Source organism: Panthera onca, chromosome F2 (genome assembly GCF_046562875.1).
Source record: "Panthera onca isolate mPanOnc1 chromosome F2, mPanOnc1 haplotype 2, whole genome shotgun sequence".
Taxonomy (NCBI): Eukaryota; Metazoa; Chordata; class Mammalia; order Carnivora; family Felidae; genus Panthera; species Panthera onca.
The window spans coordinates 42,407,464-42,479,552 of record NC_138356.1 but is presented as its reverse complement, the minus strand read 5'-3'; positions in this window follow the sequence as shown (position 1 = coordinate 42,479,552).

Sequence of the window (72,089 nt, the reverse complement as noted above, 5' to 3'; positions counted from 1 at the left end):
GGTCAAAAGGGGCATCCTCCAGCTGGAAGTGGGAGGTCTGCTGGAGAAGGCTAGTTTGTCTACCTGTCACTTTAAAATATGTTCCTTCCCTCTCAGTGTAGGAACCTCTTGCAAAATAGAGAATTTATGAAAATGGGAGAGGAGAACAACCAGCCTTCTTGCTAAGTACTTTGACTTCTCAGCTTTAAAAAAACTCCATGGATTTTGTAATACAATGTCATTTTTTTATGCCTCTGGGGGAAGAAGTATCAACATTCTTGACATTCTTTGTCAAATATTGTTAAATGTGTTAAATACGGTTTTTTAGAGCAGAGGCTTTTAATCTCTCAGATTAATTTCTGTATCCCAGAAACTAACACAATGTCTGGCACATTTTATGGATGGATAGCTGGAAAATTGAAGGGGAGGAAGGAAAGATGGATACAAAGATACTCTTAAGAAACTAGGACCAAATATGCATTGAAAAGAGGAAAAGAAAATATCCACTGTGCCACCAATTACTCCACCTTATGAGGAGGCATTAGGTCTACCATATCATTCATGAAACAATGTTGGATTATCAGGAAATGCACTGGCTTTAACAATTTCACAGACCTAGTTTCAAGTATTGGTTCTACCACTTGCTGGCAATGTGACTTTGAATGAACAGTTTTATCCTTCTGAATCTCAAGTTTCTTACCTATAAAATTGTGATTATGATAATAATAACCTTATAATATTGTCATGAAAATTAAACCAGATGGTACAAATAGAGTACCTGGCATGTAAGGAATTTTTGAAAAAACATTAATTATCTTTCAGTCAGATCCAGTAGTATGCTAGAGCCGTGTTGTACCTGTTCGTGTGCTCTCTTTATATTATCAAGTTGGCAGCTTCAAATTAGCCATAGTGAAAGCATTTACACCATAAAAATTGACAAAGATAATGATCAAGATTTTTTTTCTAGAAATCTAGTTGTTAAACATTTGCCAGCATAATACTAACTTATATTCTAAATTAAAGTGTGGATGGTAGAAAGAATTCCAATTTGAGGGTCAGGAGATCTAAGTGTTATTCCAAGTTTTACAAAGTGCTATTTGTATGGTCTTGAATAATTATACTTCACATTCTGGTCCTAAAGTTTCTTCACCTATAAAACGAGAGGGTTGAAATAGATCAGCTTTCTATTTTTGGTAACGGTGAGTTACTATTTGGATATCACACACCAAAATGAAAAATGCTGGACACAACATATAAAAATATAGAAACACCAATAACCTAACAAGAAAATCAGGAATCAAGATAAAGCTGAAAGAAAACAAAAAACCAGTGCAGTAAGCAGTAAAGAAGTTGCTTTTGCCTTAAAGAGAATATTCCAACTCCAAAAATTTCTAGTTTTAGTTTGCTGGCCTCAATAGGAGATAGAAGTTTAAATTTAATGTGAGACGTTTGGTAGAAGAATCTCTCCACAGTAAACTAGAACTTTAAAATAAGCCTACTCTCTCATGTTCTTGCAATCCACTTTCCATGGTTCAGGAAATCTGAAGTCTTGAACTTGGATGAAGTAGGCCTGGGACTTTAGTTCATTCATGTGCCTGAGAGAAGCAAGTAAAATCCTCTAAGAAAGAAAGTGCTTTTGTCCTAGCCTCCAGTTACTCCTACAAATATAATTTTCAGGGAGAATAAAAGAAGGCACCAGAAATTCTGGTAGAAATAATAAGCAGTAGAAATAACAACAGAAAGCAGATCCACAAAAATTCCAAATACTAGAATTATTTATCAGGTGCAAACTATAAAACAACCATATTCAAAAAGTTTGAAAATACATACAAATAATAAGGAAACTACAAAAAGTAGCATAGCAGATTTGTTTTTAAGGAAAAAAAAAACAACTTAATATAACCTCTGGAAAGAAAAAATAGAATAACCAAAATTAAAAAAAAAGATCTTAATTCAAAAATTCTGAGGGCCAAATCTAGCCTGAATTCATATAGGGGATTCTGAAGGCTTGGCCTATGGCACTGAAATAAAATCCTTAACCAATAAAATAAGAAGATTTCACATAAAATTCAAATTTTGAGCTTCTCATAAAACGAGGTCGGCAACACGGAGCCAATTCACACAAGACAACAATCACTAGGATGGAGCTCACACTCTAGTTTGCCACTTTCCCCACCACCTTCTGCCTCCCCATCACTGAGGCTGGGCAACCTGTCATTTATCAGAAGTTGGTAAACTCTTTCAATAAATGGTCACACAATAAACATTTTAGGCATTGTGAGCCATATGGTCTCTGTCACAAGTGCACAACTTTACCATCATAGCATGAAAGCAGTCATCAATGATACATAAACACATATTGTCGTATTCTAAAACAAACAAACAACAACAACAACAAAAAAAAAAACACCAGATATACAAAAACAGGGAGCAGGCTGAATTTGGCCACTGGACTATGGTGTACTGACCTCTGCCATATATCTTTTCACTTGCACTACTGTTTTTCTCAGAGAAATATCTCTCCCTACTCATGACACTGTCAACAGAAGAGAAAAGATATATATCCTGAGAGGACCATGTGTTTCAAGAAAAATAGGTAAGATCATGAAATTGGCCTTCTCTGTTCATTTGTATTACCTCTCTGGCCTATGCAAGCCTCTGTATTTGGTTCACCAAGCCTACAGGATCTCTACAATTCCTTTCAACGATATAAATTTATGGTCCGATGATGCTTATCAATGTGGCCAGAAGTCAGAACTCCTGGGCACTGTGTCCTCCTCATTTTTCTCATCAACTACCAAGCCCTCCCTAAAGTCATATGTTTTCAGGTTATAACAGATAACAAGACACAGCACTTGGGAAAGGTGCAAAACAGTACTTTTTTATGGGAAGAAGTGATTAATGAGGGTAAAAATGCTCATTTCTCCTACTTTTGTTTCCTCTACTATGATCTAATTTTATAAGGGTTTTTTTCTTACCAAGTTCAAAATAGAAGGAAAGATAAAGATGAACCCTACTCAAGTTTTTGGAATGTCTGGTAATGTTAAAAAGTATTACTACTTGAAGATAAAAATAGATTAACTCCATAGTTTAAAGCCAACTTCTAATCTGAAATTTCATCAAAGGCAGGATTTTGATTCAGTTCAAGTTGTTTTAATGGCTTTGCCCTTTTCCTTGACTCAAATTGTAGTGAAACATTTTTTGTCTTTTTACCAAAACCACAGTTTCAATAGAAATGAATACAGAGAAGAAGTAAACTAGATTCTCTCTATGACTATTTCTGAGCTCATTCTAAAAGAAAATTCCATGTATACAATTCCTTTATAGGTAAGGACATCCTGTTTCCTTCAGGAGCCTCTTGGATAAGATGCAATAAAAATTACGTAATCCCAGATCTTCTCTAGAATAAACTGTATTATAATATTAACATATTTCATCAGTTCCAAGATGTATATGTTTTCACATTTTAATGTCTCCATAATTGAGGTGACTCACAATTACCGCTATGTAACCAACAGTTGTGATGTAGTTGTCATTGTATGCACGTGAACAACCTTAACTGTCAATGCTGGTGGAATGACTGAACAATGGCAACGCCTCAACAGTTTCACTAACAAACTGTTTAGAATAAGCTGAAGAAGACTATGAGCACTAGCTGTTGTCTGACCACTTTTTCTTGACACTTTAACTTTACAGTCAGATCAAGAAAGTTCCCGCGTCAAAATTTGCAAAGTAAGCATCAATGGCTGGAAGAATGTCCTAGAGCCTATTATTTTAATAAATACTGCACCATTAATGCTTTCAATGGTACAGAGGATGATATTTCATGGGGAAAAAAATCCATAGTCCCCCATGACTGTGAATTAAAAACTGACTCAGGACCAAATTTCCAGTGACAGCAGAGTTAACAGGTTGGCAAACACTCTCTCCAAAAAGTTAACACTGGACAAATCATCAAAAATAGGTATTTAAGGGCTCTAGAAATTGACCAAAATAAACAATATATTGAGATGCATTAATTCATGATAAGCTACTATAAGTTTGAATAAGAACACTGGCTAACTCTCAACAATAGCCAAATTATGGAAAGAACCTAAATGTCCATCAACTGACGAATGGATAAAGAAATTGTGGTTTATACACACAATGGAATACTACGTGGCAATGAGAAAGAATGAAATATGGCCTTTTGTAGCAACATGGATGGAACTGGAGAGTGTTATGCTAAGTGAAATAAGTCATACAGAGAAAGAGAGATACCATATGTTTTCACTCTTATGTGGATCCTGAGAAAGTTAACAGAAGACCATGGGGGAGGGGAAGGGAAGGAAAAAAGAGAGAGGGAGGGAGCCAAATCATAAGAGACTCTTAAAAACTGAGAATAAACTGAAGGTCGATGGGGGGTGGGAGGGAGGGGAAAATGGGTGATGGGCATTGAGGAGGGCACCTTTTGGGATGAGCACTGGGTGTTTTATGGAAACCAATTTGACAATAAATTTCATATTAAAAAAATAAACAAATAAACTTAAAAAATAAAAAATAAATAAATAATAAAAATATTTAAAAAAAGAACACTGGCTGTCTATAGATTTCATGTTCTCTTTTTAGGGCAATGAAACTAATCTGTATGATACTACAATGATGGATACATGTCATTATACATTTGTCAAAACCTATAGGAATATACAACACCAAAAGTGAACCCTAATATGAACCATAAACTTTGTGTAAAAATGATGTATCAACATAAAATCCATCAGCTGTAACAAACGTACTATTGTAATGTGGGATGTAGATAGTATGGGAGTTTGTTTATGGGTAAGAACAGGGGATGTATGGGAACTCTGTATTTTCTGCTCAATTTTCTGTGAACCTGAACATGCCCTAAAAAAAAGGTTTATTAATTTTAAAAAGCCATATTATGAAAATACAAAGAAGTTTTACAACTTGATAAGAAAACAAACAACACAATTAAAAATGGACAAAATATTTGGATAGTTCACCAAAGCATATATGTATGTAGCTATTAAGTGTGCAAAATGTTTAATATCATTAGTCATTGGGGAAACACAGATTAAAATCACCATGACATACTACTATATAACCACTAGAATGGCTATAATAAAAAAGAATTAAAAAAGGGGTTGGTGAAGATGTGGAGAAACTGAAACCCTCATACACCGGTGATGTAAAATGGTACACACAGCCATACTGACAATTTTGGCAATTTCTAAAAATTAAATATAGAATTCCCATATGCCAAATAATTCCATAAAAGCATGTGTTCGCCAAAATCTTGTCTTTTGAATGTTCATTGCAGCATTATTCCTAATAGACACAAACTGAAAACAATTCAAATATTTGTAAACAAAATCTGACATATGGAATACCATTCAGCCAATAAAAAGGAACAAAGCACTGATACGTGCCACATTATAAATTTCAAAAACATTGTGTTAAGTGAAACAAGTCAGTCACAGCAAAATTACATGTTTTATGATTCTATTCGGGTTGCCTCAGGCTGGGGTTGGTAGCACAGACTGAATACAAACAGGCATGAGGAACTATATGGGTGATAAAAATGTTCTAAAACTGGATTGTGGTAATGGTTGCACAAGTCTGTATCTTTTCTAAAAATCTTTGAACTTTACACGTATACAGAGTGAATTTTATGGTATGTAAGTGATATCTCAACAAAGTTATGTATGCACAGGAAGGGAAAGACTAATGAGGTAATGTAATTTACTCCAAATCACAGAGCTAGTTTCGTAAGAATTAGAACCAGAAATAAGAACCCTCAGCCAATGAACTTTTCACTATGAAGGTTCTAGGGTACCACATAAACCAACTGAAAAAAAAATCAAATTTAAATCATTTTTGGAAAAAAAAAAGTGAAGTAGAAATTGGTAATAAGTGAAATATGAATAAACAGATATGTTTTAGACATTCAGCATCAATAAATTCTACTAACTTATACTCAAATACAAATTTTATTATAGGTTCTTTCTGTCTCTAAATATTTACTCTCTTTTTCAGTGTTGTTCTTTCTGTGTGCGTATGTGGAGATATCCAATTTCCCAACTCACACTGGAAGCTTTCTATCACTGTAGACCATGGTTTCTCTATGTGGGGTGCCTTCCTCAGTTTGCTGCCATGCACAGAGTACAGCTTCCGTAAGCACCTGCGTCCTTCACAGCTTTCTAGGAGGTCAGTTCCACTATGTGCTCCATTCAGCTGGTAACTCTTTGAAATGTACTAGAATTCCTAATAGGTTAGTCAATTTAACCAAAAGCATCACCTTCACTCTCTTCACTCTTCCTGACTCCAGGAAGATCTCAAGATTTGTCATTTATATATATATATATATAATATTTATATTATATATACATTTATATATACATATATATGTATATATATACATTTATATATGTATATATATATATACACATTTTTATATATATATATATATATATATATATATATATATATCCCACAATATATATAAATTATATAATGTGGGATACAAAAATGTATCCATATGTATTCCATACATATATATATATACATGTGTGTATGTGTGTATATATATATACATCCCACAATATATATAAATTATATAATGTGGGATACAAAAATGTAAACCTGTCTTTTTTACTTTAAGCTGTGGTATACAGCTTGGACATACCAGATGAGAATGAAATTTTTCTTAAATACCAAGACTACGCTCTTTTCTGACTGCATTCAAGAAAAATATGGAGCCCTCTAGTGGTAGAATTACCATACTCACTATTAAGTTCCCAAACACAAACTTTATTTAGTAATCTAATGGCAAAAACTTATATTTCACCTCCGGAAGCTTGGCAATTCTTAATCTTCAAAGGGGCCTTTTATTAAAATGAGTTCAGGTTTTTACCTAATATAACTCTTTGTGCTGTGTGTGTTTTCCTGGCAAAGGGTTTAGAGAAAACCAATATTTAAATCCATGGAATAGCACCTCCCAAGTTATGTCAAAGTAAACTCAGAAGTTAGAAATGAGCTCCAGAATCATTCTGATGATTAGAAGGTCACTCTGTTAGTCCCTAACCCCCTTAAATATAAAATAGCTTCAAATACCAAAACCTTTTGCAACTAATGTGATTTATTTGGAAATTTTATTGCTTCCTATACCCAACATTTAAATCTCTTCACTGGTAGATGCAACTGTTCTTTTATATTACATCATGTAACATGTAGCTTATAAGATGCAATAGGTTTCTTGAGATAAATAATGTTATCATTTGTTTGAAGAAAGAAAGAAGAGGAGGGAAGGGTTTTATCGTAAGGAATTGGCTCATGTGATTACAGATGAAGACAAGTCCCAAGATCTGTAGGGTGGACCAGCAAGCTGCAGATAGAAGAAAGCCCTGGTTCATTTCCAATCTGAGTCTGAAGGCCTAAGAACTAGGAGAATGGATGGTGTAGTTCCCATCTGAAGGCTGACAGGTTTGAGACGTTTCAGTTCAAATTTGAAGTCAGGGGGAGAAAGCCCAGCTCAAAAGCCATCAGGCAGGAAGAATTGTCTCTTATAAAACCAAACAAACAAACAAACAAACAAACAAACAAACAAAAACAGCTGTTTTTTATTCTCTTCAGAGCTCAACTAATTGCATAAGGCCCACCTTCATAGGGAGAGCAATCTGCTCTATTCAGCCAATCAATTTGAATGTTAATCTCATCAGAAAACACCCTCACAGAAACCTCAGAGTAAGGTTTGACCAAATATCTGGGTACGCAGGGGTTCAAACCAGTTGACACATAAAACAAACCATCCCAGAGCCAGAAGAAGAAAAAGAGACATTATCTCATATGAGGGGAAAAAAATTACAGTAGGCTTATCAGAATCCATGCAAGCACAAGACAACAAATATCTCAAAAAAGCTAAAGAAACTGTCAACTCACAATTCTATGTGCATCAAAAAATATCCCTCAAAAATGAAGGTGCTGGTACACGAATCCATACATGGCATGAAATTTCATGGAATTACACACACGTACACACAGAGACAATAATGGTAGTTTTTTTATAAGATGCCTTCTAATTCCTAGGAGTTGACTTACATCTTTTGTACCACAAATACAATTAGCTTTGGTAGTTGATGGGAAATAGGAAAAAACACCCTTTGGCTCTCACATTCTTCTCTCTCACTAGAAAAACAAGAAAACACAGATGACAGGAACACAATCATTAGCAGTGAAGGTCCAACTGCCTAGTAGAAACAAGAAGAAAAAGGTAACAATTGCCTACGTGGACCCTGAAAGTTTTTGTTTTATTTTTTAATCATATAGAGCTCAGTTTGAAATATGTTGACTCATCTAGTACCACTTAAGGGGTATCAATTCCTGACAGAGCAGATTTACTTCAAAGGCTTTGCTCAGAAACTGTATTTGGTGGGGTGAAAGGTCAGAAGTAGGTTAGATGTGTGCTTTTTATATAACTCACCACATAAGCAAACTTTATTTAGCCATTACTTGGGTTATTTCCTTAGAGCTTACACTGGATAGCTCTTAGACTTATGTTTTATTTTCAAAAAATCAAATGTCTCCTCTCCTCTTCAGATTCAGTCACACACTTTTAAAGAAAGCCATACCTCAAGACCTCACAAAGAGGTATCTATTACCAGGAGCTCTAAGCAAATGTTCTTTTAATTAGCTACATTTATCTTTAATCCCTGTTTTGACAGAAACTCTAACATAAACATACATTACCAATACATAAAACCCAGCTCAAAGTATGGTTAATTTTTATATTTGACAGAGCCAGTTGGAAAAAATAACTTTGACCTTTCTCCGTCTTTGTGTGATGTCACTACGACCTAGTCTCAGGACCTAAAACAGAAACAGTGGCATCTGCAGCTAAAGTACAATAATGATTCTTAAACTGCTCCTTAAAAGTGGCAATAAAAAACCCTAATAAGACCTCTGGGCCTTATGTCGAAGCAGCTGCAAAATCAAGTTAAATAATTTCTGCAAGGACTACAGTAATTATAAAACTGATTAAAGTTTACCTACACTTCATTCCTAGAGGGTTTTCACCAAGGACTTAGAAACCAGATGGTTCAAGACTATGCATGATGGATATATTCCATGAAGCATGTCCGTTGTCATAGAAACAACAGAAATAACATTATCTTTTCTGTCTATTCCTTCACAAAACCATGCATTTAAGAGTTGCCGCCAATTCAAGCAAAATGCAAATGAATCTTAGGTATCAGGTCAAAAACCAGTGCCTCTACCCACTCTGTTGAATTCACTAAAGCCCAACTGCTGAATTCACTAAAATGCCTTCAGTGACTCAGTTCACTTTCTATAGGATGTTTAAATAGAGCCTTCATAATTTTTGAAATTTTAATGCTCCAGAGAGAATCAGAAAGACTGAAGATCCTGAGAAAGTGAAGCTGGGGCTCAGAGACTACCCCTCTTCTGGAAGAGAGAATGGTCAAGGAGAGAACAATCCTGCCCTGTTGCTCCTAGGGCAAAAGCCAATCCTGCTTCTCCCAAAAGCCATACTCCAGCCATACTCCAAACTTATCCCAACTCTCCTGCCAAGGGAGGGTTTTGCCAAACCCATTCTCTCCTCTTCACTGTCTTCAACCTCAATCATAATGACAATAACAACAACCGAACATTTCTTGAGCCTAACATGTATCATGCCATTTCATCCTCACCATTATGCTATATCATTATTATCCCTATTTTACAGAAGGGTGGCTTAGAGCAGAGCTTCTCAAACTATCATGTACGTATGAATTATCCAGAGATCTTTTCAAAATACAGTGACCTGGGGCAAGAACCAAGGGTCTGCATTTCTAACAAATTCCAGATGATGAACATGGATGCTGGCCCATAGACCACATTTTGAGTGGCAGGGATTTTGATGGTTAAAAAACATGCCCCAAACACCCAGCTATTAGGAAACAGAGCCAGGGATTCCAGCCCATAATTTTCTGACTAGAATTCCAGCTCTTAATCACTATACTCTCCTGTCTCCTAATTCCTTTAGACACTGCAGCAGCCACTCCTTAAAAGTAAACAACAGCAACAACAACAAAAACACAACTTCTTAACATCCTAACAACTACTAAACCCCTTCTTTCCCTTCAGCGAAGTTTTTTCAAACCAAGAATGTATACCTGCTTCTGGTGTTTCCATATTGTCCATTTCATTACCACTCTGAACTCTCACTTCCAAACCTATGATTTCTCTAAATATACTGTCTTTTTCCATCACTGACTGCTCTGTGAAAACAGACCTGATCTTATTTGTGTCCAAATTTCATACATGCCTTTTTCGCAGTATAATGTGTATTGAGATACTAGTTGGATTCTTACACATGTAAATGTAAAATAGGTAAGAAACTGGAGACAAGCTCTATGTAAGTATGGAAATGAACCAAAGAGTAATTTGAGAAATAGAAGATAAGAATCAAGAGAAAAGTTAGCCCAAAGAGGACTTTTGACAGTAAAGGAATCTGGATAGACCTGAAGACTTCAGGCGATGGGGCAGGACTCTTCCAATATCCCAAAGGTAGAGGTGGAACATCCTAGGTTTGAACTGGGATCCAAGAAGAGAAACTTAGACTTATCTTGAAAAGTGTGGGTTAGTAAATGAACTTTTCAGAGAATTAGACCAAGAAAATCCACCATGAATGCAACTTTCCTCTCCAGCTAGACTAAGCAGCCCTCTGTGACTCCACTAGGTACCTGGGACTTGCTCCTCTGTATTTGGAGTTTATACCTTGAAAATTTTCAAGCAGTGATAAAATATTTCTGGCCAAGCCAGACATATAGACTATGTAAGGATTTTCCCATTAGTGTCAATTTTAAGGAGTTTTGAAAACATCTCCTAAACTAATCCATGCCCCTCTAGATGTCTGTCCTATATGCTCCTCTACTCTAAAAATTACCTACAATGGAGCAAAGCTTTGGAGTCAGGCAAATGAAGTCAAATTCCAGTTCTACAATTCACAAACTACTTAATCTTGGGCAGGATACTTAACTCTGTTGGCCTCAATTTCACCAGCTGTCAAATGGCAGTAGTATCTTACACTTCAGGGCTGCTGTTGAAAATTAAATGGGCTAATATATGTTAAAAAAAAAAAAAAAGGCCTAGCACACCTTGAACCTATGGTTTAAGCTCAGACTGTGTTAGTTTCTTTTAAGTCCCTCTTTGATGCACCTGTGTCCCTTTTCCTTTGCTTCTGTAACATTAAAACCTATTTTGTCACACCACTTATCATTCCTATTCAGTCTCTTTTCCTGGTAGTTTTTCCTTTTCACTTAAAAGTTCTGGGCCTCATTTTATTATCTATAGGTAGAGTAGGTTGGATAAAATCATCTAAAAATTCTAATTCTTATACTAACATTCCCATGCAACTGCTTTCTTCTCTTCTTCCTCACCTAGTACACATACTCTTTTTTAAATTAACTTATTTAAATTCAAGTTAGTTAACATGCAGTGTAGTACTGGTTTCAGGAATAGAACACAGTGATTCCTCACTTACATATAACACCCAGCGCTCATCCCAACAAGTACCCTCCTTAATGCCCATCACCCATTCCCCCCCCAGCAAATCTCAGTTTGTTCTCTGTATTTAAGAGTCTCTTATGGTTTGCCTTCTTCTCTGGTTTTATTTTCCTTCCCTTCCTGTATGTTCATCTGTTTTGTTTTTTAAATTCCACATATGAGTGAAATCATAGGATACTTGTCTTTGTCTGACTGACTTATTTCACTTAGCATAATACACTCTAGTTCTACCCACACTATTGCAAATGGCAAGATTTCATTCTTTTTCATCGCTGAGTAATATTCCATTGTACATGTATGTGTGTACACACACACACACACACACACACACACACACACACACACAGTCTTCTTTATCCATTCACCAGTTGATAGAAATTTTGGCTCTTTCCATACTTTAGATATTGTTGATAGTGCTACTATAAACATTGGGGTGCATGTGTCCCTTTGGATAAACATTTTTATATCCTTTGGATAAACAGCTAGTAGTACAATTGCTGGGTCATAGGATAGTTCTATTTTTAACTTTTTGAGGAACCTCTATACTGTTTTCTAGAGGAAACTCTATACTGTGCAGTAACTGGCTGCACCAATTTGCATTCCCACCAACAGTGCAAAACTGTTCCCCTTTCTCCACATCCTGGTGGTACCCAAAGCTACACCTATAAACCCAATGCTTTAACTTATTCTAGCCCCAATTTCAAGTTTCTTAAAGTAAATCTAAAATAAACTGAAATAACTCCTTTTCCAAAGTCTCCATTTCAGCACCATCATGTTTTGAGTAGCCCCTAGTCTTCACTCCTTGCAGCTGTCTTGGCTCTATTTTCAATTTGTCCCCTATCACCATCAGTTGCCAAGCCTTACAAATCCCTCCTTCAGAGACTCCCTCATACCTGACCTTTCTTCTCCATGTCCACTCTCACCATCGGGACCCAGACCCTCATTGTCTTAGGAGTATTTCCATAGCTACTGCTCTTGCCTCCCTGACTCCACTCCTTCCCCACAAAGAGAACAGCACAGCCAAGCTGTTCTACATCTCTCCTCATGTTTACTTCCTCATTTCCTTCCTTATTCTCTATTGATGCTCTATATCTTCAAGCTTCCATGGTTTCTACCGGCATTTTTTTTCACATAAGAAGATTAAAACAATAGTAGTTTTCTGTAGCCATCAGACCTGTTGGTTATTAGTCTAGTGTAGCTACCAAAAGCAGCCATAAAGAGGCTCTCTGTTTTTGAGAGAATACTATGTGCTATGTGCTTTATCATCATTTCTTTTTTAAAAAAATTATTTGAGAGAGAGAGAGACAGAGAGAGAGAGAGAATGAGTGCACACACAACACACACGCAGGGGAGGAGAAGAGAGAGGAAAGGGAGAGAGAGAATCCCAAGCAGGCTCCAAGCTCAGCATAGAACCCGATGCAGGGCTCAATCCCATGAATCATGAGACCAAGACCTGAGCCAAGATCAAGAGTCAGATGCTTAACTGACTGAGGCACCCAGGTGCCCCTATCATCATTATCTAATCCAGCCTTGATAATGTTCTGGAAATATTCCAAGAAAAAAATAGAAAATAGAGGTTCTGCTATTCAATACATTTGGGAAACGCTATATAATACTCCTGTAGGTGGTAGCTTTTGTCTTTTGGTAAGTGAGGTAAGCTACCAGTGTCACAACACATTTCTTATGTTCCTAGGCATCTTGGTGACAGTAGAGGCCACTTTCCACTAGTGAAACTGAAAACTCCTCACACCTTTTCCCAGCTTTCCCATTTGGGGCTTTCACACACAGCCTGGACTGTGCCAATCGATTTAAGGATTTTGTTTTAGTTTTTCATTGCTTCTATAATAAAGTACCATAAACTTAGTGTCTTCAATAATTCAAATTCATTTTCTTACCATTCTGGAGATCAGAAGTTAAAAATGGGTTTCATTGGGCTAAAATCAAAGTGCTAGCAGTACTGGTTCCTTCTGGAGTTTCTGAGGGTAGAATCTGTTTCCTTGCTCCTGGAGGCTGCCTACAATACATGGCTTTGTTATCACTTCACACTCTTGCTTCTATCATCACATCTATTATTACTGACTGATTCTGGCACCCCCATTTTATAAGGACCTTGGGGATTACACTGGCCCCACCCAGAAGATCCAGGATAATTTCTCCATCTCCATATCTTTAACTTAACTATATCTGCAAAATCTCTTTTACTAAGATATTCATTCACAGGTTCCAGAGGTTCAGATATGGACATCTTTGGGGGTCATTATTCAGGCTACCACAGACTCTCAGATTTTGAATTGGAAGCTAACAAGACAAAGAACCAGGGTTATAGAGGATCCATGCCAGGAGTAAGAGGTAATCCCAGATGTGTCACCATCAAATGCCCAAGGGTGGCAACAGCACCCAGTGTTAGCACTCATAGCAGAGCCAGTGGGGCAGATGCACACAGGACTCAGTGACAAGGGGAATGTAGGCTCCCCAGACTGGCTTAGTCTATGAAGATTGCCGCGGTGTCCTCAGCCTTCTTTGTCTCTTCCCTTTCTCCATACCTGGCTCTATAATTTTCCTGTTATTTCTATGAGCCACCCAATATCCTTCTAATGCATTCCTTTCTTACTTACATCAACCAGAATGAGTTTCTGTTCCTTGCAACTAAGAACCACTATTTAATGTTCTCTTCCTGCATACTCAAAAGGCAAATTTAGCTGAACAAAGTATTTTGGAGGTATCACACTAAATATACTTAACTGTGTTTTTTCAAGTACTTTCTAATTTTATTTGACCACAATTTTTTTTTTGCATTATACTCTTCCTAAATAGTGTTCTATAGAATAGCACTGAAAAAACATTACCACTAATTTTACAGATGAGGAAATAAAGACTCAGAGGGTTTAAGGAAGTTACTCAAGATCACACAGCTAATATATGCCAGATCCAGGGTTTAAAACCTTATCTATTTAACTCAGAAGCCACTCCATCTTATGTCCCCCCATTAAAATTCCTATATCATAATTAAAATTATAAACAAAATATTTCTAAATATTTGGAATGTCATGATTTTTAGGTGTTCGTTACAATTATTTAATCTTTTCATGTACTTACAAGTCACAGGCTTTCCCACTATAATAGCAGTACCAAAGAGAATAATAGAGGGAAGACCTTTCTGGGGTGATTATCACATACTTTATATAAAGAAAGACAAACGTACAGGGGTGATATTTTAATATTAAACAACATGGGAGTGGTTCTATTCCCCATAACCTTCTCCCATTCAAGCAGCAGTGAGGTCTTTCAATATGCACTTCTGTTAGGGAAGGCACTATAGGAAGAGAATTAAACATTACACTCTTAGCTTTCTAGTTCTGAAATCTGAACTCTGAACATTTTTGTAAACTCAGAGCAGAAAAAACAGTCTTTAAAAGCCATGACTTTCAGTTTCAAGAGTCAGGCAATTGAAAGAGAAAAAAAAAATTTTTTTTTTTTGAATTCAAGAGAGTACTTCAGGGCCAAACCCTGGAGAACCCAAAACATATAACTTATGCCATAAAGTGGGAATGAATGCAGAGTGCTGTAATGCCATCCACCCACCCTAAAGGAGAAGAGAGTTCCATCCCCTTGTGAAAGAGAGGAATGAGACTGGCAGCACTAGCACCCAGAACTGGATCCCAGAAGTAGTGTAACAGAAACTTCAGAGAAGTCTGAGGGGTCCCTGAGCAGAATAGACCACTCCCTGGCTGTTTCCAGAGCATAAGCTAAAAGACTGCAAGCCCCATAGGGAGCCTCTGCCTTGCACATGGTCCCTAAGCAGCAAAGAAGCAATGATGAGATTTCTAGGAAAACAGACCTCCAAAGAAGGCTCAAAGAATCCTGAACATTCCAAAGTGCTATGGGGAAAACCTCTAACCCCGCCTTCTAACCTCCCCACCCAACCTCAGCATACAAAGTAGCTAGCTGGAGGGGCTGATAGACCAGAACTAAATCACAAGAGACCTCGTGGTTGTTATGAGGACAGCACAGAGTTGAGAGGCGCCAACACCTGGGAGCCATGGAGGAGCTACTGACAAAAGCAGTGACTGATACAGACTTATAGCAACGCCCAGGCCTGATGAAATGATTACATCTGGGACAGGCCAAAAAAGACAGGAAGTGATTGGGGACACATGCCAACCTCCCCCCACCACCTCCTATGCATACCATATGTGACATGTGCCCCTCCTCCAACCCAAGAGGAAGAGAAAAATCCAGAGAGAGGGGAGAATCCTGATTGGCTAATTAATTACCACCCACCCCAATAAGGGATTAAGTATAAAACTAGGAAGTTTAGTGAATGAGCTGGAACTGTTAAGTTTTCTAAACGTAAAATTTTTAAATCTAGAATGAGTTTAGGTATAGATAAATAAGTTCATTATCTTTTTTTGGCATAGTCTGTGACTGTATAAAATTCATACTCAGTTCACAAGTCTTAAGGAGATGCAGACTTCCTGTTGGTATATGACTTGTCAGGGTATTCTTTTTTATTATTCAAATTATTCTGATATGCCCCATTTATAATGTTATGAGTCATAAACTTGAAAGAAGGTTTATTTCCCTGGTGGCGGGAGGAACTGTTGAGCAGGTGGGCGTCAGCTTTGACAGTGGCCAGGAAGCATGAGAAGGTCTCCGTGCTGACCACTTTGCTTGTGCAGGCAGGAGCAGTGAGCTGACAGGCAGCTTATGGGCCACCTGAAACAGCTTTGTGAGCCGCTGGCGGCTCATGAGGGAACAGGTGGGGGACCGCTGGTGTAGGGGAGGAAGCAATAAAAACACAGGAGTGTAGAAGAGAGCTGGAAATGCAAAAAGACGAAATAAGCTATAGTTTCACTGAAAAATAAAAAATGTAAGCACCAAGAAATACATTCTGTGAATTCACAGGGGACCCTTCAAAGATAGGAAAGCAAAAAGAACCCAATTTTAAAAATAAAATAAAATAGGAAAAGGAAAAGGAAATTAACTGAGAAAATGGTGGAATGGGGCTTTCAGCAAATATAACAAATAAATATAATAAATAAATATTTATTTATTCTAAATAAATATCCCTATTTAATAGGGATAAAAAGGAAAGACATAAAACATAAAATGTTTATTAGGAAGATAAACCAAAAGTTTTTTGCAAGAGGGACTGTCTCATGTTAAAAAATTTCCCCAAGAGAACACAATCATTAGTGTAGCAGAAAGGGGCTAAGAGATGATTATCACAAGTCAGATATGCTAAGTTGTCCATTAAAATTGCTTTACTATTTAGAAGAAAAATTCAAATAACTAACTAAAATATAAATACCCTATGGACCCAAATGATGTGAATTTGGCTTAAATAAAATAGTACCTTTTTATACATTAAAACTCATTAACCATTGTATTAGTCTATTATTCTCCCCATTATAGAGACATGAGACAGACAATAAATACCCTGTTCAAGGCCTGAGTAGAGCAGTAATAGACAAGACATTTATTCCTCAGTTACTCATTTTAAAAAAGGAATCGTATATAAATTGTATATGACTACAAAGCGTGTGGTACTGACACTGTGAATGGTACACACAGTCACAAAATAGAGTCCAGAAACAGACCCATCCATATATTGACTCTTGGTCTGACAGGTGCCACTACAGATCAGGGGAAAGGACAGACTTTTCAAGATGATGCTGGAACAAGTGACATCAAAATTATTTTTAAAAATTAAATTGGGGGTGCCTGGGTGGCTCGGTTGGTTGAGCATCCTACTCTTGATTTCAGCTCAGGTAATAATCCCATGGTTGTAGAATCAAGCCTCGAGTCAGGCTCTACACTCAGCATGGACCTTGCTTAAGATTTTCTCTCTCTCTCTCTGCCTCTGCCCCTCTCCCCTGCTCATGCTCTCTCTAAAATAAATTAATTAATAATAAAGTAGATGATTACTTTACATCATATGCAAAAGTCAAAATACAGCTCCAAATTGGTAAACATTTGAAGTAAAATAAAAAAATATATATATAAAGCTTTTAGAAAATAATAGAAAGTCATCATGACCATGGAATAAATGGCAGAGACAGTACTTTGGACTCACCAAACCCAGTACCCTTTTCATCATGTGTACTCTAAGAGCACGTTTCCTAGCCTCACTTGTATTTCCTAGGAACCACATAACCAGCATCTGGCCACTGGAATGTATGCAGAAGTGACTAATACACAGCACCTTCAGGCCTGACTCCTATAAAACTTCCCAAGTGATCCTCCTCCTCCCACATCATGTCTCTCTTCCTTCACCTTCTGGCCAAAAGTAAATGTAGAGGATATAGTGGAAGGTTCCGAGGTCCTATGAAGTAATGAGGCTTTGGGTTGGAAGGAGACTGGGTCTTTGAATGACTGCAGGGCACAGAGCCCTCTTTCCCCCTTAACACAGTATAAAGATACCATAGAAATCAGTAATAAAAAATAGGTAACCTAAACGAATAATGGGAACACAGTTAAATAAAAGAAGACACCCAAATGGTAAATAATCAGATCTTAAAAAACATGAAACCTCTTTAGTAACCAGGGATATACAAATTGAAAGTATGTTTCACACTCACCAGATACACAAAAATGTAAATATCTAGTAATATCAAATACTGGCAAAAATGCAGAGCAATGGTAACTCTTACATACTTCTGGTAGAAGTATACAGTGGTATAACTATTTTGTAAAACAGTTGGCCATTATCTACTAAAAATGAAGATGTTGGGGCGCCTGGGTGGCTCAGTCGGTTGAGCGTCCGACTTTGGCTCAGGTCACGATCTCGCAGTCTGTGAGTTCGAGGCCCGCATCAGGCTCTGTGCTGACCGCTCCGAGCCTGGAGCCTGCTTTGGATTCTGTGTCTCCTTCTCTCTCTGTCCCTTCCCCGCTCATGCTCTGTCTCTCTCTGTGTGTCAAAAATGAATAAACATTAAAAAAAATTTAAAAATGTAGATGTGAATACCTAATAATCCAACAAAATTAAGTACATCCAAGAGGAATTGATGTACATGTACAAGGATATATGCCCCCAAATGTGCATCTGGAAGCAACCCAAATTTTATTCCATTAATAGTACAATGGATAAATAATATTTGTAAATGATTTACAACTACACTCAAAAAAAAAAAACCTGGTAAGTCTCACAAACACAATATTAAATGAAAGAAGGAAGCCACAAAAATATACGTAGTATTGTTCTGTGTAAGTAAATTTCAAAGATAAACAAAACTAAATTATATTGTTTAAGTATACATAAAGATAATAAAGGAATGAAGGAAATCATTTTTAAAAAGTAGGATACAGGATACTGTTTACTTCAAGAAGTGGGTGGTGGTTACACAGATTTTTTTCTATAATGGGTCGTTAAGCTATATCTGTACATTTCATGTGCTTTTCAGTATATACATCATATTTGTAATAGAAGTGTGAGAAAAAGAAAAAACAGTAGAGTTAAATGATAATTTATCTAGCAATCAACCTAAAATTATGAAAACACTAGGGAAGTGAAAGAGTAGAAATCACCACCACTAATAATCACCACCATTATTAAAAATGAAAATATTACAATGTCTTAAATATCATACAGTAGCAGAGAAATGATTTTTAAAAATCAACAATAAGTTAACAGCTAACTTTTGGGTTTGGTCATAAAAGACAATAATTTCTCTTTGGTCCAATTTCGAAATTCCAGCTCTTACAAATATCTGTTAGAAGCAAAATACATACCAGATAAATCAAGTCAAAGATCAAACAACTGCTGTGGGAAGGAGATATTTAAGCTGAGACCTGAAAATTAACCAGAAATTAGCCTGGTCAAGAGAGTTCCAGGCTCAGGGAACAGCAAATGGGAGGGCCCAAAGGCACTAAAGAACTGGAAGGAGGCCTGCTTGGCAGAAATGGAACAGCAGCGTTCCTGACAGAAGGCTGACTGAAAAACAAAGGTGGGAAAAAAGACATTCCAGAAACTTGGATTTTGCTAAAATGTTACTGGGTGAATCTACCTAATTCTATCAAATCTGATAACTACCTCCCCTCATGCCTTCCCCCCAACCCCCTATACACACAGAGCTTTGAGATGAACAGGAGATTTGCATTTATGGGGGAGGGGTGGGAAGTACAGGGTAATTCCATAGAGTTTTCCTCCCTGATTTCTGGGTTTCTATAAACCTCAGAAGTAGTAAACTTATGTAGTAAACTATTTCAGTAGGACTGAAAATAAGGAAGCCATTGGAACTAGCCACAAAAAATAGGTCCTTTCCCTTGACTCTGAGTTTGACACTGAATTAGTGGGGCATGTGTGTTCCCAGAGATACAAATCCCAGGACTACTGAGAGGGTAAGTGGGCTCTCTCAAAACCTGACTGTTCCCTTTCCCATTGCAATGTCTGTAGACTTTCAAATAAACTGTTTAGGATTCAAGGCAATGCTTTTCCAAATGGGAGCAGACAGGTTTTCACGGTGTAATCTACTTACCCTCTTTTATTGAAAGAAAATGCCTGATTCTTTATACTTACCTGAGTTAATGAATTTTATTCTTCTTGACAAGAATATAGTAGCTTTGAAGTAAATAAGCACACTGAGCTTTAAAAATCTCACTGTTTCCCTGCTTCATTTTCATGTATAATACATATGTTATTTCAGATAGACATTTAAAAGGACAGATATGTACCTGGCACTTTAAAATAAATTATACATTGTCTGGTGCCAGAGCACACAGATGGTCCATTTACCATTTCAGGGGATCTGCCACTGTTTTTGAAGCAGTAAAAGTTTCTTTTTCTCACTTTTTTTTTAACTTCCTATTCTCTTTCATGATATTCACTAATACTACGAAGTTCTCCAGACATTCGGGAACCCATTATAAAGTGGAGAAGATTTCTGTTCTCTATGGAATGTGGATCTAACATTTGCTTTTAAACCAAACAGGTGTGCTGAAAAAAGAGGCATAGGGATTTACACTTCTACAGTAACATGGCCTTTGGTTCAAAGTCAGGCACACCAATGTCAAATCACTTGCAGTAGTCACTTGCACATATGAGGAACTCAAGACCTGTTGGTTAGTTGATTGATTAGTTGGTTAATGTAACAAGTTCAACTTGCTTCCTTTGTTTGGGCTCCAAGAGTTCTATAAAAATTATGAAGGGATAAAGAATACCAGAGATTCTTAGATAGTATGGGACACAATGAAAATCAAAACTAGGATTTTTCTCACTGATCCTCTGCTATAATCCTCCAATCACCATTCTTACTGAAACCAGAAACAAAGAGAGGACAGAGAAAAGATGGAGGAATGGATGGTCATTTGCTTGACTTGGTTGGTTAATCTTGTCAAGGTAGACTGAACTGTACTGATGCTAATGGAAGCCCTTTTAAGTATTAGGTATCCACTTAATATAATTCTCTCATCCTGGTTCATTATATAATCAGGTTCCACACTGGATCGCAATTTAATAATTCTCTAAGACGTATCATATAACCTTTGCCAACAATAGAGATAATTAATCACTAAATGTTATTCAGTATTTATACAAAGGCTTTAATCCACATGTCTTCCTCTTGTTTCTCTGTTTATATTGTCCCTTTACTAACATTTTGCTTTACTTTGGTACATCAATTTGTGAATACAAATATGGTTCTTGACTTACCATGTGAATTATAATTTTTTTACTTTCCAATGGCATGAAAGCAACACACGTCCAGTAGAAACCGTACTTCCAACTTTGAATTTTGACCTTTTCCCAGGCTAACAATATGCATTATGAATCTCTCTCAGGATGCTGGGCAGTGGCAATGAGCCACAGCTCCCAGTTAGCCCATGATCATGAGGGTAAATAATCAATACACTTACAACAATTCTGTACCCATACAGCCATTCTGTTTTTCACTTTCATTGTAGTATTCAAAAACTTACATGAGCTATTCAATACTTTATTATAAAACAGGCTTTGCATTAGATGATTTTGCCCAACCGTAGGCTAATGTGTTTTGAGAACATTTAAGGTAGGCTGGCCTAAGCTATGATGTTCAGAAGGTTAGGTGTATTAAATGCATTTCCAACTCATGATATTTTCAACTTATGGTGAGTTTATTGTACATTGAGGAAGATCTGTATATTTTTTGTACAGAAACATGTTTCATGAATTTTCCAAGAATCATAGAGGAGGCAATCCAACAACAACAGAAATCCATGATAAAAGTCAAGCAAAAGAGCATATTGTAACAAATTTCTAATAGCCCTGTAGCGAAAAACTATTTTTTATATTCAAAAAATTCTACTCTGTAGCAATTCAGCATTCAAAGGACAAAATGGATGGAAACTCCAAGATTTCAAAAGCATGTTCTTTAATTATCTGTAGGAGCATCTCACCTTCTCTTCCTTTGGTCCATTAAAAAACAACTGCATTTGCTTCACTATAGTTCTTGCAAGCTTTTAGTACCCATCTCCAAACTGGAAACTCTTACGCTAATGTTCTCCCTTCCCCTGTTTCTCTTTCATTTTGAATTTCTCTACTTGCACTGCTTAATCCTACCTCCATGAGCTTACAACTCAAACACTTTTGCACTTTCCCTGGGTCAGGCTCAGACCTACCTCCCAATGTTACCTATGCTTTCTTACCAGATCAGTCTGGATATTGTTCTATTTTTTCATCATATGTTTTTTTTCATTTGGAAAGGTTCTTATCACGGAACCCGGTACAATTCTATCCAGAGGAACAGGAAGGAAGCAGGCACTTCCAGTGATAAAATTAATTAAACCACTCCAGATGAAACATTTTTCAGAGTCCTCTCCTCTCCTCCAACCACATCTACCCCCAATAATAACTACTTGGTCATAATATCTTAGCGTAATAAGAGACACATTCATAATTACATGAAAGTCAAACTTTTCCCTTAAGTTCCTTGACCTTGACATGAAGAAAATGTTATAATTAAATTTCAGATCATGTTCTTTCAGGCAAAGGTTTCTCTTATCCAAATACACCTTTGAAGCTGGTAGAAAGAACTTGCTGATAAATGTTTCAACACTACACGTTATTAAAACAAGTTATTTCTGTTGTTTACTGTATGGTTAGACCATGATGAAAAGCAGATCTTGACCAGTGCATTTTTGTACAAATTCCTTACCTTTCTGTTTACAAAAGAAAGTGAAGACCTTTCAGGGCTATTTGTCACTGTGCCCTAGTAGCCAACAATACACACTGCCAACTGCTGAAGGTTTCACTTCCTAATTAACTTTCCTAGAAGTTTAAGAAGTGTCTGAAAACATGAAGCCTTCCCATTTAACCTTCCCTCATCCCACTTGGCTCAGTCCCGGTCAGATGATGAGTGTGTTGAACAATGAAGTCCTCAAGTGGGGTTGGAACTATCCTGTACACACAGAGAGTAATATGAGAAGGCTTTCTGCAGGACAAATTAGTTATCTACTTCATTTAGAACCTCTTTAAAGGATTACAACATTAAGGCAGTCCTGCCCCAAACCCATGCACAAATGTTGAAGTTATTCACAAACATACTTATTTCCTTCATTCCCAAGGTGAGATTCATTTTCACTTAATCACTAACAATATTTCCCAGCCCTTGGCTGAGGGATTCCAGATCACACATGCACACAATATCTCAACGTATTAGTAACAGTGAACTTTAAATAGATTCATTATTATTAGAAGAGGTAGAATTTTCTTTTAAATCCTTGTTTGATTTAGGTGTTTGTAACAAAATCCACCCCAGTTAAGAATTAAATAACTACTCAAGTATCCTACAATTATTATGCTACTGTCCATTTTAATTGAAGGAAATCCTCTTGGCAAAATTTTTGGATATGTTTTTAAAAAACGCAATACTGTGGTCATTTCACATACTTTCTCACAGATGCAGAGATTCTTCTGTCCATTTTACAGGAAAAGGAAATAAGGAATAGGAAAATTAAATTGCCAGCCTCAAGTTGCATAATCTGTCAACCATGAAACCAAGAGTACTCCTGACTCACAATGAGGCACATGTGTTTTAAAGGAAATCTCTTATCCCAACTACTTTGTGTACTCTACCCATTTTAGAGAAAATACCTAACCCTGAGGATAGTTTCTCAGGCAGCAAGTATTCATTCATTTCAGAATATTCTGAAATCTCTGAAATACTTTTACAGTAACTAGGAATAGTGAGAAAAGAGTGAATGCATGACTCCAACTGTCTTTCTGCTAAGACCCCTTAATTACACAAGTCTCACTTTTGCAGAAAAACATAAGTTCAGTCATGTGGAGTTCTACCTTTTTTCTAAACCATATTCAGGAAACACTATTGAGCAGACATCTCTGGATACATTTCCAATTCTATGATGTCCCCAACTCAATTGGGCTGCCTACATCATCAGTTAGTGCATTATCAACTGCTTTCCACTACCAAAAGTCACTTTGCATAAAAGATTAAAAATTTTTTTAAAGATAAAAAATTCAATTAGCCCCACCAGTTCTTGCCGATAGCCTCTAATACCTACCAAAGAAATGTCAAGTGGCTGATGACACTGAATTTGGTAGAAGAAGGCAGCTGGAAGACTGAAGACAATGCAATATAGATTCCAGTAGGAGTTCTTGTCACTGGATCTTGGCATCACTTGATTACAGGGAAAAGCCCAGCTGAAATCCAGCAGGATTTGACTGGGACTCAAGTTTAGGGAAACAATGCCAATCTTGGTGAGGCTTCTGGAGACCAGTGGCTAGATTTGCACACAGAGCCTTTTCTGGGATGGGTCTTCTTTGGCAGTTACTTATCCATTGCCTTGGAAATTAAGGGCAAAAGTAAAGTTGGTTTGCTCACAAAACCCAGGGAGACAATTCAAATGTTGAAGTCAAATGTACATTGTCCTCTTCTTTAAAAGATATTTAGAAAGGCTGGTCGGGTCTGAGTGCTGCCTGGTTGCTGTTCAAAACATAGCAACCATTTGTGTAGTAGAGGAGGCAATGACACTAATAACTCATAATCCTCATAGAGGCAATCTGGTTGCTTGCCAGGTCAGCTTAAATTGACTGTGACCAGGAAAAAAAAAAAAGGACTTTCAAGGACTTTCAAGAACAAATCAGCCTTGCTGTAAGTGAGAATCTGAACATTTACCTAAACATTCTCATGCAGAAGAGTGGCACTGCTTTACTTGAAGTCTTACCAAGTTAAATGTATTAAAAACATCAAATCCCACCTGAGCCACATTTCCTTCTACTCTATACACATTGCCAAGATGTAAAGAGATAATGATGTGTAAAATTGTTGTGCAGATCCTTTTAGCTAACAAAAAAAGCAAAGACAAAGGAAGATGAAAGAATTTATAATCATGTGGCTAATTATATAATGGCCAAAATAAAGTTTACTTTCCAATGTCAAATCTATCTTCCCAGAAGCAAGTGCAGCTTGGACTGTGAGCTTCACATGTGAATGTTAATTTTGGCAGACTTTAAACAGGTGAGGGAGTTAAGAGGGAGTGAAATTCACCTATCTAAAGCTTGAGTGCAGCAGAGGAAGGGAGGTAACAAAAAGGAGATACCTCTTTTCGATCATAGGAGATGTAATGGAACTTGGTATAACAGACACCAACGACAGACTGAGGTTGACAAATGGGAGCAGTTAGTTGCCAGGGAATCAGTGAGGTGAGGCATGGTGGGCCAACTACTGGGCACACAATGGACATGAACACGAGGAGACTGAGAACATTTAGAAGAAGGCAGGAATGCCAAGTGCAAAGATAAGATGGAATTTGAAGTCCATGGGGTGATCTCATATAGAACATGGAAGAAATCAGTCACCAAATAATTTTACCTGAATGATTTAGTCCTGTGTTCAATGAGCTTCTGTGAACCCAATTCAGGATCCACAGATATTGCCATAGGGAACAAACTACTACTAACTGACAATCAGTTTACCTACTTAGAAACAATGCTGTCAGTTACCAAGTGGCAGACAGAAAGAGGTAAATCAAAATAGTGGTTTCTGAGGTTAAGCAAAAAATTTCATGTGCTAGTACCCACTGTGAAAGTTCATAACATCTTTTTCCAGAACAACACAGAAATATATTAGCTCACATAAATTAACGTCAGCATCTCCACTTCTTTGGGAATAAGCAGTTACATAAAAATAATAATAGAGTAGGAGAAAGGCAAGAGTGTGACAAGATGTACTTTTAGAAGTTTTCAAGGTATGAATACTGCTCTTCGCATTTACAAATTCTTTTTATAAAAAGAACTCCATGTGATAAAATGTCAGTGGTGATTCTGAGATGTTGAAGATAAACGGCAGTAGTTTCTATGCAAATGAACAATAGAGAGCACAATATAGTGTTGATGGAGAGAAAAATGAGGGGAGAATAAAAAGTAGGCAGAATATAATAATGGCATCTAAGGTCAAAAAAAGGAAGAGAAAATGTAAACATATTATTAGTCACTGGTACTTCAGATATTCTGCTAAAAGTCACTGTGTAACCATTTTATTTGGAAAAAACAGCAAACTATAATATCCCTCAAGTGAGTAAAGCTTACGCACTTTAGTACCCCCCCCCCCCTTTAACAATAATCACACTCTATCATATTTGTGTGCTTAATGCCCTTGTTCAATTCTAGGTGTTGAGAACTCTGAGGCCAGGATCCTTATAGGTTTTGTTCGTCACTGTATTTCTGGACTCTGGAACTTTGCCTGACATTGTAAATGCTAAATAAGTATTTCTGGGAAGGAGGGGGAAGAACAAAGGGAGGGAAGGAGGGGAGACAGTAGGGAATGAAGGAATAACATGTAATTTTAAGCATAATCAAGGTACTTAATATCTATATAGTATAATTTGATAGAGTTATTTTTAAATAATTTTAGAGAGCTTCAACAATTGATGTTGCCAGGGTAATGGTCATGTAACAGGAACATGGCTTAGGTAGTAGAATGTAAAATGCATTTCAAACTTGTGAAAAATAAGAATTTATGCAGGATATCAACTTACCATAGACAAGATTTGAATTCTGAGTACTAGAAATAAATGAATTATCTGAAATGATAGGAGATTAAATAAAGATAAATACAGATTATTTTGGTATTCACCCACATGTAGTACCTTCTTACACTTCTGGAGAATTTTTGTAAAAAAGTAAATTAAAAATAAAGTCTTTCTAGAACAGTGTTGTATTAGTGTAAAATCATTTGATTCAAGAGTCTGGAGGGTTTAGTCCTCATAATCCCATAAATCATAATCTGGGTTGCAATTTCTTTACCTGAGAAATGAAAGCAGTGAATCAGATTATTTTTGAAGCCATTTTAAGTTATAAATGTCTTTGTTTTTAGAACTAAGTTTTATATTTTAGTGACAGTGCCAGTAAAACAGCAATGGATGAACAGTATGTCCTCTTAATCCACAAAGACTTTTATAGTACTAATTCTCTGTGGCTAAGGGAAATTGTAAAGTTCAGGATTTTAAATGTAACAAAATCATTAGACAAAGGTTTTAGCAATTCTTTTAGCTCTTGGTTTCTTATAAATGATACCACTTTGGGGTTTTTTTTATCCATATGATTTAAGCAATTGCATTTGTCTGCTTGAAAAAACTACCCAACTGAACTATAAATGTTAGGGTTGAACAAATGAATTATGTGTCTTATGTGTGGCCTTAGAAACCAAAAACTCTCAGGCAAGATGGCCCCATGGATGCAGGTGATCCTGCATGATTACCACAGTACTGATACCTGGCAATGTGCTAACACAGAGTCACACATAACCTTATTTGACTCTCACCACAATCCCTTCAAGTAGAAATTATTACTCTCATTTTAAAGATAAGAAATTTGAGATTTAGAGAGCTTAAGTAACTTAACCATGGTTATACAGCCACCAAATGATAGAACTTGGCTTAGAATAAGGTCTAAACCTGTGCCCTTAACCAGTACTGTGTGCTGTCTCCATGCTCTCTCACATGGTCCAGCTTAATGAAGAGTAAAGAAAAAAGCCAAAGTAATGGCATTCAAGTTGTTCATAAAGTCTGTTATAGATTTGAATGTTTGTGTCCCTCCAAAATTCATATGTTGAAACTTAATACCCAATGTGATGGTATTAAGAGGTGGGCCTTTGGGAGGTCATGAAGATGAAGCCTTCATGAATTAGATTAGGACCCTTATAAAAGCAACACCAGAAAGCTCCCTTGCCCCATCCCTCAAGTGAGGACACAGCAAGGAAGTGGCCACCTATGAATCAAAAAGTTGTCCCTCACCAGATACCAACTCTGCCAACACCTTGACCTTGGACTTCCAGCCTCCAGAACTGAGAGAAATAAATGTTTGCTGCTTAAGTCACCCAGTCTATGGTATTTGTTACAGCAGCCTGAATGGAGTAAAACAAGATACCTGAACCACTACTGATAGGCATTACTGACATTAGCACTAAATAATATGTATCTATGAAGGGTAGACATAAAGATCCACAAGGCCACCCCAGTCAATTGTCCTTTCAGCTGGAGGTCCATAATCACTTTCTGAATATTACCAAGTTCCCCCATCATGGGAAATAGGGCTCTATTAAATGTTCTGTTCCGGAAGTGGTACATAAGACTTCTGTTCACAACTTACTGGTCAGAATTGTTCACATGATGCCCTAACCACAGAAAGCCAAGAAGTCAATCCTATCATGGAATAAGGAAAACCAGAAATATATGGGGAATCACACTATGACTACCACAGTAACTATAGCACCAAGTCATGTGAGTGGTAATCTAAGTGTGTAAAAAGTGCTCTGGGAGCATAAAGTAGGGCACTGGAGGAGCAGAGAAGGTTCCATAAAAAAAGATGACACTTAGGAGAGCCCTTAAAATTCTGGAAAGATTCACTTTGTGAAGAAAAAATGGGACAAGGATATTCCAGGAAGGAGAAGAGAACTACAAAATAGACTCCTAGTGTGAAGGAACCCTATATGTTCAGGAAAATAAGGAAGCAGCTGGTGAAGTTTCAGCAGAAATGTCTACATTTTGTTATACCTAGGAATCATCTCAGGAGCTCAGAGCCCCATCCCCAGATGTATTGATTCGGCAGATTTACCTAGGTAAATCCATCTCCAACCTCCATGCCACTCTGTGATTCTAGTGCAGGGAGTCTGTGGACCATGTTGTGAGATATACTAAAATAAAAGTGTGAGGAGAAGTAACCATTGAGGGTCTAGAAAGGAAGAATTCACTCCAGAACCAGAGGGCCCAATAGTCCTAGCTAGAGAATTGTCCTACTTACTCTTTCAGGAAGGGAAATAACTGGTACATTTAACTAGAGGAGCTTTCTAGAGTTGTGGGTGGCAGTGAAGGAAAGACTGGAACAAGAAGAGACTGAAATAAGGACAACCACCTTAGGAAGCTATTGCACTAACCTAGTGTATTGTCAGTAAGGACCTGCACTACAGATGCTAATCTGAAGCCCGCATAGATAATATTGTAAAAAATTAATAGCAACAGCAACAATTCCTTAGAAATAAGGCTAACAAAATTTTTTTTTCAGAGAGGAGTATTTTATCACTGACATCGCATGGGGAGAAAATCAGACTTTTAGTCAGTTTTACTGATATTTCAAATTCTTTCTAGACAATGCATACCCTTATTGACTGTACCTTGGAGTGGACTACCCCTCATTACCTCCCCCTTTAGAGTGCCTATGGTAAGAAACCAGACTAATTCGAAGAGCTTTGACAAGTATATACATGCATGAAACCACCACCACAATCAAAATAGGAATCATTTTCATCAGTCCAAATGGTTTTCTGTGCCCCTTCCCCAGTCGCCAGCCCTGGACTTAGCAAGAACTGGTATGCTTTCTATCACTATAGATTTGATTTGTCTTGTCTAGATTCATATAAAGGAATCAGACAATACGTACTCCTTTCTGTCTGCCTTCTTTTGATCAGTATACTGTCCTTGAGATTCATCCATGTCGGTCGTCCATTTTAGTGCCACACAATATTTCATTGTGTAAATTTACCACAATAGCTTATATGTTCATCTACTGAGGAACATTTGGGTTGTTTCCAGTTTGAAGATATATGAATAAAGCCAATTTGAACAAATTTTTGTGTAGATATTATTTTGCTTTGTAAGGGGGGTGGTAAAAACCTAGGGCTTCTAAAATTGCTGTGTCATATGGTAAGTACATGTTTCACTTTATAAAAAACTTCCAAACTGTTTTCCAGAATGGTGCCATTCTATATTGCCACCAGCAATGTCTAAGAGTTTTAGCTGCTTCACATCTTCGCTGACACCTGGTATTGTTAGAATTTTTATTTTTGGCTGTTCTGGTGAATGTAATGGTATCTCATTATTGCCCCTTTGTTTTTACTGTAAAGTTTTCATCAAATTAGGCACTTGTACTACATCATACCAACTCTTTTCTTACCATTCTCAGATCCCAAATGTAGCTAAAGGAAGAATTAAAACTGAGACCATTTATAAATATAACATATTTCTTCAATAGTAACAGGTAGACTCAAGATTTTAATGATGAAAGAAAAATAAAATTCTATACACTACTTTTTTTGTTCAACTCTACACCTTACCTCATATTTATGCAAAGAAAAGTGGCTATCCCTGAAGTCCTACAATACTTCCTTTTCCTACTGAATTTATAAATACCTAAACAAAGCATTTGCTTTTCTCTACAGGGCTTCTTTTCCATATTCCAGGCAAGTTTTTTTTTTTTTTAATTTAAACTAAGATTAGCATACAAAAGAAATTTCAGAGAAAAATGAAGGAACACACCATATAATTCTTTTAGATTAGGAAGAGGTTTTCTAAGGAAGAGTCAAACCCAATTGCTCCAGAGTGAGGCAGAAAGCAGGGTTATAGTTATACAGCGATAAACTGGCTATAAACATTTTATTTATCTGGGAACAAAGTTAACACTTAAATTTTTCATGGAATGGGGCTATTGTTCTTAAAGAATCACATCCTCTGTTGAAGATGATGATTTAGTTCCTATGAGAAAACACACCCTTGTACACATACATACTCTAATATATTCTCAGCTTGCATCACTGAAGTCCAGATACAGGTTTGCACAACCCTGCATTTAAACATCTGGTGAGAGGAGTAAAAATTATTGGAATAGATAATAAAACAGCATATGCTAATTGAGATATTATTTAATAAGTAGTGTACAGAAGCTATAAATACTCATTTAATACTCATTTAAATATGGTAACTCTTTTCTTCTATTTGAATACATGCCCTCTGTCCTACCTCTAAGTGGACACATATAATCTTAGAAATTTAAAGCTGATTGTGAGCTGGAGGTAACTATAAAGACTATCTAGTCCAAAAACCTCATTTTCCAAATTGAAATTGAGGCCCATACCAGTTAAGTGACTTGTCCCAAGTCCCTTCTGTACTTAGAGGCAGAGTTGGATCTAGAACCTAGATTTGCATTGCTCAATCTACCATACCATCCTGTGTCCTACAATCGCTGAAAGAAGTGGAGTACATAAGCATGCATATTTATAAAACATTTAAATACATGTGATTTCCTAAATGGCTTAGCAAAATGTAAGTAAAAATTTCTAAAAAGAGCTAAAGTTACTTCCAGATGGCATCAATTTACTCTTCCCCGAGTCTCCAGGATAGGAAAATGAGGAAGTCAGGGTGAGAAGTTCCCTTTTCTCAAAAATTACCTGGAAAGGAATTCTACACCATCTCCAACCTTCTAACACTGTTACTTCAATAAAGAAATTAATTCTTCTTTGCAATCAAACATTACAAAGAAAGTGTAGTATTGTTCTTTGCATTCTGAGTGAACTCATGGGTCTTGCCCTTCTGCATTCAAGAATATATGGTGGTACAAAGAGAATAATGTCCTGCAAAGCCCTGGGCTGATAAATAAAGCATTAAGATTTTGTTTGGGAGGGATTCCTATGAATTTAAGTTTCCTAGACTGCTCCCCACTTTCAAGGTTGGGATCAAATGAATTATCCTAAATTAAATGATTTTCTCATGTCTCCTACCTGACATTCCACACAGCCCAGGTCCCTTCACAATTTGGCTCAAATTTCCTGGAAATTCAGCCGAAATTCAATCCTGGCTTGTGAACTTTGGCAAAGGATTCTGCTGGATGCTCCAAGCTCCCCCCAGCCAGCAACATGCAACTCTTTTCCCCCTCTGGAGGACCCAAGGGCACAGTTTTACTGTGTGTTTGTGTTGGTTAGCCTTCTCAAGTCCTGGGTGACGTCTCTTTTCCCGAGTTCCAGGTCTACCATTCCTTGATGTTGCTTACCACACCCTGGAGAGAAAATAAAAATCCTGGGGCCATACTAACAGTGAAAAGTTCTACAGCATCTCCCAACGTGGCCAGTTTAGTCTTGGACTCCCTCCCCTGCCAGCGGTCCCTGTACAGCACTCTTCATGGTCTCACTACCCTTGATATATTGTCCTAAACACCCCTTTAGCTACTCTTCCCTTTGTCACATGACACCATGGGGTGAGACAGTCTATACAGTTTATTGCTCCTATTTTATCAATTGGAGATTTCCACAATAAGTTAAAATGGTTTTCTATTGCCACGCATAAAGAATTCCAATCGGAAATTTTGAAACTTAAAACTCTCTTTTCTGGAGCACCTGGGTGGCTCAGTTGATTGAGCATCTGACTATTGATTTTAGCTCCAGTCATAATCTCATGATTTGTAAGATAGAGCCCCACATCAGGCTCTGTGCTGACAGAACAGAGCCTGCTTGAGATTCTCTCTCTTCTCTCTCTCTCTCTCTCTCTCTCTCTCTGTCCCTCCCCTGCATATGCTCTCTCTCAAAATAAATAAACATTAAACAAACCCTCTTTTCAAAATATAACCTGCTATCTCTGCAAATTAGTAGTGCATTTAGAGCGACTGTAAGCTTGTGATTGCATTAAAGCTCAAAGTGACTTTTTAAATGTAATGGTTCTAAATCCATGGTAAAAAATAAATAAAACCCTTAGTAAATTAAGCAGGTAAAAATACTCAACAAAATTTGGGGTAGAGGAAGGGAAAAGACTGTTATAACTTAAAAGCATAAAAAAGCTGTAACAAGTATAGCATTTTTGTCCTGATATTGAACTCACTAGGTGAAGTATCAATTTAAAAAAATCCAAGAAGATATAAGAATTTAATGAAAGCTAAGGAAAATTCAAATCAGAATACTTGTTTATTCACAGAAATTGTCCTCTCACAGCATGCACTAATATCATGTGTACTATAAAGTTAAAATTCTTAGGGAAAAAGGAAATTTTTCTCATAACTCAGAGTAGACATGATCTTTGTAAGTATAAAGGCATATTCAAAATATAAAAGGATGAGCTGGTTATATATAACCTCAGGAGGGTGAGAATAAATAACCTTATGGAAGTCAAAATCACCATAAGCAAAATACAATAACAAAAAAAGGGGGCGCCTGGGTGGCTCAGTCGGTTAAGCGTCCGACTTCAGCTCAGGTCATGATCTCACGGTCTGTGATTTCAAGCCCCGCTTTGGGCTGTGCTGACAGCTCAGAGCCTGGAGACTGGTTCAGATTCTGTGTCTCCCTCTCTCTGCCCCTCCCCTGTTCATGCTCTCTGTCTCAAAAATACATAAACGTTAAAAAAAAAAACTGGGGAAGTATATATAGCATACATAAAAGCAATGTATACACTAGCTAGATAGACAAGTAGATAGTTACTATACATATTGATTTTTTTAAGTTTTTTACTGTTTATTATTTTTTTTAGAGGAGAGAGAGAGAGACATAGTATTAGTGGGGAGTAGAGAGAGAAGGAAACACAGAATCTGAAATAGGCTCCAAGCTCTGAGCTGTCAGCACAGAGCCCAACGCAGGTTTGAACTCACAAAGTGTGAGATCATGACCTGAGCCGAAGTCAGACACTTAACAGACTGAGCCACCCAGGCACCCCATACATAATAACAAACATTTTAAAAATCAATAAACAAAAAATGAACACAATAGCTTAAAATGGGCAAAGGATGCCTATAGGAAGTTAGCGAGAAACAATATTAAAATGGCCCATAAACATATGAAATATGTATGATCTGAGATTCTGTGGGTATGGCCTAAAATTTGGTATTTCAAAGACATAAAATGAAGATACAATTTTTCACCTACTAAATTTACAAATACTAAAGAAAAGAAATATTAAAAATATTAAAGAAATAGGTTATTTCATCCATTATTACTCTGAGTTTAAATTGGTAATTTCTGAAAAGCAATTCAGAAATATGTATGAAAGATCCTTACAAACATCATACTTTTTGACCTAGATACTCAAATACTAGACATGAAGTCTAGGACAATAATAAAAAAATTATGCAAATGTGTAGGTACAAAGATGCTCATCATAGCAGCATCATTTATAACAGAGGTTGGCTTTTTAAAATGGAAATACATGGGCAAATTAGTACAAGAACAGAGTAGGTAAAGACTCCTACTCCAAATGTCTTTTAAACTATAATCCTATTTCCATTCAAAGTTATTAAAAATGTCGATGTTACTAAGATGACCCTGATTAAGGTCACATCATACAAAAGAACAATACAGGATTAGGTTGGGAAACAATGAGAAAAACCCTACATTAATATCATGTCACTTCCAGATCTCTGAGATTTCAACCTTGGCTCCACAGAAACCAACTGCCTGGCATATTGGTAGACATTCACAACCAGGGAAGCATTCAGACCTTCTAGGTACACAAAGAACTGTGTACCTCCAGTCTATTGCAAAAAGGATGACCTTTCTTCCTATTCTGCCTGAGACGGTCCTGGTTTACTCCTGTTGTCTGTGTATAAATGGTTACTAGGCATCTCCTTTTACTCTCAAAAGTGCCGCATTATTTGGACGATAAATTGTATGTCATTCTAATGACCCATTTATTTTAATTAAATACATTTGACTTATTCCAATTAAATGGTGTTTTGGCACAATGGAATATACTAAAGAGCATTAAATGAAATAGTTCAGGGTAATTCATTACAGTATTTGCTAAGGGTGCTGTCCATTATATCATGTTGTTCTCTTTGAGAACTCACCAGAGGCATCTACCCCTGGTCTTAGTGTTTCTCCTGACTATCTGCTGTATCTTCACCTCCTAGATCCAACTGCAGAACTGGTCCTTTCTCTTTCTTTGAATTCAGCCATTTGCTAGATACTTGGCACCAACGATGATAGTCACCTTTGGTCTGATCATAGCCCTTGAGTTCTGGGAGACAAATTACTAGGTGTGTAATTTACCATTTAACCACTGTAAATACTTGTTTTTCATCTTATGGATTTAAAAATAGTAGAAGTATCTTCCCACCCACCCACCATTAAACAATAAGATTCTGTTCTCCAAATGACACATGTTATCATAAGAACATAATAGGCATCAGCCACCATACAGCACACATTCGTCAGGTCACCTCTTCAAATGGCCAAGGTCTTAACAAATGCTGCATTAATAACACATTTCCAGAGTTCAGTAAAAAAAAAAAGGGAAACCCAAGGCTTATGGTATCGATGATGAGTTGATTGGGATTTTATTCCTGTATCTCCTACTTGTTTCTTTATTTAAGACAGTTTTTTGGGTTCTGGAGCTACATAAAGTTGTTGCTCTAAATGGCACCCAGTGACTCAGTCTCTGATTTGGCTAAGGATATGACAGAGTTGCTAGACTGTGGTCAAGACAGCTATTGACAGAGTTTCAAGCAGCAGGGGACGCCTGGAAATTGACTGCTACCATCTTCAATGGTAGCTGGCAGAAGGTAGGGACTTAAAATGGAATACAGAAGGTTTAGGCAACAATATACTCTGATTTTGTTTTCCTTCCCGATATCTGTACTGAGCATCACTATTTCCCCAGTTATAAAGACATATGTTAAAAATGACATGGTCAGGAGGTGTCTGGGTAGCTAAGTCGGTTAAGTGTACAACTTCGGCTCAGGTCATGATCTTATGGTTTTTGGGTTTGAGCCCCACATCGGGTTCTGTGCTGACAATTCAGACCCTGGAGCCTGCTTCAGATTCTGTGTCTCCCTCTATCTCTGCCCCTCCCCGACTAGTGCTCAAAAATAAATAAATGTTAAAAAAAAATTTTTTTAATGACATGGTCATACAATCTTTTCAACTTTCCTGTAAATCTAAAACTATTCTAAAGTAAAAAGTTTGTTTTCCACATCTTCTTTATCCATTCATCAGTTGATGGAATACTACTTGGCAATGAGAAAGAATGAAATCCTGCCATTTGCAACAATGTAGATGGAACTGGCGGGTATTATGCTAAGTGAAATAAGTCAGTAGAAAAAGATAGATATCATGTTTTTACTCGTATGTGGAACTTGAGAAACTTAACAGAAAACCATGGAGGAAGGGAAGGGGGAAAAAATAGTTTCAAACAGAGAGGAAGGCAAACCATATGAGACTCTTAAATACAGAGAACAAACAGAATTGAGGGGGAAGGGGGCAGGGGAGAGAGGAAAATGGGTGATGGGCATTGAGGAGGGCACTTGTTAGGATGAGCACTGGGTGTTGTATGTAAACAATGAATCACAAGAATCTACCCCCAAAACCAAGAGCACACTGTATACACTGTATGTTAGCCAACTTGACAATAAATTGTACTTAAACAAAAAGTTTGTTTAAAAAAGGACAATGTCTTAAAAAAAACTGGCTGTTAATGCTGTTAAACAAATATTTACAGTTCTCCACACTCCAGGCATATGATAACATTGGAAATAAGATTTCTGGACCCCTGGAGTTAGGTACAGCCACGTGACCACCTCTGACCAATGAATTAGTATGGAAGTATTCCTGACACTGCAGTTAGGTCCTGCTATAAGATACCACTTACCCTCTACCACAGTGATTGAGAATGTTATGGCAAGTGGATATTCTACCACCCTGGGTCTTGAGTGATGATGGAAAAATAGAGCAAAAGTCCCAGCTGACCACTGATGGACATGCAGTGTGACTAAGATAAAAACTTTTATTTTTCAAGTCACTGAGAGTTGAGACCTGCTTTTTTCCATAGCCTGTAGTGATGTAACATGCTAGAACTTTAAATAGAATAGTGAAATCCAAGTTTATTTGAGAGTAGTCTGCGTGTGTGTGTGTGTGTGTGTGTGTGTGTGTGAAGTTTATTAAATGATCCCTATGTGCACTATAGTATGACTGCAGACTACTGTATGTTCTTATTTGTCTGGAAGAGTTCAGGTTACTGTCTATCACCCTGGAATAATTAATCACAGAGTTGTCTTTCGTTTTCAGAAGTGCCCCAGGTTACACAACAAATGAAACAGTCTTGCTAGGACTAGTGCCTATCTCTAGTAAATGTACTAGACATCATATCATGCAATTTGTACACGAACTTCAATATACACTTCTATCTTATTTTCTGAACTTTATTTTTACTTTCCCTAATTTTTTCTACCTATTTAAAAATTTCTCATTTTGCTTTAATGTACGTACCTTTTAATCTTCCTACTGGGAAACAAACTGATGCAAGTGAGGTGTATATACTATTTATTTTAATTAATTTTAAATTATTTTAAAATCAATTTATTAAAAAGAAATCTTTGTTTTTAAATGTGTTTGAAGAATTAAAATGGCTTTCTTCCTTTTAATCCTGTTACATGGCCTCCATTTAATATCATTGCCTTCCACATTCAAGAAAAGCAGCTCATCCTGGTGACTAGCCCTAAGATGAACTAGATAGTGTGTTATGAGTGTTGTATCAGTGAGGGCTTTTAGTTACAAGCAACAGAGGTAAATTCTGGCAGAGTTAAGAGGAAAGGGGAATTATTTAAAAAGATATCAGGTAACTGATAGAATCTTTGGAAGCGGTTGAAACTAAGTAGCCACATAAAATCCTCCAAAATCTAGAACCTTGTTCAGTAAGGAAATAGCTTCAGCTGATTGGTCCCGCCCGCAGCCTCGAAGAGCAAGTTATTAACTTTTTGAATTATGAGCCCCTGAATAAAATTCTGATATAGGTATTCATGATGGGTATGTTGGGTGTTTGTGTTCTCCTGTAACAAGGGTTGGAAAAAGCAGAAATCTAGCATTTTCAGCAACTATAGTAAAAGACAGTCTGTTCCATACCAAAACACATAGGATGGGGAATTAAATAAATATTCTCTTGACATTTTACTAAGGGTTTAGATGCTGAACCAGAATGAATGAAAAGCCAAAATAAATGACGAATGTCCAATGTAGACAACCAAATTCAGTGCAGAGTGCAAGTGATCATTACAAGGTTCACACATGTGGCTTTGGTCTATTGTTTGAGCCAAACATCCCATCCTATCTGTTCCTATGCATGGAGACCCCAGTCACTACTTGAAAAGACAGATGCCTTCATCCACTTCATACCAATTTGCAAGTTCTTTCTTCACTAATCACTGCATAAAAAAGGACTAAAAGGAAATAAAATATCCTTCTCTCTTGCCACAAAAAAATCTGTGGTAGTATCTCCTTCTATATATCTAGGTGAAATAACAGCAATTCTTAAAAGCAGAGCTAACCTCAGAGTTAGTAACAAGCCCACTTGCCAGGGTCATTTTCCACTGTGAATCCATTTACCCAAGGTACTAGCTAGATAAATAAACTATCAACGTGTTAAATAAAAATATGTTACTCCTCCATTGGAAGTCACAAACCAACTCTGCTACTCAGTCACAACATGCCTTTTGATATCCACTGATGTCACATTTACCACCCATGAAATGAGGCATTTGAAGGCAGGAAGATGCCCAGAGTGCTCCCAGATCTTCTTAAATTCTATGATTCAGCACATACAAGAGAGGCAGGACTCTGCCCAGATATAATCTCCTGACACAAGAATGGTATTAGTACTTGGCAGATACTTAGTGTTGCCTGAATAAATGAATAAATAATTAATGGAAAAATTAAGTGAGTGATTGTGAATGGACATTTCTTTGATTCTTTATTGAATAAAGTAAAACCAAAGACTAGCACTCCACTGAACTCCAATTATCTGTGACCATTTCAATTGATCCATAGATCTCCTTTTCCCAAACTACCAATAAGAACTGATCATCTAAAATGCTCTAAACACAAGTTTATTTTTATTTAGTGTTTAAATGTTTTATTGAGATATATTTCACACACCATACCATTCATCCATTTAAAGTGTACAATGCAATGGTTTTTAGTATATTCACTTAAATTGTAAAACTATTAACACAATCTAATTTTAGAACATTTTCTTTATTCTTCAAAAAAACCCCACAAAAACCAAAACCCTTATACCCATTAGCAGTCACTCTCCATCCACCCCCAACTCCCAGACCTAGGCAACCATTAATATACTTTTAGTCTCAATACATTTGCCTATTTTTGACATTTCATATAAATGGAATCATAAGACATGTTCTCTTGTAACTGGCTTCTTTCACTTAGCATAATGTATTCAAGGTTTGCCTATGTTGTAGCACTTATTATTCCTTTTTATGATCAAATATTTCACTGTATACATTTTATTCATTCATTGGTTGATGAATACTTTAGTCATTTCTACTTTTTTCACTATTATTAATAACAGTGCTATGAATATTTATGTACCAGTTGTTAGTATAAATGCATGTTTTCATTTCTCTTGTGCATATACTTAAGAATGGAATTGCTATGTCTCATAGTAACTCTATTTAACTTTTTGAGGAACTGCCAGACTGTTTCCCAAAGTGGCTGCACCATTTTACATTCCCACCAACAATGTATGACAGTTCCAATTGATGTGTCCTCAACAACGTTTGTTATTATCTGTCTTTTTGATCAGAGTCATCCTAGTGGGTTTTAAGTTGTACCTCATTGTGGTTTTGATTTACATTTCTTTGATAACTAAAGGTATCGAGCATCGTTTCATGTGCTTATTGACCATTTGTATATCTTACTTGGAAAAATGTCTACTAAGATTTTTTGAGTTGTCTTTTTTAAGTTTTTATTTATTTTTGAGAGAGAGAGCGAGCAGGGGAGAGGCAGAGAGAGAGAGGAGACACACACACACACACACACACACACACACACACACACACACAATCCAAAGTAGGCATTAGGCTCTGAGCTGTCAGCATAGAGCCCGACGCGGGACTCAAATTCATGAGCCCTGAGATCATGACCTGAGCTGAAGTCAGATGCTCAACCAAGTCACCCAGCCACCCCTAATTGAGTTGTCTTTTTATTATTGAGTTGCATGAGCTTTTTTAATACTCTGTGAACAGATCCCTTAGCAAATATATGATTTGAAAATATTTTCTCTCATTCTGTGGAATGTCTTTTCATCTTTTTTATGGTGTCCTTCAAAACATGAATGTTTTTGATGAAGTGTAGTCTGTTTTTTTCTTTTGTTACTTGTGCTATTTCTTTCTTAGTCAGTTCTAGAAGGTTGCAATTTCCTAAAAGTTTAATTTTTTGACATTCAGTTGTTCACAGTATTCCCTTAAAATCCTTTTTATTTTTGTAAGATCAGTAGTGATGTCCCCTATTCCATTACTGAGTTTGTGATCTGATTATTCTCTTTTAGGTTTCATTGATTTTCTCTATTGTTTTTCTAACTTCTACTTCATTAATTTCCACCCTAACCTTTATTATTTCCTTCCTTCTGCTTGCTTTAGATTTAGTTTTTCTTCTTTTTCCAGTGTCTTAAGGTGAAAGGTTAGGTAATTCATTTGAGATCATTTTCTTTTTTAATGTAGGCATTTATAGCTATAAATTTTCCAGTGAGAACTGCTTTGGGTGCCTTCCAAATATTTTCATAAGTTGTATCTTCATTTCCATTCATCTAAGAGTATTTTCTAATTGTCCTTGTAATTTTGTGTGGGCCTATTGATTATTTAGGAGTATACTGATAATCTATACATTTTTAAATTCCCAAAATTTTTGCTATTGATTTCTAGCTTTATTCCATTGTGGTTAGAGAGCATACTTTGTATGATTTAACTACTTTTAAATTTACTGATGCTTGTTTTTTGGCTTAGTATGCGGTCTACTCTGGGGAATGTCCAATATGTACTTGCAAAGAATATGTATGTATTCTATCATTGCTAGATAAGGTGTTCTACAGATGTTTCTTAGTTACAGTTGGTTTATAGTGTTGATCTTCTGCTTGTTTATCCTATCATTACAAATGGGGTATTGCAGTATACAAATATTACTATTCAATAATTTCTTTCTTTCTTTAATTCTGTCAGTTGTTGCTTCACATATTTTGAGGCTCTGTTGTTAAATGCTTATTATGTTTATAACCATTATACCTTCCTAATGGATTGACACTCTTATCATTATAAAACGTCCCTCTTTGGGGTGCCTGGGTGGCTCAGTCAGTTGAGTGTCCTACTCTAGATTTTTTTTTATTTGAAAGAGAGAGAGAGAGCATGCTAGTTGGAGAGAGAAGCTGAGAGGGGAAGAGAGAGAGAATCCACCACGCTCAGTGCAGGGCCCGACCTGGGGGCTCTATCCCACGATCCCGGGATCATGACCTGAGCTGAAACCAAGAGTCAGATGCTCGACTGACTGAGGTACCCAGGTGCCCCATGACTCTTAATTTTGGTTGCTTAAGATTCTCTCTCTCTCACTCTCTGTCTCTCTCTCTCTCTCCCCCTCTGCCCCCTCCCCCAGTCATGTTCTCTCTGTCTCTAAAAGTAAAATCAAATAAATTTTAAAAAGATAAAATAAAATGTCCCTCTTTGTCTCTAGCAACAGTTTTGTTTCTAAGTCTATTTTGTCTCATACTAGTATAGCCACTCTACTTTTCTTAAGGTTGTTGCTTGCATGATATCTATTTTTATACCCCTTACGTCCAAACTATTTGTGGATTTGAAGACTATCTGGTATCATTTCCTTATTCCAGTACAGCTTTACTCGCATTTACCTCCTTTCTGCTGCTATTATCAAATATATTACATTTCTATATGTTACAGGCCCATACATACATACATACTGTTTTATGCAATTGTTTTTGAATCAGTTCAGAGAAGAAAGGAAAAGAATATGCATTTATTTCTGTTGTCTACTAACAATAAATTCTCTATTTTGTTTATCTGGCAATGTCATTATGTCACCTTCATTTGTAAGTGATGTAGTTTTCTTAGATTCTTGGTTGGCAGTTTTTTCTTTCAGTACTTTGAATGTTATCCAACTGTTTTTTGGCCTCCAGCGTGTTTAATGTTAGATGTTTATCTAAGCATAAGAAGTTAGATGTTTATCTTATCAGGATTTTCTAACACATCTCAAGTCATTTATCTATTACTATTTTCAAAATCTTCTCTATATTTAGCTTTCAATATTTTTACTATGATTTATGTGAGTGTGGCCCTCTTTGAATTTATTCTATGCAGTATGTTGAAGTTCCTGGATGTATAATGTTTTTCATCAAATTTGGAACAATTACAACCATTATATTTTCAGTGATTTTTCTGTTCCTTTTTTTCTCCTCTCCTTCTGATACTCCCATTATGTATATGCTGGTGTACTCATTTCTGAGAATCTGTTCATTCTATATTCCTTTTTCTCTTCATTCTTTAGATTACATCATCTCTATAGAGTTATCTTCAAGTTTACTGATTCTTTCCTTTACTAGGTTAACTCTACTCTTTTAGTCCCTCTAATGAATTTGTCTTTTCACTTATCGTATTTTACAACTCCAGAATTTCTATTTGGTTATTTTCTATAATTTATATATTTATATTCCCTGCTTGATGAGACACTGTCATTCCTTTTTTAAAAAAATATTTCTTTATAATAGCTACTTGGAAGTACTTGTTAAGACATCTGGGCCCTCTCCACAGAGCTAGAACAAACAATCATTAAATTTGTATGGAATCTAAAAATACCCCGAATAGCTAATGCAATCCTGAAAAAGAAAACAAAAGCTGGAGGTATCACAACTCTGGACCTCAAGCTGTATTACAAAATTGTAATCATCAAGACAGTATGGTACCAGCACAACAGACACTTAGATCAGTGAAACAAATAGAGAACCCAGAAATGGACCCACAAACATATGGCCAACTAATCTTTGACAAAGCAGGAAAGAATATCCAATGGAATAAAGACAGTCTCTTCAGCAAATGGTTTGTGAAAACTGGATAGTGACATGCAGAAGAATGAGCCTGGACCACTTTCTTACACCATACACAAAAACAAACTCAAATTGGATGAAAGACCTAAATGTAAGATAGGAAGCCATCAAAATCCTCGAGGAGAAAGCAGGCAAAAACCTCTTTGACCTCAACCACAACAACTTCTTACTCAACACGTCTCTGGAGGCAAGGGAAACAAAAGCAAAAATGAACTACTGGGACCTCATCAAGATAAAAAGCTTCTGCACAGAGAAGGAAACAATCAACAAAACTGAAACTCAACCGATGGAATAGGAGAAGATATTTGCAAACAACGTATCAGATAAAGGGTTAGTATCCAAAAATCTATAAAGAACTTATCAAACTCAACACCCAAAAACACAAATAGCCCAGTGAAGAAATGGGCAAAAGACATGAATAGACACTTTTCCAAAGAAGATATCCAGATGGCTAATAGACAGACACATGAAAAAATGCACAACATCATTCATCATCAGGGAAACACAAATCAAAACCACAATGAAATACCACCTCACACCAGTCAGAATGACTAAAATCAACAACTCAGGTAATGACAGATGTTGGCGAGGATGCAGAGAAAGAGGAACACTTTTGCACTGCTGGTGGGAATGCAAACTGGTACAGCCATCTGGAAAACAGTATGGAGGTTCCTCAAAAAATTAAAAATATAACTACCCTATGACCTAGTAATTGCACTGCTAGGTATATATCCAAAGGATATAGGAGTGCTGTTTCAAAGGGGTGCATGCACCCCAATGTTTATAGCAGCTCTACTGACAATAGCCAAATTACGGAAAGAGCCCAAATGTCCACCAACTGATGAATAAAGAAGATGTGGTGTGTACACACACACACACACACACACACACACACACACTGGAATATTTCTTGGCAATCAAAAAAGAATGAAATCTTGTCATTTGCAACAATGTGGATGGAACTAGAGTGTATTATGCTAAGCGGAATTAGTCTGTCAGAGAAAGACAAGTACATGACTTCACTCATATGTGTAATTTAAGATACAAAACAGATGAGCATAAGGGAAGGGAAGCAAAAATAATACAAAAAAAGGGAGGGGGACAAAACATAAGAGACTCTTAAATACAGAGAACAAACTGGGGATTTGGGTGGGGGGATGGGCTAAGTGGCAAGGGGTATTGAGGAGGGCACTTGTTGGGACGAGCACTGGGTGTTATGTGTAGGTGATGAATCACTGGATCCTATTTCTGAAATCATTATTACACTATCTGCTAACTTGAATGTAAATTTAAAACAAGAAAAAAAAAGACACCTGGGCCCTCTAGAAGGCAGTTTCTAATTGGTGCTTTCTTTTCTGTGTGTGTATGTGTTACACTTCCCTGGTTTTTTACATGTCTCATTATTTACATGTCTTTATATTATATTACATGTCTCATTAATTTTTGTTGAAAACTGGGCGTTTTAGATAAAATATTGTAGCAACTCTGGATACTAATGCCCTCTTTCCCTCAAGCATTGTTTTTTTGTTGTTTGCTTATTGTTTGTTTGACGACTTACCTAGACTATTTTAGTGAAGTCTACTTCCCTAAAAGTGTGCAGTCTCTGATGTCATGCCGCAATAGCACAGCCATGGGCATGCTCACAGTCACCCTGGGATGATGGTGGTTTATCAGAGTTCTCTTTTATGTCCTCTTTATCTGATATTTTTATTAAGCTATCTGTTGTGTTAGTATCACACTCAGCTGTTACCTTCTACCAACTGCCAGGTGATTGCACTGTGTTTTAAATAATGCCATGGAGCATAAATTTCTCCATAGTTCGACTCAATTAAATTTTTGTTCCTTTGCAGTGTAATCTTTGAAGCCAGTCTTTGAGGTTTGTTTTGAAGTTTCTTTTTAGCCCTTTCCTTAGTTCTCTCTGCCAAACTTCTAGCTGGTTTATAGTTTAGCTTGCTGCTCTCAAGAAGCTACCAGATTCCTTTCAATTGGTTATCACCACAACCTTCATTATTTTTGAGAACACACTTAGGCATACAATTATACACACTTTGTTTCAAATAAAGTCAGTTCCTCTGGAGAGAGCTGGAAGCATTCTGTTATTGCCTGGTCTCTCCCTGGCAAAACATCTGCACCACTGTTCGCAAGCTTAGGGAATGCTTCACTCAAATGATACCCCTGCCTCATGAATAGGGGCTAAGCTAGGGCAGCAGCCTCTGGTCTTTTCAGCATGCCTCTCTTGGTTTATAAGCCCACCCTATAAATAAGATTGGACAAGGCCAATCAGGGTACCAGTATTCTTGGCCTGCCATGCCGGGGGTAGAGTTTCCACTCCATGAGTAAGAGATAGATAGAGGAGAGCCTTGGACCCCTCAGCCACTCCTTCTGAGGACAGAGACTCTGCAACATGTATTTAGAGAGGAGGGTACATGTCCAAGTCTGTATCCTTTGAGGAATGACATCAGAGGCTGCACACTGTGGGGGATTCTCGTGGCCTGGACTTCCCAGGGAGATAGCATGACCCTCAGCTAGGAGGGAGAGTGAGCCCTGTGTCCTTAGCTGCACACATCTCAAAGTAGGAGGGAGGGAGCCGTGGCTCAAATACCACAAACTCTTTCTATCCTTATTAATACAGATGTTCTTGAGTACATGTTTTTTTCATTCATAAAATATAAATATACTTCATTCAAGTATATTTCTTTTTTTTATATACCAGTTTTAGCACTTTTTTAAAATGTTTATTTAGTTTTGAGAGAGAGAGAGAGAGAGTGCTAGAAGGGGAGGGGCAGAGAGAGAGAGAAGGGGAGACACAGAATCCAAAGCAGGCTCCAGGCTCTGAGCTGTCAGGACAGAGCCCGACACGGGGCTTAAACCCACGAGCTGTGAGATCATGACCTGGGCCGACGTTGGACGCTCAACCGACTGAGCCACCCAGGTTCCCCTCAAGTATATTTCTAAATGTATGCCCTTAAGATAATCTCCCAAGATTTTCATTTTGTAAGTCATCTTCACCAGCTACAGTCATTTCATCAGTTAGAAAGTTTACAGATCTCATCATTTCACCATTTTGGAAGTCACCTCTCATTCATCTTAAATAGTTGTTTGAACTTCCAAAAGTTTTGATTAGCCCGCCATATGGTTTTTATCATAAAACCTTCCTAAAGTTAAGGTATGCTGCCTCCCTTGTTTTCTCCTTCACTCTCATGTTGTTCAGTCCATCAAAGCATCAAGCTGGAAGAATCAGAAAAATCAGTGATGTTGATTTTTTTCCTCAATACCCCAGGAACTACTAGATCATTGGCTTACATCAGTTCATGAGTAAATTTTAGGATGCACATGCCTATCTTGTTTCATGTAAGACAAAAAATTCAGCTGCAGTTTCCTTCCAAATTCTTTGTCATAATTTCAGGTACACTGGCAATGGTATCCTTCACTTTAAGCTTCTCCTTTGTGAGAAGCAATGAGGATACAATATAAACTCCACACATACAGCCAGAATTGTGACACCACTGAAAGATTTAGTAATGTGACACCAACCCTAACACATCCAGCCACATGCTCTGTGAGGCAATCTTTAGGTCTTGGCCAATTGATACTGCCATTGTGCTTACTGAGTATTTTGCAAAACTCAATTTTACCAAAGGTAAACCTTTATGCAGCAGTGCTTCCACTGTTCCCTACACTTGGCTTACGATACAAACAGAGCAGTGAACATGTTTATAGTATCACAGTCTTTCTGAATATTAATGTAGTTATATAAGGTCCTAGCCAACTCGCCCAATTGCAAATTTCATGAGTATACTCCATCCCACCTCCTTGGTCATGACTGAAACTGTCAACATATACCAAAGACTGACCCCACTTGATCTTCTCCTTTGCCCTTCGGTTGATGGAAACCCCATTGATAAATCACTAGGAGTAACATTTTAACCAGTTGTGCACTCTCTTGGCAGTACACAAAAAAACCTGGGGGATTCCGGTAAGGTAGCTGGTCCAAGGAAAACGTCTTTTAAACATTTTAATCTAGCTATGCCCTTGTATTTAGAAATTACACTGAGAACATTGTTTTCTCTCCAATGGCACTCCACTTCCACTCCCAGGCCCAGATGTTCATTAATGAGAATGAGATGGCAATCAATTTAATCAACAGAAGAATAGACTCTATCTTAAATAATTTAGGTGCATGGAAGGCATATAAGTTTAATTTTGAGCCAATCTCAACACATAATTATTAATTTTCTAGAATACTATGTTGAGAAAGATTCTGAGGCTGTATCTGGGGTCAGTGGGAAGAATATTGCATGATTAACAAGGTTTATCTGGAACTTAGCAGAGGAAAGAGGCAGTGCTCATGTTATCTATGCACTGTCAACAAGGGCCTAGATTCGATGACCCTGACATTGCTTCCAGGTACATGGTGCCATGTTCAGTAAAACTGCTGTCATCCATATTCCTCCATAAAGTGACAATCCTCACCAAACTCAATTCCTTCATAAAGTATGTAAAGTGATATCATGATATGAACATGATATAAACTATTCTGCTGCTCTTAAGTTTCTCACACTGAAATCATGCTTAAACCAGCTCACTTTATTTATGCTGCTTGCCTGTGAATACTAACTTATCAGAAAACACTTCTTTTAAGTTCTATAAAACATGTTTTGAGCATTAATAAAGTCTACTAGAAAAAGACAGTAAGAAGGATCTTCTACTCGATGGATTAATAAACTGAGGGATGTTATCTAAGTAAGGCAATAGAGATGATGAGTAATTCATGGTTTTCTGTGGAACATGAAAATTTTTAGAAGAAAGCTAAAAAATATTAATGAGTCATGATGAACAGAATAAGTGCTTCCTGGGACATAATGTGTCTGTAGATGTCAATTCTGTACCTTTGTGGTTTTCCATTCAAAAAGAGCTAGCAGTGGGGACAGCGATCCATTCCATATTATTACAAAGTGGTCAACTTGAAATTTTTGCAGTTATTTGAAAGGAATTTAGTATCATTCTCTAGACTCTCAAGACACACAAACACTCAGGCCTCATGACAGTATTTTTAGTCTATTTCTGTCAAGCTCATATAAACCACTTTTTCACTTTCAGTATAGTTTAGTGCTTTGATGATAAAAGGGTTTTGAGCCAAAATACCAATTTCTCTAGTTATTCTGATTTTAAAACCACTTAAAACACACAAATGGCTAAATTTTTATCTCTTGAGTCTTAAGACAGGTTAATGTTTTTAGCCTCAGAAACCTTTAAATCTAACATGATCTAAACCAGTGCTATTCAAAATGTAGTCCACAGACTAGAGCTGACCCATGGACTGTTTGTTGTTAATCTGTAAGAAGTACAAAAATTGAGAATAAGTGTTAATAAATATTTATAACAATTTGACAAAGTAGCTTTATTTGAATCTAATAATAAATTTGGGATTAATTTTCAGGTATCTTTGTTTTCATTTTTATCAAACTTAATAAATCAATCCATGATAGACTGAAAATAACCAAAACCTGTGCTTCACCACAGATAATTTGAGATAGCTGAGCACTAGTCTATACCCAACCCTACCTCCCCACCTTTTCTGTGAAAAATAATCATGAGTAATAAATAGAAATTCTCCCATTTATATTTCCCATAGAATATAATTCTATGCTCTGTATTCATTTTGTATTCCTGTCTAAGAAGTTACTACAAGTTTAGCAGCCTAAAACAATGCCCATTTATTAGTTCATAGTCCTGTAGGCCAAAAGTCTGGTGCTGCACGGCTGGGTTCTCTACTCAATGTATCAAATGGCAAAACTCAGGTGTTGGCTGGACTGAGTTCTTATCTGGAGGCTCTAGGGAAAAGTCTACTCCCAAGATCATTCTTGTTGTTAGCATAATTTAGTTCCTTGCAATGATAGGACTGAGGTCGTCCTCTTCACTGGATGTCAGCCAGAACCCACTGTCAGCTCCTAGACACTGCCCGTAACTTTTTTGCCACTTGGCTTCCTTCATCTTTAAGCTAGTAACAGTGCATCAAATCCTCCTACTTCCAAATCTCTGACTTCCTCTTCTGTGACCCCAGTCATGTGAGTAGGTCAAGCCCCCATGGATAATCTCCCTACACTAAGGTCAACTGTACCATGTAACATAACCTAATCATGGAGTGGAATCCATCACATCCACATCCGCAGGATGTCACAGCCATGTACTCCACGGGGGGTTAGGGAGGAGGGAATCTTTGAGGCCATCTTAGAATTCTGTCTACCACATGCTCTGTTAAATTTCATATCTGAACTTGGCAACTGTTTCCTTTGAAATCTGGCCAATAAAGACTCTTGACTATTAAATAACATTCTTTACATAAATCTATGCCTTGTGTGGAGGAGGCCTTTCTCTGTGTAAAATAGGTTAAAATTGTTTAATTTCAATGACCCAAATGATATTCACTAAATACCTCTTGTTTAAAAAAATAGCAACTGCACCTGTGTACTATATATTACAATGTTTAATTTCAGTGTCTCAAATTTCACAGGGTGTGAACCCAATAAAATTACTTCTTTAAAAATTCATTTTTGTAAAGTTAAAATATTATTTTTAAAAACCGTTTCCCATTAAGAGTTATTTCAAAGGAATGTCTGTGGTTTCTGCTAACTTATTGTAGATCCATCCTTTTATAACATAAACCAAGAACTGTGTGATAAAGCATACCAGTTAGAAATATAAACAGATATAGATAACTTAAGTAACACTTTTCTCTCCTTGAATACAATTTATGTCACTTAAAACTTGGAATCAAAGGAACCCTATTTTCAGAGATATTTAGAGCTAGGAGATGTAGCAACCAATAGCAACACTAGCTAATTAAGTCAAATACCATTCATGGTCTCTGTTAGCATTTTAGGGTTCAAGATGAAACAAGATGGAAAAAGTGTATGATCCCTTGATAAGTATAACTTGCAACAAGTTGGCAAACTGGTAGGAATTAAAAGCCAAAAATAGCAGTTTTGCTGTGTAATTTTTTTTGCAATGACTTTATAGCTCCATATCCCAACTTGCATTACTCATTTTGTGAAATAAAGAGAAAACTATATTAAAAAAAAAAACTATTTTAAATAAATTACTCCACCAAATTGACCAGTTTAAAGAAAATATTCCATGGGCTGATGGCTTTTGAGGTTCTATATGGGGAAAAAGAGAACCAAATATTATTTGACACTGAGAATAACACAGCCAAATATAAAGCAATAATTGCAGTCAGTGCAACTTAACCTCTATTTAGTATTGTGGCTGTTTTTATTAAGAGGAAAGCATCTAAGGTAGTACCTTGTTTTTGAGTTTTAGTTTAACTAACATTTTCATTGTTTTTCCATGTTGATGTTTCTATCAAATTCATCGTAAGCAATGCAATCAAGAGACTTCAAGAACTACAGTCCCCAGACATAAAATAAAGAGCTCTGACACCAGGTGGGTGTCCTACAATTCAATTCAATTTTGACACTATGTACCTGGAGGTAGTGTCAGATCCCACAGGTTAATGGCTAAGTCCAACAAGACTGCCTTCTGCTTCACTTGCCAATCACAAGCCAAGGTTGCTACATGCTTCTGACCCAATGACTACAGATTGGAGGTTCTCGTGACCCCTCCTTGGATTTTTGATTAATTTGCTTGAGTGACTCACAGAACTCAGGAAATGCTTTCACTCACTAGATTACAGATTTATTACAAAAGATATTAAAGGACACAAATCAATAGCCAGATGAAGAGACAGATACATAGAGGGAGGTCCCAAACAAAGGAGCCTCTGTCCTTGTGGAGTTTGGGGGTCAGCACTGTGGCACATGGAAGTATTCTGATTCCCTAACCTGGAGGCTCTCAGAACCACCACCCCCCCCCTTTTGGGTTTTTATGAAGGCTTCATTACACATGCATGATTGACTAAATTATGGACAACTGATGACTGATGCAACCTCCAGCCCCTCTCTCCTTCTGAGAAATCAGGGCAGGAATGAAAGTTACAACCCTTTATTCATGGTTGAATAAAGCACCCGCGACCTTAGGTGCTTTCCAAAGTTACCATGTTAACATAAACCCAGTTGTGGTGGAAAGGGTTTGCTTTGAAAAACAAGACACTTATTTTACCTCTATGACTCTGAAGTGACCTCAGGAACTGAGGATAAGAGACCAAATATTTTAAAAGATGCTCCCATGGTTCTTACTACTCAGGAAATTCCAAGGGTTTGGGGAGCTGTGGAGCAAAAACTCTGGACAAAGACCAAATACATATGAGATATATTTCGGTCATCACAATGACCAAATACGTCTCTCACAAATCACAATATTGCAACCCTATTGGCAAAGGAGGTGTTCTCCACCCTAAACAGTATGAGATGGCTGAACACACAACCACTGACACTGGACAGATGAGGTCAATGGCAATTTATTAGTCACATATACTCACAGCCTGGGGGAGGACGACATAGTATGCCAGGCAGGGTCACATAGAAATTGCATTTGGCTGTGGAAGTCATGCCTTGTAGTATCAAGAGGGTGAGGCACTCCCTAGTTCCAATGGCCTGTTTGAATAATTTTGCAGACTGGCAGTGAAGTAAAGCCTGTTAGGTTGAGTTCTAGGTGGAGTGCAAGTGACATGGCCAGGTGGAGCCTTTTCTACTGGGTTGGGGGCATATCTGGTGAGAGCAGGGGAACTCATAGCCCTCTGGAAACCTGTCAGTTTCAAAGATTTCAAGATAGTACTTGGAATGTTAAGTCTTACAATCCAGTTCAAATGAGGAAACAGTCTGAACAAATCAAGACCCCAACCAGCCCCAAGGAGCAAACCCTAGATGCCAGTGACTGCAAGTGTTCTCTGTAAATGACAACAATAATAACAACAATTCCAGAAACTTATCTTAAAATTCTAGGATGAAGGACATTCCTTAACATCTCCCTGTCCAGCTGCTTTATCGTCTGTCCCCTTTGACAACTACGGATCATGATTTTCACCAAGACATTTACTTACATATTTGTCTTCCTCACCTTTCCTGCTTGAATGATCCCATTCAAGACCAAGCTACTCCTGGAGTACAGGCTACTACAGGAGGTGACCTGATGCATGTTCAGGCTGCTCCCCACTCACTTCCCTCTTGGCACAGAAACTGTCGTTTCTATGATGGGCTGTTTCTGCTTTTTTCCAGAAAAGTACTATTGAAGTTTTATTTACATGAAGTGATTCATTTCCACCTTTTTGTCCCCCCTCCCCGGTAACTTAGAAAATGCCAAAAAACTCAAAGTACCTCATGCTGATGCTGAATCATCTTTAGATGATCTTGGAGCATGACCCCAAGTTCATGAATGTGCCTATCATAAGAGGAACTTCCCCCTTCACCTCAGCAGATCCTGAGAAAAACTGTCTTCTCTATACCTGTCCACCACCACCTCAGAAAGAGGGAGAGTCTGAGAGAGACAGGAGGGAAAAAGGGAGGGAAAGTAATGGGAGAAGGGTGGAGAGAGAGTGGGAGGGAGGGAGGGAGGGAGGGAGGGAGAGAGAGAGAGAGAGAAGAGAGAGAAATTTGCAAGATTCAAGTAGATTCCAGGAAGCAGTGCCATTAATAACATGTGTCACTCTTGATGACATGAGGAGCCAAATTCTAGACTTCACAGCCAGCCACCAGGGGAAGTTTTTGCCGGTACAGTCACTACATAAACTCCCATTTGGTCTTTTTGGTACCCCCTGCCCTGCAGGCATCCTGTAAATTTTCTTGACTTTATTTCACAAAATTTCTGAACCTGCACGTCCTCCTTGTGCAGTCAAGTGCCAGCAAGACTGAGGTCACAGCAACACCCACTGCTGGAGTTTGCGGGAAGGTGATGGGAAGCAGCTGTTCTGTTCTTAGTTCCTGCAAATCACCTGCTGCCTTAGAATAAAAACCACTCCAGAGGAATGCAGCCTCCTTGATTTTGTCCTATCATCATTAATTCATACATTCATTCATTTATTCAGTAACTCTTTACTGAGCACCACTACAGGCCAGGTATTCCTACCACCCTTGTTTTTATCCTGACTAGATCTGCTAAGAAAAAGAAAGGAAGAATGAGGGACTCACAACTATGTTAAAACCATCCCACCTCCTCTTAGCCAATTTGAGTACTGGATAAAGTGGAACATGAATTTTAAAATATCAGAAGGCCTCCAGTAGAAATAATTTTTGGAGTGGACAGTTTTCTTTGAGGCACTATCTGTTTAAGTCAAACAGATTCTGAGTTGGAAAATTAACTTGAAAACATAAAAATCAACTTGTCATCTCACTTCCATCAGATAATAGTACCTAACCTTGTGAATGTTACTTTTAAACATCTGTTAAGTATTGCTTTGTTTTTCTAAAAACACATTCTCCAAGACTGCCATTGGTTTTTAAGGGAAATGGTTCAGATTTTAATTACCAGTAAATGCATTATTTTTAAAATTTTATATAGGCAAATTATTAGATTCCAAAAGAAGCTGGGGGGGGGGGGTGGATTTTTCCTAAAATGGTAAGAAACAAAAAGGTACTGATTGCAATCCCATATTAAGAAAAGAAAACAGTGTCCCATTAGTTTCAAAGAAAATTGAGGGCTGTTTATCTTTGGAGTAGTAGGTTTATAAATGTTCAACTGCATATTTGGTCTAATTGTTTAACCTGTTGAAAGTCCTCATTTTCACATACTAACCTCAGAAATGAAAATTACAATTAGCAAACCCTGAATCTTTTGAGAAAAGGTGATAAGAGAGCCTGGGGAATAGGAGTCTAATAGCAAAAGACTTACTTTTAATAATTTCTGTAAACTAAGTAAAAAAAAGACTTCTTGAAAACCAACTAGCAAGTTTATTGTTGATGTGATCATGTGTTAAATACACTAAGTATTCCAGATGGCCCTAACATCAATGAGAAAAGGCGATGGGTCCCAGCATCTCAGTTTTCAATGGGGTGAGGTCATGAAGTTACAAGAATTTAATTTAAATAAAAACACACATGCACACACACAAAAAATATTCATCTTTTCAAACTTACAAAAGAATTCTACATTTTTTTAAATAAACAGAAAACATGGGTTCTTATGTTAAATAAGGAGATTAAACCATTGTTCAAGCTGAGGAAACAGAAGATTATGTTCATCATTAGTATCAGTGCCTTGGGTGAAGAAAAGTGCAGAGAAAGTAGAAATTATCCCCATCATGGTCTTTTTCTGTATTTGATAGCCTTAGAGGGGATTATGGAAGTGATAGATGATTTCCCTTCCAAGTAAGACCCTTGGCTGGCCAACACCTGGACATTAGCCTGTGAGACCCTGAGCAGAGAATCTAACTGAGCTGCCTGGATTTCTGATGTGCAGAACTGTGAGATAATAAAAGTTTTGTTTGAAGTGCTAATTTTGCTGTAATTTGTTAGACAACAATTAGATAAAGGAAGTGATCCAACACTGATTTTCTGCTTCCAAATGAAACTCCAAATGAATCAACCAGAGTCATGCCTCATACCTGCCCTATTTCATTTCATTCCTGGTCACAGCTTTGCTTCTTTTCTGCCCATTTCCTACTTGCCGCACACATCATATGGGATGTACGGTACTATTCTCTGGTTTCCTTGCCCCATGGTTTTGTATCTCCATCCTGACCCTCATCCTTGGACCCATCTCAGATGAAGCCTTTCCTGGCACGACACTGGACTCCTAACTTGGAGATGTTGCTAACTCCCTCTTAGTTTGGCCCAAAATAAAAGGCAGAACTCTTGTAAATTCTAACACAGGTTGTCTTTCTTCAGCACAGAAGGCTGCCTTCCTAAAGAAAATAAAGGGTATAGAAATAATTTCAGATTCAGGGTGATTCAGTAGGTTTAGCATTCAACTCTTGATTTCAGCTCAGTTCATGATATCAGGGTTATGGGATCAAGCCCCATGTTGGGCTCTGTGCTGAGGGTGGAGCCTGCTTGAGATTCTCTCTCTTCCTCTGCCCCTCTCCCCTGCTCATGCACTTTCTAAAATTAAAATTAAAAAGAAATAATTTCAGAAGAAAAATAGCCAGGCTTGGAACTGACAGGATGAAGAGAGTCAAGAGTGTGGAGCCCAAGAGGCATGGAGAATGGGGACATCACTGTCAGACTTGGGAAACTTAAGGACAGCTGGACTTTTGGGGAAAGATAATGAGATGGATTTTATCATGCTGAGTGTTAGAGAAACATCCAAGCTGGAACTGTAAGCTCCTTGAGGCCAAGGGCACTGTGCATCTTATTCACCTTAAATAGCTCCAGAGTCGTTTATAAGGATGGGTGCATTTAAGTGTTCATTCCTGGAGTGAAATAAGGGAGATGTAAATTATCCATTTAGCAATTATAAGCACTCAAGTGGGGTTTGGAGGAAAGGCTGCTGGAAGTTACCATGAAGAATAAGAAACCACTAGTCTTAAGCCACAATTAACATTTAAGAAAAAATCTTAAAGGAAACCCAGAAGAGATGAAAGCCAAATACAAATTAACTGTTAGATGGTATTATAGACTAATTGTTTATTTGGGAAAGGGGGTGATAATGGTATTGCATGTTTTTAAAGTCCTCTTGAGACACATAGGAAAATAATTGAAGACAAAATCATGCAAGTTTGAGTTTTTACTCCCCAAAAGTATGAAAAAAGGTGGGGTGTAAATGATGCAGAAAAACGGATGGCTATCAAAGCTGGGTGTGCCTGAGGGTTTAGTGGACAATTCTATTTGTATGTGTGTTTGAAAATTGCCATAGTGAGAGGAAGGAAGGAAGGAAGAAAGGAAGGGGAGGAGGAAGAAAGGGAAAAACAGAGAAGGAGGAGGAAAATTGGAGGAGTTGGAATACAGAGAGGAAGGAAGGAAGACTGCCTAGAAAACAAAATGCTGACAGTAAATTGTCAAATATTTTTCAGTGACATTCTTAAGTGCATCCTTTTGGTCTATCCTAAATCCAGTTTGTTAGACTGTGGGGATTTACATCTGTTTCTAAGTCTCTAGAGAGTTTTCATTATTCTGTTCATCAAATATTTACTACATGGTGACCCTGTGTGAGGCTCTATACTAGGGTTGGGTTGACAGAAGTAAGAGATAAGTATGTTGTAAAAAAGAGAGAGAGAGAGAGAAAGATGTTGTATGGGAAACCAACAGAGGATGTTATTTTTGCCATAAAACGTACTTATTCTGTATTTCAACACAGGAATGGCTTCACTGAACAGCTGTAAAATGCATGGGCACAATGCTCCCTTGTCCTGAAAACAAGGATTCGCCTTTATTACCCTATTGTGTCACTACTTGAAAGCAGGGCCTCTGATCAGTCTAACTCCAGCACAGGAAGGCAAGTTCGGAAGAAGAGTGCTTGCTTCAGAAGGAGAGCTGGAAGGGGGCAGTGCCCATCCAGTCAGAGAAGGCACCTAGTCAGCTCCAAGCAGCCCCCTGACCCAGTCCTATAACAATAACCTCAATAGAGAAGTTAATCTCCTTAATGGAAAACAGATATGTTTCTTACTTACACCTATTAACATTCCGGTCCTAAACATTTCCTGCCTTCTATGTACTCTGCTAAGAGGAGGTAAAGGCATGGGGATCCAGAATGTCTCCACATACAGTCAGGGCAAAGAGCAGCCACCAAAATGACCTAGAAAGTGCCTTTCTTCTCTACTTATCTCTTCCTACTCAGGGAATGCAAGAAGAAGAAAGAAGCTTAGACAAGTAATTAAAAAATGGGGTGGGTAGGCAAAGAATACCTCATTCTTTGTTCCTGACTCATTCTGTTTTTCTAGTGCCACAGGACTGTGACCTAAAAACAATGAGTTCTGTAGGGTTTATTAAACTTCCATATCATGTTTGGAGGAGACAGGCATTTTAGACATGTGGAGTGACTCCCCCTTTAGGCATAACAGACAAGGAAAACGGCACCTTGCTAAGGACAAATGATCTAGAATAGTCTAATTTAGCCCTAACCATTTGGCCCTAACTTCTTGAGAACAAATTACAATGTAATGTTTTGGAAGGGTTCAATCTTGGCTCTGCCAATTACTGGTATGAAAAAGTCTCTTCACTTTCTTGACTCTCAGCTCCTTGACTAAAAAATGGGCTAATAGTACAGTCCAGGAAAGTTGTGAGGTCAAACAGAGCATTCGTTTGCATGGGAAAGGTGTTTCCTCACACCAAAGCCCAGGGGCATGAAAATGTAAATTTATCTTTTCTTAGGGTAGAATTTAGATTGTAAAGCTCCAAAACTCCTTCCAGTGGCAGAAGTTCCACGTAAATCAGGCTTATTTAAGGTATTCTCAGTCAAGAGTCCCAGACACTGTCATTTGTGACTGTACAAGTGCAGAGTTTCTTTGAGTGAGGGCAGGGGTGAGAGATGCCACAATAATGGGAAGTCACATCCCCTCAGGATCAAAGCCAAAGATAGGTCTGTCCCCAAGCAGCTGGAGAGTGGGCACATGGCTGTTGTTGGCCAATAGGATAGGCTCTCCCAGGACACCAAATCAGCAGTGAGCAGGAAGTGAGGGATGCTAGAGAATTTATTCTGGCAGCAGTAGCAGCAATGAGATCCAAAGTCCTATTCTGGGAGTGGCAGAGGTTGACGGCAGTGATGTCCTGTGTCCATTTCTGACAGTGGTGATGCAGTGGTGGTGTCATCTGTATCTTACCAGACATTTCCTGTGCTGTGGTTTTGGCAGCAGATGGTTCTGCCCTTTCCTGAGCCCACTGATTCTGAGAACTCTCTGGTATCCTTCCCATAAATTCCTTTTCTGCTTATGTTAACCAGCATTGTTTCTCTGTTTCTAACCAAGGATCCTGGCAATTTACTTAACTATTTCTCCCAAAATCTGAGAGGATGATGGGGTGAGGCACCCAAGCTTCACAGGACTTTACATAGCAGCATCTCATCCAGAAGAGGCTCCTGGACCTTGGCTGTACTCTGTTCCACACGGGCATCTACAGAGATGTGCAGAGACTAGTCCTTAGTCATCATCCCCTCTCCATGCTGGCCACAAGTGAGAAGTCCTTGTTCCTGGTCTGGCCCCTGGCTTTATGGTTCACACCACATGTGGAATCTCCACCCTCCAAGTCTCCCAGCCTCAGTCTCAGATGTTAGACAATGTCAATCTCATGGAAAGAATTTTCTACTCCTGAACCCCATTAGGGCACACAAAGGCTGTATGAATTTGCCTGAGATCAGTCTGCCTTAGCACCCAATATAGGTGCTTCTGTCTAATCCATGGTAGCACAAGGAATTGTGGGGGCGTGCTGCCTCCCAAGACCCCGGCAAGAAGTAGAACACAGGACCCCTTGATATTTGGATCCCCAAATCTATCTAGGACTTCTGTGACCATCATCTGAGATTCAGCCTGGGATAGGAGTGAGGCAGGCTGTAAGGGTTGATTCTTGAGGACAATGCCAGATCAAAGTTTCCTAGTGTCCTCCAACTCTTCCCCACTACCAAGTTGGAGGATCATATACTTCTCTGAGAGGAGGAAAAAGAACAGCCCAGATATAGTACATATTCATCCACATTTATTCCACATTTATTATTCAGACTAGGACTTTGCAATATATATCAGTACTTATTTAAAAAATGCATGCACAAAGCTACTCCACAAATAAAATCATATAAAAAAGTATGTAATACAAAGTGTAGCTTCTATCTCACCTTTACCATCTCCTAGGCAATCACTTTTAAATATTTCAGCCATTTCTTCTATAAGATATTTTAGTGATTCATCTACTAGCTTTCCCTAATGAAATATGTATATTTGCTCTATTACATTTCCTTCTTCTTCTGCCCACCTTCCACTAAAAATGTTATGACAATACATTAAAAAGACATAAAGAGGGTCACCTGGGTGGCTCAGTCAGTTAAGTGTCCACCTCTTGATCTCAGCTCAGGTCATGATCTCATAGTTTGTGGGGTTGAGCCCTGCATCCAGCTCTGCACTGACAGCACAGAGCCTGCTTGGGATTCTCTCCCTCTCTCTCTCTGCCTCTCCCCTGCTCACTTGTGCTCTCTCAAATAAATAAACTTAAAAAATAAATAAAAAGACATAAAGATACAGCACTGAAAGACAACACAGTATTTTGATTGTCAAGCAACTGATTGCCAAAATCTGGAAAAAACAGCTGTATATTTGGCTGAATTGAGAACTATAGTTGATAACATCTGAATACAAACATAAAAAGTGATTATTAAAAGAGAATATAGATAAAACAAATGTACTCAAAAAACTATACAAACTTAAGAGGAGGGAAGAAAGATGTGGAGTGGTGTTAAAAGGAAAAACATGTCAAAATATTCATTTTACACAGACAAAAAATCAAAATATACACTTTTTTACTTCAACAGAAAAATAACATAAGAAGTACTTTTGAATAACTTAAGGGTAACCACCAGGAAAATTAAACCAAGATTATTATTTTCTAAATGATTATAAATGAGAGAAAAAAAAGAAATCCAGGAAATAAGGATGGGTAGTTGAAATGAATACATAACAATAACATACAAAGAGGTTTCTTTTTTAAGTTTTAAACATTCTAAGGCTTTTTTCAGCTTTCCTGAGGTATGATTAACAAATGAAAATTGCATCTACTTAGGTTATACACTATTCTTAAGGTTATACAACATGATTTAATATGTATATACGTTACAAAACTATTTCTAAAATCAAATTAACACATCCATCACCTCACATAGTTACCATTTATGTGTATGTGTGTGGTGAGAACACAAGACCTATTCTCTTAGCAAATTTCAAGCCTATAATACACTATGACTAACTATAGTCACTATGCTGTGCATAAAATCCCCAGAACTTATACATCTTGTAATTACAAGTTTTCCCCAGCCACCAGCTCCTGGTAACCACCATTTATTCTATCGTCTGCTTCTGAGTTCAGCCTTTTTAGATTTCACATATAAAGGCAATCATATAGTATTTGTCTTTCTGGGCCTGACTTATTTCATTTAGCATAATGTCCTTCAGATTCATTCACGTTGTCCCAAAAGGTGAGATTTCCTTTCTTTATGGCTAAATAATATTTCTTTCTCTCTCTCTCTCTCTCTCTCTCTCTCTCTCTCTCTCTCTCTCTCTGTGCGTGTGTGTGTAATCACCTTTACTTTATCCATTCATCCATCCATGACACTTAAGTTGTTTCTGTATCTTGGCTCTTGTGAATAATACTGCAGTGAACATGGGAGTACAGATACTTCAAATCCTTTCATTTCCTTTGCATATATACCCAGTAGTGGGACTGATAGATTATATGGATTAGTTCAATTATATGGAAGTTCAATTTTTAATGTTTTTGGGAAACCTCACCATTTTCCATAATGTGTGTACCAATTTACACTCCCACCCACAGTGTACAAGGGTTCCCTTTTCTTCACAACCTTGCCAATACCTATTATCTCTTATCTTTTTTTATATCAGAAGCAGGCCAATTTATATTTTTTCATTTAAAAAAATTTTTTTTAAAGTTCATTTATTTTTTAGAGAGAGAGAGAGACAGAGTGTGAGCAGGGTAGGGGCAGGGAGAGAGGGAGACACAGAATCTAAAGCAGGCTCCCGGCTCTGAGCCATCAGCACAGAGCCCAATGTGGGGCTCGAACCCATGAACCGTGAGATCATGACCTGAGCCAAAGTCGGACGCTTAACCGACTGAGCCACCCAGGCACCCCAAAGCAGGCCTATTTTTAAATCAAAGCTCTCCCATTTATTAGCATGTCCCTGAAATTCTCTGTAACTCAGCTTCTTATATATATAATGAAAACTAAATGCCCACACTGTATAGTTATTATACGATTGAATGAGATCAAACAAGTATCAGAGCCTCCTACTGCACAGTGTCAATGGATTTCCACATTCAAAATAGCACAGCCCAGGATTCAAAAGCAATTTGAAAAAAATTTCAATCTTTCTTTGCACCTCTTGAAGAACACAAAGGAAATTGAACTCATAAAGTCTGAATTCTTAAAATTCATTTCTCACAGCCCACAGCATCTCTGGAATGTTCATCCAAGTCCCTTACTAGTCTACACTTTTGCCAAGTTCTCAACACTATAGTCTGTACCAACTCTTATTTTCTCAGCCTCTTCCCCTCTTTCTTCCTCAACTATCCAGTCTTGTCTTTCTCTACCCACTCTCCTGATTCTGTATTTTTTTCTGATTCTATATTTTAAAATCATAAGAACATGGCCACAAATCCAGATCTCTCCTTACAGGGAAGAGGAAGAGGGGAGCTGCATAGACCAAGAGCCAGAGAAAAGGGAAGAGGAAAGTAAACTTAATAAATTTTATCCCTATCACATATGTAAAGTGCCTTACACATAATAAATACAATTTCCCTTCTCAGTGACTCTCAGCATTTCATAAATGCTTAGTCTTTGTTTTTGATATATCTTCCATAAATAAAAATAATCATTTAATCCTTGAACACTAAATTTCTCAACACTCTCTTCTCAACTCTACCAAATTAGCAATCTAAACTGATTCACAAAATGGGGACTGCTGTTTCAGAGCAAACCTCTGATTCAGATAAAATTAAAAACCTGTATTACAATATGAATAATCACCTCAAGTCTCTATCCGATGTTTCCCCCCACCCCCACCACTGCATTTTCTTAAAGCAAGGCACACCTGCACCCTTACCATCCCTGAGGGGCCTGGAGTGAAACTAGACTCTACAAAAGACCCCCTTGGTTGCTCCAACTTTTTTTTAAGTAAGATTTTTTTTCTCCTGACATTTTAGAAGCGTTATTAAAACTCACTGGATTCTTGGGATTTGGAGAGAGAAGAAAAGAAACAACTTGAAACCTTGATTTTCCTCCCCTGGATATCATGTTTGTTTTGACATGTGGGTGTGGTGTGCTTTTCTGGCAACGACTGCACAAATTCAGCTCTGGGTGTCTACAGGACACAGAGCAGCCATGTCTAAGTTGCTTGGACAAGGAGTATTGCTTTTGTGTCTGCAGGTCATTCACACACAGCTGCTGGGCTCAGGTGTCATAGCACCAAGTGGCTCTGCTCTTTCATTAAGATCTTCAGCTACATACTTATGTGTCCGATAACAAAAAGCAGGGAGAGGGACTGGCTAAAAGTTTAATGTGGTAGGAGGAGATGAGCTCTGGGGGTCATGGGTCTGGAGGAAATGTATAGGATGCAAGTTTCTGATTATTTGACCTAGACACCAAGATCTTTTTTTTTTTAATGACATGTTTCTAATTGGGTGTCAGTATGCCATCATTTCTGCCACCTCTTTTTTTTTCATCTCACTTTTCTTAGGTCCTTTCCATCTCACTTTTCTTAGGCATCTTTGAAAGTTTAAGTTGCATACAGAAATGGAGAAAACTGACACATGGTTTCTGTTGCAGAATTTCTTCAGTTGAAATGAGTTTTCAGGGGTGCCTGGGTGGCTCAGTCAGTTAAGTGTCCAACTTCAGCTCAGGTCATGATCTTGCAGTCTGTGGGTTCAAGCCCCACATCAGGCTCTGTGCTGACGGCTCAGAGCCTGGATCTGCTTCAGATTCTGTGTCTCCCTCTCTCTCTGCCTGTCTCTGCCTCTGTCTCTCTGTCTCTCTCTCAAAATAAATGTTTTAAAAAATTTAATAAAAAATAAATTTTAAAAAATTAGTTTTAATATTTTCTTTGTCTAAGTCACCATCTTTCCCTTCTTCTGTTCATGGATTATTTTGCTCCTGACACACACAATGAAATATGAAGGGTTTGTGTATTCATTATGTTATTTCATATTTCCATACCTTGGCATGTACTGCTTCCTCTGTATTAGAATTCCATTCCTTGTCTTCACTTAACTATCACCTATGTATTCCTCAAAATTCAACTCCTATCACTTCTTCCCAAAAATCTTCCTTGACCCTCCTACTATGTTCCCACAGCAGCCCATACATACCATTATCATTTTTAAAACCAGTATTTGCTGAGAACTTAATCTTCATGGGCATCTTATAAGAACTGTCACTTAGAATCCTTTCACAGACAGGAAAGAGGAGGGTAGAAACATGAAGGAACTTGCCCCAGGCCAGACTGCTCTTGGGTAGTGAGGTGCAATTTCAAGTGCAGGTCAGTCGGACCTCAAAGTCTGTCCTCTTGGCACCAGATCATTATACCTTTTCTAATATTTTCAAGGTATATCTGCTGATGTACTTTATTATGGGTATACCTACCTGTCTCTTCCATTAATTTGAACTTTAGCTCTGAGGTCAGAGCTAAAATCTTTTTCATATTTGTAATTTCAGTGTATATTAGTAAACTACCTGGCTTAGATCAAGTGCCCAACAAAAAGCTATTGAATAAATAGCAGTGGAGGTCTCTATTCGGTCACTCTCCATGTTTAGCTTACATCAGGTTGCCTCTTTTCTCAGTGAAATTGAACTTCAGCTTCACCAGGTCAGACCATATAGTATGCTAGTGAGGAAAAGCAGAAGGAATCTGAGGCAACTGGTGTATTGGCAGCTCCAAGTAAAGTGAGCAGGAAAAACAATGTGTAAGTGCCCAGGGATGCCAAGCTCCAGGGATGAATTAGTTTGTGCAGCTGGGAGTCAGTGGCAGTCAGCCCAACCAATTTCACATAGGAAGCAATCATCAATAGAGCAACACAGATTTTGGGTCAAATAAAGATACCCTGTGAAACCAAAAGCTGATCAAGGGAAATCCAAGCAAGCCCAAATTAAGGACAAGATAGTATAGACAAGATGAAGCATAGTGTCTATTTCAATACTGACATTCCAGGACTACAGAATGTGCCCATGCATCTATTTGCAATAATCCAAATCACCTACAGTTAGATTTGGTGGTAACTCCCAGAGCAACAGGGAAATAGGATTTGTTTCAAGAAATCATACCAAGGAGAGAAAAGGTCTGCGCTACAGAAATAACTATGAAGAAATGACTCTAGGGAGTTTGGGATCCCAAGTTCATTTACTTAATGTATGAAAGAGTGACTAAAAGCAATTATGCAGCATAACTAGCAGACAGGATGATGTATTCGTCCCCCTGGAAGTAACAGGGTTTGCATGAGACAAATACAATTGTGGAAGAGATCTGTGATGAGGGGAGAAGAGGATTAAATATTTTCCAGCAATTTTAAATGTGGGGATAAAGTCAGATAAATGTGTTTTGTGAATAGCTGAAGAAGTCACCCAAGTCTAACACAGGGAAGAAGAGCCAAGAAGTTAGGCACCGGACTGAAAGGTGACCACAGAAAGCATTGGGGATGAGATAAAAGGGAGAGAAGAGATGAATGTGTATTTTGAGTTTCCATACTGAGAATATAAAAGTGTTGGGAATAAGCAACATGCAGTAAGAGAATAGCGAGGAAAACTGGAAAGCTACTTTTCGGGGGATATCAAAACCCTGAGATCCCAGCTTCAGAAGAATCAGTTTTAATAGCAGAAAAGTTACGGAGCAGGAGAGTTTCCGGGAAATGGAAGAAGAAAAAAAAAAAGAAGATAGGAAACTTAAATTCCAAGTCCATAGAAAGAACACAGTGACACTGAACTTGAGACAGCAAAGGACAAAAAAAAGGGGATGGGCACTTGAAGCAGAGCTGAAAAGATGAAATGTGAACAGCACAAGTATGAAGAAAATGCACCTTCAGGCTGGAAAATGGATTTAAACAGTATACACATACAGAACTCTAGAGGAGAAAAGAAAAGTCAGTATTTCAGAGCAAGATAAAATTTCTTTACATATATCAATATAGGAATATAGATATATGGGATAGAGTGCATTTAGCACAAGTTTGAAAATTATTTCACCTATGGTAAAATATATACAATTATGGCTTTGAACTGTAGGGAGCTAGTATATAAAATAAAACTCTCCCAAAATAAATGGAAAATAGAAAAATTATGGAAGGAAATGACACTTATCTGTTGATCAGTGGTTCTCCACCTTAGCTGCATGTTAGAATCATATTTTGAACCATACCAGTATCTAGGCTCCAGCCCCAGATATTCCGAATTAATTGGGGGGGGGGGGGGGGTCAAGGTCCCAGCACCTGTATTTTTAATACCACTTGTTAAGAAGGAGTTTCATGTGTTAGCTGGAAAATAAGAAAAGTGACTGTTTGAAATTTAAATTTTAGGATCAATCTGTAAGAAAAATCTTACTGAAGAGATTTTATATATAAATATACATATTTTATATACATATATACATACATACACATACATATATATATACACATACACACACACACACCCCTACCTATTTACCATGTAGAATGGCATATCTAAAAGAAGTGAAATAACAGAGGACATAACTATGTGTAAATCAGAATACAGTTCAAAATTAAAGCTTAAAAATATGAAATGAAAAAACTGAGAAATTTGATAAGGATATATGAGGAACCAGCAAATCTTGTTACAATTTGAAGTAAGTTAAAGTGAGAGGAATAAGCAAAGAAGGAAGACTGTGATCTCCTTTCTAATGTCTTTGTCTCCCCAGTATCTATCCAGAGCAGAGCCTGGAATGAAGTTGGAATCCACAAATGTTTGCTGAATACAGGAATTCTGCACTGAGGTAAACACGAGATAGGAAATAATGGACACAGCGTAATGGAAAATGAAAAACAATGAGCTTCAGAGTCAGTGCTGGGTTTCACCTGCCAGAGTGTTGCCAAGTGCCTGGATAAATCAATACATCTCCACGGATCGTTATTAGACTACATGAACTCAAAGCTCACCTAGCTCTAAAAGTTTATGACTATATCCTAGCTTTAAAAACTAAGTAAGCCCTCAAGTTAAAAAGAGAAGTCCAAAAAAGCAAAATGGGATGTGCCATTTTGGAATGCACTTAATGGAATTCATGGATAGGTAAACCAAAGGTGAGGAAATTAAACCAAAACATCAAAAATAGGAGTAAATACAGGAATTTATAGGTGCACAAAAATGTTGTAAGCTCCCTGAGATCAGAAACTCTCTGTCCTGCCTCCCACCATACCCTCAATACCCAGAATAATGCCTGGCTCATGGTGGGTGCTGACTTGACCACACAGATGCAAATGCCAGATTTTTACAGAGATCCAAACAGGGCACTGGTCTTGCAAGCATTATAGAGAAGATGGTCAAAAGAAAAGATGTCCAGTAAGTGCAAAGTACTCACAAGTCATCATCACTTCTCTGTATTATTATCTTACAAGGAGATTGCCATCAACTTATTTGGTCACAACACATGGGGAAAGTACAACAGGGCATAGTTCACACAAAACCCTGGCTTGAAGCTAACTGTGGTGACATGACTTTAATTCATATTAATTCAGATATTGAAACCACTTTAAAGCAATATGGTACCTGCCAAGTTACTTTTTTCTCTTCAGACAAATGCATGTGCTTTTCCACAAAAGAAGGCCAAGAAGCCTTGATCATGAATCCATATTTGTATTGCAGGACTATTCCTGAGGCACACCTCAACTATAGTCAAAATCTTCCCCAAAACAGCTCCAATGGCTCCAATATTTAGCCCCCATCTTTTTTTCACCAAGTAAACCTGGTCCTTAATTTATAACTCACAGCTTTCCAAAGAGTAGTAATTCTAACAAGGATTCTACATTTACTTAAGTTCAAAGACTATATGGACTTAATTAAGTTTCCCTATCTCCCTTCATCATCCACAAATCAAGGGCTTGGATAAAATAATGAGGCACACCAAAACAGAAGTCCATATGCATTGTTATGGGAGGCTGGCCAATAAGTTGAGCCAAGGTTTCCCAGGCTTGACATGGCATTCCTTTGATCCAACAGCCAACACACTTGTATTGAACACCTGTATTAGGCACTGTACTAGGGCTGGGGGCTAGAAAGATTAATATGTCAAGGTGTCTCCCTAGAGAGCTTTATGGTCTATTGGGAGAGACAAACTGATCCACATCTAAGCAGGAAGGGAGAAGAAAGGAAACATATGTGTTAAATACCTGTTGGAGGCCAGGCTCTGTGCTATATGCATTATCTGCTCTTTTTTTTTTTTTTAATCTTTTTTACAGATCAGAAAACTGAGGTTCCAAGAGGGTATTTACTCACCCAAATCCTCAAACCTGAGTATAGGATAGTTGGATGGGTACCCAGATTTGTCCTCCTTGAAAATCCATTCTCTTGCTGCTCTACCATATTCAAATGCAATTTGCAAAAAGTTAAAATAACATTGGATGATAAATGCTATATTAGTAGTAGTTTGTATATCAGAGTGAGTAGTAGTATATCAGAGCACAAAGGGCGTAGTGAAACTGTGAGTAGGAGAGGAAGGGGGTCAGGGAAGGCATCACCGAGGATGTGACATTTGAGCTGGGCCATGTTAAACAGCTGGAGTCAGTCCTGCTGGATTACTAATGTGTTGATTTTTTGACTACACCTCTTGGGCACTTACCAGAGTCACAAAGTGAAGGAAGCAATAATTCTTCTCTGGCCACCAAAACTGCTGAAATAGAGTCACCTGCTATTTCTACACCCTCTTGTTTCACACAGAGGGTTTCTTAAATAAGGTTGCAGTTAGAGGATGTTAGCTTAGGGAGCAGCAGGTGTGTGGATGGAGAGAGGTGCAGGCCACGTCTGATAGGAGGGGGAGTGTTCCAGTGCTTTGGAGCCCTCCTTGTTTGCATACTGGGATTAAAGATACCCAGATTACATATATAGAACAAATAGCTCCAAAGAGGATCTGCAAAAGCATGTGGAACAATTTTTGTCTGAGAGTTGTTTCAAAAAGGAAGATCTCAAGCATGGATTTAAAAAAAAAAAAGGAGACTTTCTGTTTACCTATTGATGATAAATCAACAGGGATGCATGGCAGCCAAATGGGTCTTTGAATGTGCTGCTTCATTTTTCCCATTAAGTCCAAGGATAGTCACAGAAATGGAAAAAATAAGGCATTAAACTTCAGTGAAGCAAAATTTGGAAAAATGTGTGTGATGCCCTGAACAAAAGACACTGGGTTGGACATTAATGGAAAGTACCTTAGAGTAAATTATGGAAAGTTTAGTGACTATGTACTCTGAAAATAAAGGAAAATAATGGAATGCCACATAAAGCACATGGAGTCACACAAGTGGGAAGGGAAAGGGAAAAAAGTGAAAAAGTTTCTAAAGCACTATGATGTTTCTCTAGGAGACAGTTAAGCCATACAAAGGCAATAGTTGAACAACTGCAAGGCAAATGGGTAAAGTAAGGCATGACTGAGCAGTCCCTAGCTCATTTCTCTGCTTCCAACTTTGCACTTCATAAATGATTCCTCCCACTGTGACCAGCAAGCTTCCTAAAATGCAGATCTGATTATAAGACTCCTCTGCTTAAATGCCTTCAAGTACCTAGTCTCAAGAAAAAGTTGAAATTCCTTGGTGTGCCATGTAAGAACCACAATGTGACTTCTACCTGCCCAGCTTCATCTCTCCCCTTTTCCAATTCACACTTTATTCTCTGATCATGCCGAACTATCTGAATATCCCTCCAACTCAATCTCTGAAACATTGAGCATGCCATTTCTCCCACCTGTAATGCTGTATTCCACCACCATCTTCCCTTTCCTCTTGCCTCATTCCCATTCCTTAATTCTTTCATCTAACATTTATTGGGCCAAACAGTGGGCTAGGCCCTGAAAAGAAAGCAGTGATGGGGATAGAGATGGTCTTGGCTCTCATAGGCTTCAGTCCAGTGTGGTTATTATCACTTCCTTCCTAAAGTGAAGGCTCCAAGGTTGGACTGAATGTCCCTTCTATCCTAAAGCACTATGAATGAATAATTGAATTATTCATTTTAATTGTTTATGTTTAATTAGGTTAATGAATAACTATTGAATCAATAAAGCCATAAAAGACCATAGAAAATTACCATTTCCAATGGTACAGTTTCCTAACAGCACTTGCTTTTGTTTGGCCCAATATTTGTTGGGCAGCTACTACCAAGGCACCATAACATGCATGGGCATCTGAAGATAATTAAGACAGTCTCTGACCTTAAGGAGTGTGCAGTCCAGGAAAAGAAACAAATACATGATTTTTATTACAATTTGAAAACATATAAATGCCTAAGTTATTATAGCATCAGAAGGTGTTCCAAATGTTTTGCCTGAACATATCTTCCAGTCCTCATAAGAATTCTAAGGTAGAAGACAATTATTATTATTATCCCTCTCTTATTATGAGAAAACTGAGATTAAGCTGTGTGCCCAAGATCATGCTTGAAACCAGCCAATTTTGTTACCCAGCCCATGATTTTGAACATCATAATAGAGCAAAGTAGGTGTTATAGTAGAGGTGTGCATAAGGTGCTCTCTTGAAACAGAGACAGAAACTGAACCCAGAACTGAAATTCAGAAAAAGTTTATTGAAGGAGCTGAGCCCTTTACTGTGGTAAACATATAGTCAATATAAACCGTTATCTTGTGGTTTATATACACAATGGAGTACTACGTGGCAATGAGAAAGAATGAAATATGGCCCTTTGTAGCAACGTGGATGGAACTGGAGAGTGTTATGCTAAGTGAAATAAGCCATACAGAGAAAGACAGATACCTTATGGTTTCACTCTTATGTGGATCCTGAGAAACTTAACAGAAACCCATGGGGGAGGGGAAGAAAAAAAAAAAGAGGTTAGAGTGGAAGAGAGCCAAAGCATAAGAGACTCTTAAAAACTGAGAACAAACTGAGGGTTGATGGGGGGTGGGAGGGAGGGGAGGGTGGTGATGGGTATTGAGGAGGGCACCTTTTGGGATGAGCACTGGGTGTTGTATGGAAACCAACTTGACAATAAACTTCATATATTGAAAAAAAAATATATATATATATAAACAGTTGTCATCTCAGCTGGATGAAAGAACCCCAGATCCACTTACCCCAAATCAGACAGGTAAGAAGAAAGAAATCGGGATTGCTGCCAGATGATTCACACAAGCATGCCGTACTTGTTGTCAAATATTAAAATTATTGTATAACATTTGGGAAATAAGTATTGCCCCCACAATCCCCAAGGGCCTCCCTCCCATCCTGACCACCCTGGCTGCAATGCCAGCTCTTTGAGACTGAAGCTTCCAAACAGACATGAGTTGGCTGCTATTCTGCTATTCTCTCTGTTCCACTGACCTAATTTTCTCTGTCTTTGCCATAAACATGCTGCTATAATTAACAATAGGTTTGTAATAATCTCTGACATCAGCTAGGCTAAGTGCTCCTACTTTGTTCTTCTTCAGGAGTATCTCCGCTATTCATTGTCCTTTGTTCATCTCTTTATATTTTTTTAAATTCATTTGTTGAGTTCTGTTAAAAACTCTACTGAAATTTTTATTGAAATTGCACTGAGTCTGGAGATGGGAAGAGAATTTATATTTTTGTGATATTGAGTCTTTCCATGAAAAAATGAGGTAACTTTTGTCTTAGTAATATCTTTCAGTAGATTGTCATAATTTTCTCTCCAAAGGTTCTGCACCTCTCTTATTAGATTTATTCCCAGAACCTTATTTTTGTTGCCATTATGAACAGTATCTAAAAGTAGATGGGAGGTGGGGGAGAGGGGAAAGAGGGTGGTGGGCAGGGAGGAGGGCACTTGTTGGGATGGGCACTGGGTGTTGTATGGAAATCAATTTGACAATAAATTATATTAAAAAAAGAAAGAAAGAAAGTAGGTTACTGAAGTCTCCAAATATTATAGTTGAATCTTCCACCCTTTTTATTTCTAATATTATTTTTCATAGATGTGTATTATCATTTGATAAGTATATACATATTTTATCATTATACGATCATGATGCTGATTAATAAAGAATAGCAATAGTAATAAAATATCAGTGTTTTCAATCATACAATCAATCAATCAATCAATAAATACCTGTTATACTTGTTGGTTATCAATATGCAGTTGACTCATATCTTGACCTATGTCTAACACCCTAAACTCTCTAACTCAAAAGAAATTGTCAGTGTATCTTCTATGTGGATAATTCTACCATCTGCAGTAATGACAGTTTTATTTCTTCCTTTCCAAGTTTTATACAGCTTATTTATTTTACTTGTTTTACTGAGCTGGTTAGGACTAGCAGTAAACTATTGAATAGAAATGCTAATAGCATTCCTGTTTTGTTTCTGATTTAAAAGGGAATGCTTTTACAGTTCATAATTTAAATATATGTCTTCTGTAGTTCTTTAGTAGATATCACTTATCAGATCAAAGATGTTCTTTTCTATTTCTAGTTTACTAAGATTTTTTAATATAAATGTTGGGAGTCTTAATTATTGCTTTTATTTTTCATCTATTAAGAGGATTGCATCACTTTCCTTTTTAATCTACTAATATGGTGATTTTCTAATATTGAACTGATTTTATAACTAGGAAGCCAGCTTAGTAATGATGTATGTTGCACTGGATTTCATTTGCCTATTATTTCCTTTGGAATTTTTGCATTTATGAGTGAGCTTGTCCTGTAATTGCTCTTTTCATACCATCATTGTCCAATTTTGATAATAAGATTAAATAGCCTCATAAAACAAGTTAGGGACAGGGCACCTGGGTGGCTCAGTCGGTTAAGTGTCCGACTTTGGCTCAGGTCATGATCTCGCGGTCCATGAGTTCGAGCCCCACGTTGCGGTCTGTGCTGGCAGCTCAGAGGCTGGAGCCTGTTTCAGATTCTGTGTGTGTGTCTCTCTCTCTGGCCCTCCCCCGTTCATGCTCTGTCTCTCTCTCAAAAATAAATAAACGTTAAAATTTTTTTTTTAAAAAGTTAGGGAGTATCTTCTCTTTTCCTATTTGCTGGAAAAAAATGTGGACTTCTCTATTATTTAAATGTTTCAAAGTATCTGGAAGAATTTTTGGTAAAATCATCTAACCTTAGCTTTCTTTTTGTAAGAGGATTTTAAACCACGGAATTGAGTTATTTTATGGCAATTAGACTATTCAGATTTTCTCTTTTCTCTTTTTTTGTTAAGTACTTTTTTCAAGGAATTTGTACATTTCATCCTAATTTTTAATTTTCTGAAATAAATTATAATATTCTGTTATCTTTTTAGGTTCTTCTGCATCTGCAGTTATATATATATTTTTTATTCCTAATATAGATTTTTTTTGGTGCCTTGTATCTCACTTTTTTGATAAATCTTACCAGACATTGAGCAATTTTGTCACTTCACAAAAACCCAACTTTTTGATTCTCTTTGTTTCCTATTTCATTAATTTCACTCATTTCTGCCTTTATTTTTGCCATTTCTTTCTTTTTATGTTCTTTGGCTTTATACGACTGCAATTTTAATATTTTTAAGTTGAAGATCTTATCTTAAAGCCTTATTTTGTCTGATATTATCAAAACCACACCAATTTATTTTTCATTACTATTTTCCTGGTATATCTTCTCCAAACATCTTAAATTTCTATATTTTTATATTGTAGGTAAGTAAGTCTCTCACAAACAACATAGAGTTAGATTTTGTAAATCCAGCCAAATGAACTTTCTAACTGAACAGTTTAGTTCATTACTATTGAGATTATAG